Here is a 72089-nt window from a genome sequence, read left to right as displayed (position 1 = left end):
CCGACTGCAAAATTATACGGTATTCAAAAGGCTTTGATTTTCCTAAAAGTGAAGCTGTAATCTAAGCTTGAAATCTCTACTGTATGCGAATTTTTCGGTTATTTCTTGAAATTTTGTAAGTTACCGAGGAATGAAAAAAAATTTCTGACGATATACATATTAAGGCGTTACATTTTTAGGCTATTTTTTTTTTCTTTTCCTAGCCGAAAATCTGATACTTCATAAAAAAAAAAAAAAATATCCCCGTTAGAAAGACAAGATTTGAGTGATTTAGAGGCTTCGCTCATCCAAAAAATCGATTTCACCTTTAAATAACACGGGAATTTTTTTGTTTCGGAGTGATTTGTGTTTGATAAATGACTATAAAGCTTTCATAGGGTATTGAATTTACTACACGTATGTTCCGATAAGCCTAAGCACTACGACCAATAGCTTTCAGGTTACAGAGCTTGAAAGGTGAATGTCAATAAAAATTGACATCAAATCCCGAGTCAAATCCCCTATAATTTGGAATTTATTCATCGTACATGAAAAATTAACTCATAATAGACACTCCAAGGTTCCTAAATTATTGATTTTAGAAAGTACTTGTTTATTTGCAGCAATTAAATATCAATTTGAATCATTAATTACTATGGAAACATAAGGCGCAGGGAAAAAAACACTCATGGAATGAAAGAAAATTCAAATTGGATTAAAAAATGTACGTAGTTCAAAATTGGAACATCCTAAAATCAATAATTTGAGAGATTGGTACTCATTTTCCCTAAAAACAAATTCCTAATACCAAAAATTCGAGTTGACAGCCAAAAAAAAAAAAAATCTCGTGTTATTTAAACGAAAAATCGAATTTTTGGATAATCAAAGCTTCTAATTCACTCAGATTTTTCGCCAATGGAGATATTTTTTTTTTCCATAAAGTATCAGATTTTCGGGTGGGAGAAAAAAAAAGAAAATATAGCCTAACAATGATATATACAAATAACGTATATTTTATAAAAAACTACACGATTCTCGAAAAACATCTCGTAATAGAATCATGAGAGCATCTCGATGCTGAAACTGTAAGTTTTTGAACTTAATATGAACGAAATTTATGTATGTGGCTGCTGCGATTGCCATTTTACAGGAAATGCAAACTGCCTAGATTGTATGGTGAAAATTTTCAAAATTTTGTACGCTGACATATGATTTTGAAATATATTGATAAATAAAAGCACTTTCCGAATTGGAGATTTCAAGCTTCGATGTGGTTTTCGAAAAATGTCATCGCGATTATTCTTAACATGAAGGTACAGGAACTTGAGTATTGCAAATTTTTTAAGGAGATGAAAAACTACAGGCCAAAATAATCCCTTTTTTTTTTGTTTTCTTTTCTTAAATATAGATAAAAAGAGGCTAATGGCCGTCGTGAATGGTACGTCATAAGCTATACGTTAGTCAAAAATCAAAACTGTCCAGACATTGAATGGAAGCTAACTTATTCACGTAGCGCACGGTAATAATTCATTTGTGAATATAATTAGCGTATGTACAGCGTGAGTCTTTCCAAACTCCGAGATCAGAGCGAGCTTGATTTTGCAGATATGCGCTTTACTTCCTCATTCATTAAACACGCTATATTTTTGAGTCGACTTCGCTCGTTCTTGACACTTTTTTGGTGTGCCGCACATTAACTGGGCGAGAAAACCGATAGAGGTTCCTCCCGTTCTCGGAGTTTGAAAATCGAAAGACTCACCCTATATATTGCGGATCCTAGGGGTTCAGGTTGTCGAACCTGGAGGATAATATTAACTCATATAACGTAAGAATAAGGAGGGGCAGTAGCAGCAACGTTGTATGAAAAAAAAATTCCATAACCTGCAATTAAAGTAATTATTGAAAGTCATTAATTAACATAAAACTGATGTACCATCAACCAGGTATAAGAAACTAGATCGGGGCATCTTTCCGTGTCCACGCACATTGCGTTTGTTTTATACATGGGTGGAATACGCCAGTGAAATTTACGCCCTCAATTTTTTTTTCCTTCAATTTTTTTTCTGTAACCGTTTGCAAATTTCGCTCGATCTTCGCTTCTCATCTACTTCCAAAATGACTCGTCTTCCTTTCCAGCCGAGGCCGTCGAATCAGCGCATGTATTGCTGCGAGTACGTACGTATGTACGTACGTACTTTTTGAAAATATACATACGGCTAACTTCAGTCTCGTTGCGTCATGCTCATTGTCAGTATCACGATTCCTGGATAAATTTCTTCTCTGCTCCGATCCTTGCCGCGTGTCAGTTCGGCGACCTGAAAAGTAGATGTTCGATAATGATGCCGACCAACATGTTACAGCTTCTTTTGGATCCGTACAAGAAAACTATGAGCAAAGATGATGGAACAAAAGAACATGTCTTGTAAAATCAGCAATGATTCTTCTCTCCCGCAGAGTGAGTAAATTTAATGACGTTGAATCGTTTTCCAAGTACGTACATATAAAGTATAAAGGACTACCCTGAAAATGATTCTTCTACTCATCTGGATAGTGTCACGAAAATCAATTGAGAACAATCGTCAACAAATGAAAACATATGTATGCCGATGGTTTTTCCACATGCTTTATTGAAAATAGGTATACCTGATTGGAAACATGTTTTTCCGCTTTTCTTAATAAGCATGCAATTGGTATAATGACGGTTTCCAATAAACAATTACTCATTACGTATGTAGGTGCGTGGGATTCGATAAACAATTACTCATTACGTATATAGTTGCGTGGGATTCGATACCGGCAATTATAGATACATGCATACGTAAGTGACGCAAATCCAGAATCGTCGGGCATACTCGTCGTTACATGACTGCAGTTCACGTTCAGGTATATAAAGTTTCCGTATCGATCGCCACGATAAATAGACATTCCTCAAGAATGATCGTCAAATGAAATTCTTCGGTGAAAAACGGATCGAAATCAATTATTGTGCCAAGTACATACCTGTGTATGTCACTTTGCATCATGCATAATAGTACTATAGAGAAGACTGGAATCATCAAATGAATGAATGTAAAATCTGAAAGAAAATGGAAAAAAACAAACAAATTGATTGAATTCGAAGACAAAATTCAAAAGGAAAAAAGAAATTAGATCAAATTTGGAAAATGATAAAACGAAAAATTGGAGGTAGTGGGACTTGGTGGGCTAGTCAGAAAGAAGGAATCCAGAATACTTCTATGTATACATAGTAATATTACACTAGCCCGCCAAGGACCACCACCTCCAATTTTTCGTTTTATCGTTTTTCAAATTTGATCTAATTTCTTTTTTCCTTTTGAATTTTGTCTTCGAATTCAATCAATTTGTTTGTTTTTTTTTCCATTTTCTTTCAGATTTTACATTCATTCATTTGATGATTCCAGTCTTCTCTATAGTACTATTATGCATGATGCAAAGTGACATACACAGGTATGTACTTGGCACAATAATTGATTTCGATCCGTTTTTCACCGAAGAATTTCATTTGACTATCATTCTTGAGGAATGACTTTTTGATGGCGATTGATTTGGATAAATTATTTGTAGTTGGCGAAGTTTTTTCCACTTGACGTGCTTTTTTGGAATATTCTTTGGAGAAACTGAGAAGGCTGTTGCAAGGGCATGCGTCGCACAACCCACATTTCAGCAACGACGAGCCCGCCACATTTATGCCGCCTCCACCGTGTCAGATTTTGCAACAGACGACACGAAGTCAGCGCGGCAAAAGAACGCCACTATTTTTAGGGTCAATGAAAAAAAAATCGGCGTGCGGTGGCAGATTCTGTACGTAAGAAATGAGACGTGTACGATAGACCGGCAGTGCCGCATCGGGGCCTCCCTTCTACATGCCATTCGTGTGGAATGGTTTTGTTCGGAGACATATGTATAATTAGCGTACGACGACGACGACCACGGCGGTGCTTACAATTAATCGTGAAACGAGCCCATCGGTGATTGGAGATCATCATATCTCAGCTCTGCGACGACCGATTTCGTCAAAATTAGGCTTGAATGAGAGCTCGCCACCGATTTATACGACGAAGGTGATTCGACGTTTGCTGGAATGTTATAAGTATGGGAGCTATTTGATGAAACGCGAACCCAACTCTGCTTTTGAGCTCCCGCGGTAGTGTATATACTCGGTAGTGCGCGCCCGTTCTTTCTAATGTACCTACTTGGCGCGAGACTCACCGAGTCTCTCGACAATAAGAAACTGAAAGCGAAGATGCGCTAAGGCGATGTGACCGACTCTCCTAACCGAGGCAGATCGCGTAACATCGAGTGTTACCGTACACTGAAGCAGTGAAACGCAACGCCTGGAGTTAAAAGATAATGCGGCTCATCCGTCATGTAACAACAGATGCTGCGGTCCAGACTAAACGCGGCTGCATATACGTACCTACATCATACCCGCAACGCACGGCGATATTCGTAGACATGTGTATAATAATACCAGGGACTAGTGGGATTTTTATAAGGATGGACACCGTGCACTCCCGAATGACTTGTGGAAATATTATCATCCATTTATTGCTTTTGTTTCGCTTTTAGTCATAAACCAAAAATTGCACCGAATCGAAATGAAAAATGTCACGCGCGTACACAAATTATGACGCGAAAACCTCCCGCATGGTTCACAAAAGTGAACCCCTGGAAATTTCTTCATACATCGTAGTATAGTCAAGGCTAACGTAAGAGGTACGTGTGCGCGGATGATCCACCTCGAACGATCTGCCACACGGAAATGTAATGGCGGAAAAATACCCATGGAATTAGTCGTGTTTCATTAAACGCAGAAGTAAAACGTGGCACAAGAGTGGAGAGTAGAAGCGGTGTGGATGTAGGATACGTAATATCGTTCGCTGATTGCATACGTCGCTAATCGTTTAGAGAAGAAATTAATTATATACGTTTGAATAGCGAGTGCCGATTCTCATTAGATGTTATATTTTCCGCGCAATTTTATGTATAATATGGAGGGTCATAACCGACGTGCGGTTAACTAAACCAGTAGAAATTTTCACCGTGCAGAGCGACGCACGATGCGTCGGTCATTTGTCGCTGACAAGGTGAAAATGGGTAAAGGTGAACGTTCGGAATTTTGACTTTCGTCATTCATCCGTACTATGCAGCGTACGCACGACGGATTATTGGGGACGAGATAATCGTGTCAAAATAACGACTTTAAATTTTCAACGCGATTTGTCAGCGTTCGGCAATTAACACCTTTATATAACGACGTCTGAACAATTCAAGCGACGTCGACCATTTGATTGTCTATGGTGACACGATGGGTTGATAATTATACTCTCGGAATAGGCGATTACCGTGTAGCTGAAAACTGCCAATCCAATTTAACAAGGCTGCAGCCATATATTAGACGATTCACCGCACCGCTGTACGCAGGCTGCACCTCCTTCCTATACCTTCGGCATCTCGAGGGTATCACCTCGCTCAACGGGCCACCGAGAAACGAAATTTACGATCCCGTCTGCCAAGCCTTCCCGCCCGTCTCCCGCTCGTCTTCTCCGGGACATCCATAATGGGTAGTTCGGACGTAAGAATAGAACGTGGAATTCAATTATACGCAATGTTTTACGCGGTGTTGACTCAATTCGGATGCTGCCCGGTCGAGATGTCGATCCGAATTCCACACGGACTATCCGAAATTAAATCGTACACGTGTTTCACGAACGTATAAGAGGCGATCAGATCACTTGAAATTGATAATTCAACGTCAGTTTCGTACGATATTTATTTCGTACCCTCATGCTCATCGCAGCGTGAATACGTGACGTGCAGTTAATATAGATGCATCTCGGGACAATCAGGAAGCCCATACAGTCGTCGGCGTGGGCTGACCTTCAAAGATTACAGTCGGTTGCAAGTAGTTGGAAAAGTTAATTATCGTCATTCCAACGATTAAAATCACGAGACGATTGTTAATACTGTTTATTATTACTACTCTGAAATAATTCTCATTACAATCCCGAGGCAATTTTTCTAGTTACTCGAGTACGCGCACGAAACTAACGAGTCTGATATCTTTTGGTCAACGGTTTCGAAAATTGTTTAAATTATAAAGATTTTTTCCTCCGTACCGTCACGCGTCGGTCTTGAAAATTGAATTCCGTTCTTCTACCGAACCCACAGATCTGGCGGCGTGTATCGCGCCAACTACACCGCTTGACCCTGATTGACAGCTGATTTTGGAATTCAGAACGAGACAACGTTCAACTTTATTTTCGATCTTATTATTTGTTGCCGACTACGGCTTCCGGATAATCAAATAGATTCATAAGGGATGCCGCTGTACATCCATAGCGCGCACGGTGTACCGTGATGATAAACCGATATTTCCGGGGATCAATTCCTTTTCGCGTCGGTGTTATATAGAACGTAAATTAATTCCGGGTAATAAACTGGTGTTCCCAGGACGAATTGCGCTGTGTCAGTGTCCATTCGGTTCGTATTTCAATACTTCAATGCTGACAATAGGAGGAGGAAAGGTGTGTGGGTATGTGCTGAAGCCGTATTCGAACGTCACTTCGAAGTGGCCTTATAGTTGCTCACAGACAAGTGGGATAATAACGATAGAAATTATATTGGAATTTTCATTGTAACTCGACACGCGCGCACGCAAAACGAACGAAAACGACTCAACGATCGTCAATTATTTCTCCCAAGTTGGATCGCGAGTTTTTCTCGCGTATTTACCGATCTCCCGTTTCTCCGACAAGATCAATTGAACCGCCGCTATCGTATTCCCCACTACCGTTCGCGTTCGTCTAGCAGAAAAATAAATGCATCGCACGTAGCAGCCGGATTTACGACCTCGTCCTTTCAGCTGCCTAAAACAAGGCGAATCAAGCCTGTTTTTTTTTTTTTTTTAGAATTCAAACCCATCCCGAATTTCCGAATGATTTTCTCGCGGATTTTCTAGCCTAAGATATTTAAATTCGAACCGTTTATTGACGGAAAATAATTCGGATTATCGTGATCATCGCTGCTTACCCCACCTGACTCTGTCGGATCGCAACAAATCCGTACAAAATATCAATTTGCTTCCTGTCACCCCTCCATCCCCGAACGACGGTAGCAAGTGACCTTGTCGATTCCGCAAAGACAATTTAGTCGTAGTCACGTTATAGATCGTAGCTAATTCACGGCGAAACCGCAGCGATCGATTCGACCGTCTTATATCACTCGCACGTATCGAACATTCGATCTATACATGGTATATACGTAGCGTATTGCGAACGTACGGACATACGTACGCGAGCCGTATATTGCTTGACCACATTTCTCGTAGGTACCCGCACCTCTATCGTTGCCGTTATCGGAAATCAATGGAATCTCCCAAAAACTACTCGCTTATTGATACACGTTGGTTTAAATAGCGATGCATCACTGCGACGGAAACCCGATTCCTATTCCCCATTTCGCTCTCCCTACTTGGCGTGCGGCGCTGTTGCGGATCTCCCGTTGCAACGACGCGAGACCGTAATGAAGTTCTGCCAACAATTTTTCACCAAAAGTTCATATTATATAACCTTCCAAATGGGATCGATGACCGAGATCACCTGGGGGATCGTTGCGTTATTATCATCGTACGACCATTACCTTCGTAACGATGATAATTATCGACGTCGTCATCTTCTGCGAACAAAAGCTAAAGGTACCGGCGCAACGGGAACGTGCCGATGACCGATTAGCGTGAGGATCGACGCAAGGGGAGATGTCGGCGCGTTTGGATCCCCCGGTTCGTTTTGTTACATTTGTTGAAAATGATCCGAAATAACTTGGTTGTATTGATCGGTGGAAAAAGGAGGAAAACTTGGTTGGCAGGCAGTTCTGCCGAGGGGGCGGCGGGGTCGTAGATTGGGTGGGCGAACGGGGGGTCGGGGGATGAAAGGTGGTCGTGGGGTGGCGTGGCGTGCGGATGCAGCACACGCTACCCAACCGGCATCGGGCGCACCGAGCGCACACCAATATTCCACCCCCTATAACTTTTATTTTCTTTATCAGACGTAACATGCGATTCCTGCTATAGGCTGCCCGCAACGCTGCCCGTCCCTGAGGTATAATTTGCTATGAACTATGAGAACATTGAGAACACGTACACGTAAAACTACCTAGTCCAGCTGTTGGTATGCGCGCACATTGGGGATTATATGCATGGCACCGCTAATCGCTGCAATCCGGCAATCGCAGCTCTTCCTCTTACCTCACGTGAATTTTAAAATAATCATCGACTGCGTTGTACGGTTAGCCATACAGGTATGGAGTCGGTGTTCACGCGTATGGTACGCGTATAGGATTCGCACGTATACGTACACGCTGATGAAAATAAAAAATGTATTCGTGCAGACGTTCAGAATTTTATCTCGTCCGATCAGCTGTTAATTTTCGTAAACTCGCCGAGTCGCTTCGGAAATAACGACTAGTGTATAACCGGGGTGTAGGGCGTCACGCCGCGGCTTAGGTCGCGGAACGACGTGTGCGGGGTTAACGCAACGGGGCGGTGGGCGGGTCGATAATAAAATGGTGACCGAATTCCGGAGACCCCGACCTGCCTCAACGCTCCGTTCCCTTCACTTCCCTTCCCGTTCCTTCCCTTCCCTCCCCTTCCCTTCCCTTCCCTTCCCTTCCCTTCCCTTCCCTTCCCTTCCCTTCCCTTCCCTTCCCGTTCCTTCCCTTCCCTTCCCTTCCCTTCCCTTCCCTTTCCTTTCCTTTCGTTCATTTCGTTCCTTTCCCCGCGCCGGTACACCCGTCTCGTCCCTTACCCGTCCATTTCGTTCCGTTCCCTCCTCGACGGAACGGCTACCGCTGATCGCGGTAATGCCGAAATATCTATAGCTCGGTGTCCTTACCGCGCGGCCGATGATCGACAGAATCGGAGTCGAACGAGCTCGAGGGATGCAAGTATAACGGGTGAGCTTTGTTTCCTGGATTTTTCAAACTCGACGGATCGTTACGACCGATCGAAGCGGCACGATCGACATGAAAATGTGATACAAATATCGGAGGATTAAAAAAGAGGTTCCATCGAATGGGGTTGTTCGTTTGTTATTGAACCGACCAACGAACCGGTCGTTTATACGTGTAGGTATATACGTTGATCGGTTGCGATAGCTCAACGAGAACGTGGGTAGAGATGTATGAAGGTGGACGAACGATATAGGAGCAAGTTTATACATGTTAATATACGTTACGAGATGAGAAATGAGGGAGGGAGGGATTATACCGGCGGTGTGTTCGACAGATCGGACGACTTGTAACATCGCCCCGTTACACTAGCCCGCGCGCGCCCTACTCCGAATCGGAATTAATGTAACTCAAACTGTTGAAATATAATATACATTTGCGAATCCACGCCGCGTATCTGCAATCATTACCCGTATCTCAACGAATTTTTATTTTCATCTCGATTTTTTACATTTTATATTTACCTCCAGGTTTTTTTTCAACGTACGCTCTAGCTTTACGCTCAGTACCGACCGCGGTACTTACAAAGGGCGAAAAACTGACGAGGCGTAGGCAGGGTATCTTGTGTTTAACGTCAGCCGATGATCTCAATTTTCGCTATACGTACAACGTACGTATACACACCTAATTCATAACTGAAGTAGTTAGACACTACGCGATTTGATTTAGGTTGGCGCAAAATATCCCCAGGAGAACTCACAGCAGCGCGACGGCAGAAGTGGGGATCTGGCGCCGCTCGACCACTGATCTCTATGTAATACACTGTGTATTATTACATACATACATACATACATACATACATACATACATACATACACACTGTGTATTACGTAGCGATCGGTGCGCTCGACCCGCATCCATCGTACGTAAATTTCACTAGGGATATTTTGCGTCCACCCAAATCATATGGCGTAGTGTCTAACTACTTCAGTTATGAATGAGGTTTGTGTACACCGGTGCCTGTACCGCGGCGAGCGGCGTCGCATAAAATACTTATTAGCGATTCGTCATTTCTCCACGTAGGATGTATCTGCGAAACTACGAATAGAGCAACGAAGGTGCGAGAGTGCGGAGAATCGACCTTTCGAATATATCGTCTTTGGACGTCGTGAGTTTTATCTTCAAAACTCCCTCAAGTTATATCTCGAAGCGATTCGCTATCCCCGCTCGATATTTCACACACACACACACACACACGCGTATCCGTACGGTGCGCGATATTATTTATTATGTTTTCTTTTGCTTTTCATAAATTTCTTACCGCGATAAAAATACCTGAGCATTCGCGATGTCGGTCGGTTCTTCGCAAGCCGTGGCTAAAATGCAGCGGCTTTTCCCTGTTCCCGTAGAGTAAGGGTATAGGCGTCTGATCGTTGGGCACGCAATCTTCGAACCCGCCTTGCTACACCACCGCCATTTTTGATGCAGCAATTAGCCTCCCCCTAGCCACGGTTTACGGATCATTAAGCCGATAGTTCATCCGCCGATACTTTACGTACTTTTCTCCGCGTTTTTCACGCGTCGATAAATTTGCCGCTAGCTCCGAGGCGACTGATCCTCATATACCTATATATGTATGTTATTATATTATACGTACGTACGCGCGTTTTGAGGTTATCATCCGATGATGTAGGAAAAAAGCGTTGCCGCGGGTCGCGGTGTTGGAAAAATTTTGGTTCAACCTATATCGGGCGAACCAAAATTGGAAAAGAATCCGACTTCATCTTTTGTTTCTATTAAAATAGTTTGTCGTTTGTTTTGGCGCAACGCAAAATCGCGGGAGATGTTCGGCGTATCGATGTTGCGAAAGAAACGAAACTTGAAGCTTATTCATCTGCGTATAATTTTGCATACCGCGAAATAAATTGAGAAGAAAATCGACCGGCTTGCGAGCTTGGGGCTAAAAACAAAGAAAATGGACAGATGGAAGGAAGTCCCGCCAGTTTTTTCACAGCGTATATATAAACTCTGCAGGTATACAGGTAAACCCGAGAGGCGTTATACGGGATAGGGTTTACAGAGAAAGAATGAAAAAGATTTGAGAGGGTTTGAGGTAATATGATAATAACAGGTGGGCTACCGGTGGCCTCGGCTTCCTGACCGGCCCGAGTTAATACGATTCTCAAGAAGTAATGTGGTCAAATGGTAGATAACACATAGATCAAATGAAACCGGGAACTGTAGTGACTCTTTATTTGTTGCTCAATTATTTCGTGCCACCGGAAGGGGAAAGTTTTTCTCCAGGTTCAGCGAGCTACGAAACAATCCCGTAGAATCATCCGAGCTTCCCGCTTATCCGGTGGGAAAAGATGATCGTTTTATACTTCTAGAGGATATATTATAGGCGTCCTTAAAAGCGAAGTTTCTTCGATCACGGCAAGACTCATCTCTCGTACACGCGGTATTTGGTTATTTTCCACATACAATTCCACAAGCGACGCGTATACCATAATTACCATGTTAATTCCGTTTTTTTCTTGTCCAACTCGAAATACGACGAATACCGACTTACCTTGCGTTATAGGATGTTCGCGTGACTATTGCCCGTATAATTGAATCGGTGAGGAGGCACATTGTCAATTTTAAGACTATCTCGTTTGTAGGGGAGACCGGGGCAAGTTGGAGGCTGGGGCAAGATGACGAATTGATTGTTTTTAGAATATTTTGACAGATAGCGCCGGGTAAGTTATCAAAAAGTGTTAAACACTCTTCTACGCAATAATATTTGCGATATAGCTAGCGTGGCAAGGTCATCCGGCTTTTTTACGGAGGCATTGTGGTTTCAGACGTGTGCGAAGTAATATCTGGAGCTCAAGAAAATAGTTGTACGCAACTACAGATAAGCAAGATCGGACTTGTGAATTAATACTTTATTTCTACACGCATATAGATCCTAGAGATCATAGAATCTCCGAATTTTCACCAATGTACTTTTTGTGGGGTTCTTTTTTTGCAAATAGTGGCAAATGGGGCAAGATGGTGGGGGCAAGTTGACGGATCGTCCTTATCGAGATCTTTGCATGTTGTTTAGTTAATTGATATTTAGGCTACATACGATTGTGCAGCTCATTGAATAAATTGATAAATAAATAAATGAATAAATTTATTCACGATTCAATGTTGGCATGTTCTAATGTCGAAGGAGCAGCTCAGTTCGTTTGCGACCAGTGTTAATTGTATATCTAAGCTAAACTACATAAACTATGCGTATTTGTATTTTCATATCTTTTATGGATTTGAATAAACTGAAGTATATTTTGACGAAAAAAGTATTTTTTTAGGCCCATTAAACCAAAATCTAATATTCGTCAACTTGCCCCGATAGGTTCGTCATCTTGCCCCGTGGTCGGGGCAAGATGACGAATTTGCAGAATTTCGGAAAAATGGAAATTACATAGTTTGTGAATGATCGAATTCAATGTCAATTTTTTTTTTAATAGCTAACATCTCATACTTTTGAAAAATACCAAAAGATTTTGAAATTCGCTTACAATCGATTAAAAAACCGCACTTGAAGCTTAACGTCTCCAACTTGCCCCGGTCTCCCCTACTTGAAACGCGTATCGTTACTTTGGATAGAGTTACCCTGGGTATAAAAACGTACAATTTATCGGATCAAATTTTCTTCGAGAAATGAAGACGAATTCCTCGAGGCTGGTAGCAGCTGAAGGTGGTAGCGAAAGAGTTGCACATTGCTAAAAAACGGGTGCCACTCACTAATTGGGCGATACGAAGAGGTTGGGTAAACTGAAAGGATACAGAAAAAAAAAGAAGGAAAAAAAAATGACCGAACAAAATTTCATACCCGTAAGCGTCACGTGATGTACTAAACCGTGTGACCTGCTCGCGGTGCGTGATCCTGATGCGTGCTTTTCCATATCGGTGTGCGTCGCTAACAATAAGTTAGGTTGAAAAAAATTGCGTCAAACTCGAAGTAACTCTTCGATTTTCGACCCGGTTCCCGGTACAGAGAATCGCGAACCTTTATCACGCCCCGATATAATAATCGTCGTGTAAAGTACGTCCGAGATTTATTTGAATTTGTTTTTTTGTTTTTTTGTTTTTTTTTTTTTTTTTTGCAAGAAAAATCAGAGTGATTCGAGGTTTGTGAAATTCCGATCCCGACGTGATAGGTATTCGTGTATACAGGTAGGGAGTTCCGCCCTTAAATTGTTGAGCGACGTTTCACAGCAACTCGCGATGCGTGTTAAACCGTGCGTGAGCCAGTCGGCTGTCACGCACGTTGCAGAGATCCTATCTCCTCCGGAGTGGCCTCGCCATTATCGTTACCAATGTCAGAAAGACGTAAGTGACGACAAACGTATTCTATACGACTATGCGGAGCTGTACACGAGGAAAGGATCGCTGAAAGCGCCGGGGGTAGACTTGGCCGTGTGGTATTTATACCCGTGTATACTTATACGTATAATACCGTACCTCTGCATAGGCATCGACTTTCGACGGGGTCAATTAATTTCTTATACACAAATATCAGGTTCCTCCGTAAAACTAAATTTCAACGACAAAACTTCTGCGTGGGTATGTACACACACTGGTTTCAAGTCTGTTATATATTTCCTGAATAATGTTTCGATCGATTAAAAGATAACAGTAGGAACTAAATCCGCATGAACCGACCAAGTGTATGGGTTACGATAATATCACGTGCACAATGATATCACTAATTCACGATACCTATACTTACTGTATATTTTCCGGAACCACCGCGTCAACCTCTCGGCTCGGTATGAGAAAACATCGGTTATTAATACCCTTTCTAGCATTTGTCGATGAATAATTTTCTGCCTTTGTCATTTCGGGCGGTAGAAATAATTCAGACACGCATGTTGTACGGGTACGTGTATACTTATACACACGTGCGGCAGACATTGCAACATCGATCATCGCTGAACTAAGGTATGGGTATATATGCAGGTATATATATATCGCTCGGTTGGGTCGGTCTGGTACGAAATACGAAAGAAATCCATCTTATGACTTCACTTCACTCGACATCGCCGCGTGTCGGAAGTCAGCGAAATACGTACTCGGACTCAACTAGACGACGTCGTTTTCGATCCACCTCCGCTTCCAGTTGTAGGGTATCATCTCGTTTTTGTTCTCGAACGAGGCGCCCATATCCCGCGACGAATAATTTAAAACAAACTCGTTCTTTCCCCTCAACTCCCCACACTGGCGTACTTGCAAATTTCTCTTCATTTTTCCTCCATAAATCCAGTAGAGCGCGCGTATCCCGAAAATCACGAGGCCGCACCGGCTCGCTACAGCAATTAATTTGAAAATATCCACTAATTATCAGTCGTGGTCACTCCGAAGTGGTTTTAAATGGCCCCCTGTAAAATAACAGTTCTCTGCCCACTTCCGGCGCACAGCTAAGCCGATAAGATCGTAATCTCTCGGGAAATCTAGCAATTAGTAATCACGCATATATTCCGTAACAATATTGCGTAACGTCCCTTACGGTCGTCGCTGCAACGTTTTAACGTCGTAACCGCGCGGTATTATATTCATACAACACACGGTGCACGCGCTCGTTAAGATATTCGGACGAATAACCGACGCAAAATAACATTTCTATTCGTATTCAAGTGATGTGTGCGCGGGCGTACGGAAACGTGGGCTGGCCCACGTTACGGAGGGATTCGCTACCCAGAGAATTCGGCTCACGGTTGTCTCCGACTCGACGCACGGGATTGTTGTCCTTCGGCCACGCAAAGTCCCGCGCGATCCCGCGTCCTGAGACAGGTTCCGAGGGTTTCGCCGTACGGTGAGGTATCGAAAGGCCTCCGGGCTCGCAACGGACGATTCGGTCCACGTAGCGGTTGCGTCTATAGCAATACCCGATCGATCCTTCCGTTTTCTCAAGCCTACCCAACGGCTCGCGACGTGCCGCGTCTCCGGTCGAATTTTAATCCTTCTATCGCCGTAAATAACGAACAAAAGAACGTCGTACCGTACGACAGTCAGGTACAAATGACTAGGTGACCAAAGAATGCGAAAAATTACGTTTCGCCGTCAACTCTTCTGAAGGCGATCTGTGTGAAAAGCACGCGATTAATATTTTATCCAAAAACTTTCGTTCGCAAGATTCCACTCGTACAAACGCCCCTAGTCTCGTCGTGGTCTCGTACAAATGCATACGGGTATAGACAGCGTTCACATAAAGTTGGCGCACATATTTGCTTATACCTACAGACGATACAGGTATACTCGGGACACGTTTTGCTTTCGTTCTTCGTCGATGCGTGCGTGTTTCTCGCGAGGGAGGCAAGAGGAGAACCGAGAGGGAGAACAAGCAGGTAGTTAGGTAGGTAGGTAGGCAAAATCTATCCTCCAGACGTCGGGCAAGTTTTTGCCAATTTTAGATCGCGAAAATAACATTACGTTGACCTGCACGCAGGATCGCGTTGAGTCGCGGGCTTTTTGTCTGGGTAATAATTATAATCGTCTAGGCGCAGCGGAGCCACACGGCTGCCGTATAATACCCGTACCCATGCAACGTCGCCTACCTGCGATTGTGAGCCGTAGCAGCGGCAACGGCAACATCAGCGGCTGGAGCTGCGACCTACCTTCACGGCCGCACAAAGAACCGTGGCCATATCCAAAGGCTGCCTATGTGCACTTGAAACTCTGCCTTTAGCTTTTGACGCGATATACCGCAGCTGCCAAAGGGCGCATGCTTGCTCGGCGATTGTTTTGCCCTTATAGCTGCGTTTATATATTCGTTTAGCTGAAAAGTGCAGAGGTGCACAATGTTGAATTATACCAGCTTCTTTGAGGATGAATACGTTCGGGAAATAAGTTCAACTCGAGTACACGTGCGCGCATGTGTAACGTACGAGATGCGGAGGTTACACGCGTACCGAGGATTCCTAGTTGTCCTTGTTATACATTCGAATTTCCTTGATCGTTACAGAAAATCTTGCGCGTGCTTTTCAAAGGAATTATAGTGTGAGGAGTCCCGTTGGTAACGCAGCTTAACAAATAGACCGAAGTCGCCACCTCGTAAACACGGAGTACAATATTTCGTATTATTCAATCGGTTACGATCGGTTAGAATGCTCCTCAAGGACCGCCAAAATTATTTCATCGTCCGCCTTGCCGGGCGATAATTTGAATAGATTCCTTTATCCTTCGCCACCAAATTTCTACGTTCTTCTTGAAAAGTTGCCCGCTACCGGCTAGGCGCAACGAGTAGTTCTGTACGTTGTTCGGCTCTCTTCGGAGATGGTCGCAGTCTCTTGGACGCAGATCGCAGACAGCGTGACGATGAACTCCTCCAGCCCCCGCCAAATTCTCCTCTTCCTCTTCGCCTCTCTCCTCTCTTCGCTTCTCGGTGTCCTCATTCTCTCCTCTTCGCTCTTCTCATTGTCAGTCTCGTTTTATCGCCACCGAGTTAACCGAGGCGTCGTCTTCGTCCTATCTGCGGGGGGAAGAAGTGTTGCTAGCCTATCTTCGGCGAGTATAGCTCCTTTGTATATGTATATGTATACGTATACGTAAGGTGGATGGTTCGGGGTATAGGTGAGAATCATCTCGAGAAAAAGCGTTTACAGCGATATAACCAACGTGTGTGGTGTGATCGATGCCTCTCGCTTTATCACGTCAACTTTTTGTCTCTTTTTCTTCGCCCCCACCCCTCCCCCCCGAGCCGATTGCTTCTTCCCTCGATATTACGATATTTGGCCCACTGCAACTCGAGGGTGCCGATGTACGAATAGTTCGACAAGTTCGATGCTGATGAAAATAAAGAATTCGTAGTTCAGTTTTGAAGTAAGGGTGAGGGTAGCGAGGGTAGTTTTGATGCGGTGGCGCATAAACTATTGCTCGCTATACATATACAATGTACAAATAGCCCGGGGAACGTAGCGTATTACTAATTAATTAATGTGTGCGATGGGAAGAAACACCGTGGATGTCACTTTATACGCGTTTAAATGTGTAGGAAAAAATAAAGAAATTCATAGAACTGTCGAGCAGTTTGTAACTATGCATACGTGCATAAATGTCCCAGGGGGCGGTCATGTAGCGAATATTATTTAACGATTCCGAGCGATAGTTAACGCACGCACCTGGTCCGGTGCGGCTCGACTCAACCACGATCTGGTGCGATTAACTCGCGGTTTCAGAAGATCGAGTCATTCCCCTCACGTGTTCCGAAATCCCAGTCAGGTATACATTTTGAACAGTGTTCGTATGCGACATCGGTTGTTTTGTTCATCCATTATTGAAATTTCATTACGACGTCGCTTTAACGATGCGTCGCGTAGAGATGGTACGACGCGACGCCGGATCTACACATATGTATCAATTGCCGTTAAGTAGATGTCAAACTATTAACAAACGAAGTTCACTCGATGCATTTTACCCCTAATGGATCCGCCGTTTTCCGCGTGTGACTCAGGCGCGTTGTCAACATCATTCGTTCTCCGATGGGGCGCAGATACGCCGCTAGAAAGCGGTCGACGCAAAAGACCAAGTTTCTCATGGAAAATAAAGGTCACGCACATTAATTTGTTTTTTTCCATTTTCTTTCAGATTTTACATTCATTCATTCGATGATCCCAGTCTTCTCTATAGTACTATTATGCATGATGCAAAGTGACATACACAGGTATGTACTTGGCACAATAATTGATTTCGATCCGTTTTTCACCGAAGAATTTCATTTGACGGTTATTTTTGAGGAATGACTTTTTGATGGCGATTGATTTGGATAAATTAATGTAGTTGGCGTAGTTTTTTGCACCCGAGGTGCTTTTTTGGGATCTCACTCATGCACTTGGTTTGTTTGGTTGCCCGTTAATATCGACGCCGTTATTTATCCTTGGCGTACTAACAATAAGTCGCAACCCTGAAAGTATAACGTCGTTGAATTGACCACTAAACTCGTACAGAAGAGTGTAGGGATTGTCCGTACACACATGAACGATAATAAACCGGCATGAGAAAGCCGCATTCACAAAGTGGATGGTAAGCCGTTCACGTTACAGTTTACAACTTTATCGGACTCTAGTGTACTTTTTACTGCTCCCGTATACACAATACGTATATACCAGAAGCGTACATCCACCTACCTGTACACGGTATTCCGGTCGTTCGTTTATATTAAGAAACACAAATGGCGGATGGGAGGTGGATAAGCGGGACGTAAGCCGAAGAACGACCTTGAATAACCAAGTTCGAGGTCACCATAGGCGAGATCGCGAATCAGGTCGTCGTTCCCAAAAAATGATATTTCACTTTCTATTGTTACAGATGCGCGAGTTCCCGGTCTCCTCGAAGTTGCGTAGCTTCGTTTTATCTTTTTTCTTTGCTTTAACGTCACCAACAAAGGGCCCTCGATGATCTCCGGGGAAGGGTGAGTCGCGTATCGGCATATCATCCATAAATCTTGAAGCGATATAAACGTCGGGTTTTGATGCGTTCACCGTGTCGACGATGTCTCGCGTCGGTCAGTTCCGGGCGGGTTCGGGTTGTCGAGACTTTCGGAGTCTGACAAGAATTATTAGTGGGTGAAGGTAGCCGGTAGCTGAGCCGGAGGATCAATACCAAGCAGACGTCCGTGCACTGTGGCGGAGTGCACTTCTCCTTCTACCTTCTAGATGTGTATAGCTCTAGGCTAGGCGAGGCAAGGCTGGGCGAGGAAAATCTGGATCGCTGTTGGAGACGCCGCCTGTTGAAGACTTCAAGTCCTTAGCTGAACTCTATACGGCTTTTCGGTCGCTAAGCCACTGTGCGGCTATATCTACGCTTCTCTGCACCGACCAAGACCGAGAAGACGAAGACGCGGCTTACATCCGACGGGTTTTTTTCCCTCTCTTTTTTTTTTTTTTTCTTATTTCCTTTTTTACAAACCTCTCGGTATAACTCGCCCCGAAATACGACAGGTTGGTAAACGGGAGCTGTATCGACCGAAAAAAAAAAAAGAAGAAAATTCAAATGAAACTGAATGTAAGCAATCGTCATCGATGGTCAAAACAATGGCGAAGGATGTAACCATTGGATACCATTTGAATTCGCTGTATTTCGGTATGTCGAAACAATGCGCGTAGCGTTGCAGGAAATGACCTTGAATCGTATAGCTCGAACGAAAACAACAAACCCCGCAATGATTCCATGAATGACGATGATCCCACTGACCCAGTTGCCGCGCCTGCATCAACTCATTTGTCAAGGGTTAGTGGCTGGTAGGGAGTTCGTCGAAAGCTGCATTGAGTGCGGTGTGCGGTAGCAGCAGCGACAGTTGAGAGCAGAGGGTATGGAGTAGAAGAGAGGAGAGAGAATGGAGAGTGGCGGGTGGCGGGTGGCGGGTGGAGGGTGGTGAAATCAAAGGGGTGAAGATACGTGTAAGTGTGGAGTGACTGGTGTCTGTCTGTAGTTGGTTATACGCGAGGTCCCAATGGTAGTGCACGCGCCTGGGCGTGCGTGATGTCAACGCGCGAGAGTGTGGTGGACCTTCGGATGCAGCTGAAGCGGCGTCGGTGCAACACAGGGGCCTCGGAGGACGAGGGACGCGGAAGGCTACCGATTGATCCGCGGTTGCCCTCCGTTCTCCACCTCATCCTACTCCTCTTCCTCTCTCGGCACCTTCCGCTTCCGTGTTTCTCGTCCCACCCTTTCCACCTGCCGCCGCAAATCCCGTGCAGTCTACCCTCTCGAATGTCATATTCTTTTTCTCCATACCCCCTAGGCCGATTATACTTTTGGGCATCTGTCATTAGCGTCGTTTCCAATACCATACGCGGCGGCCATCCTTGATACAATTCAGATCCGACGGGAGCTGCCCATACAGGTGCGGGTGTAGAAAACAAAATATACCCCTTATACTTGCAGGGTGCATATTGAATTTTTTTCACATTTGTAATCAGACTTCGGTCAGATTTGATATTAGCTTACGATCGGTTACTCTCGCCGACGTATTTTTTTTCCATTCTTCATCCACGCGAACGACATGATTTTCGTTTATGTAGTCGACGTCTCGAACGTAGTTCATAAACATATGATACCCTGATATCCGGATTCTTGCGAAGCTTTGAAAATTGTTTTCCAATGCACAAGGTTCCAAAAATTATACGTGTTGATAAAATAGGCGATTAGCAAACCAGATTCAGACGGAACGATCGGTGTGCCGTGTTGTTCATTTTTATTTTGTTTTTTCTCATTTTCCACGAGGATAACGTCAACGAATGGGAGGGAAAAAGCACTCGTATATAAATGGGAATTCCTGCACGTGGGTTCAAAGAACTAACAATGACGTAATATCTTTGTCACGTTGAAATTGCAGTAATTATTTTGTTCTGTTGTAATTACATTAAATCTGGATTATTCGTGAACCTATACTTATATGTTTATGCATCAAATGTTAATATAAGCGCGTTTCAACATAACGACGACAACAAGAACTGCATAATCAGAAACTTGCAAGACCACAATAACAAAAGCATCGGGCATGTTTCGCTTACTCAATGCTGCCTCGTTTTTGCGCGGGATGAAACTTGGTGTGTAAAAAATTACGAGTCATTATTTTTAATAGCATCTTAACCTTCTGTAGTTCCCTTCCACTTTTGAAGCGACTGTTCCCCTTGAAAGGTACCTTTTACCTTTTTTTTTTTTCATCATTTATATTTTCATTTTTTCCCCACAACGACAACTGTACCTCGCAACGGCCTGCACACCCTGTAGCCCGTGCACTGAGTTTTTTTTTGTTAAATTATTCGTTCGCTTGTGTCACACATTACATAAATTCCTATGTGCCATAAGTCATCGGCAATGTAGATATGATTTTGCAAATAAATACAGAGGCGAAATTCAAACAACCTTGTACAATTAGACACGATACGTTGGGGATATAATTGGGGATATCAGTTCGAATAAGTAATCAAGTTATCATTCGCAGATAATGGGGCACGTGTGAGAGGTTTATTTATTCTAATATCGTTACATATTCCGTTACGATATAACAAGCCCCCTCGCATCGTATCGGTGTAATATTTGTCAACTTTGATCACACGGTCACGAGTTGTTACATTTAGACTTGGAATAAATATATGCGAAGGTGATAAATTATTATATTATTTGGGAATGAACGTCTGCAGAGTAGCATAAGTTTCATCTAATTATAGTCGATCGTGGGTCGAATATATTCGGTTTAACGCGGGATTAAAAAACAACCGAAGAAATCATCAAAACTGAAAAATCGAAACGATACTCATGCTAACACTTACGTCTATACATATGTGCAACATCAAAGTTTCGCAACTCCGCGTGCCCATGCCAGTATCTATTCCTCTCTCTTTCTAGTTCTCACCGACCACCGACTTCGCACATCGAAATTCGCTCAGCTGACGTGCCATAAAGATACGTACAAAAGTTTTAGAAAATAAATCGCACCGTTCACAAGGGGTTTCTTATTTTCCCTGTACAAATAAAACCGGACAAAGTTTACACCGCGCGAGGATATTTAAGATGAACCGAATCCATATAGATAACGATATCATTGACCGAATGAGATCCAACAATAGGCGCGGAGGTTGCGCTGCAGATCCTGCCAAAGCCAAATGGGAGTCACGTGGGCGCGAGTGTGCGCGTTTCGAAATAATTTCAATAATTTTAGCCGTTCGTGGGGAATCGAGAATATACCCATCGATATGTCACGCTTGATCTGGTAATACAAGCCAGCGGCGAGTTTGGTCAACGTGTAACAAAGAAATGAGAATAAAGACCAAAGAAAAATGATCGTTCAATTTTTTGGTCTCGCGAACTTCGACCCCCAAGTGCGGACAAAAATATAAAAACGATAAACAGCCGAGTGAAGATAAAATCGATTACGAAGCGCCGATTAATTATTCATCGCTAATTATTTCGATTGTGTTGAAAATCTCCACATACGTATAATATACAATTGGCCGCGGTATAAGACACCTGCAACTATGTATTAAGATGGTTCAACGAGCGTCGCAAAAGGATCGAGTTGTGTAAGTTACGTCATCGACAAAATGATCCATTTATACGTTGACATACGTTCCCCCAGCCATGCTGTGCCACGTATAGGTATAGCTTTCGTATATTCGCGATTTTGTACAAGGTATCCAGCCAAGGCACTGAACCGAACGTCCATCAAGGATATACATTCACACCGTCGAACTCATACAATCGAGCAAATGGAACGCGGACGTGGATCAGGCGGCGGTCCTTCGGGTATAATTATTATTTGGGCATCGGTTTAATTTTTCTACGGAATTAGAAATACGTTAATCGTCCGATGGCTCGTACGTGCTCGGTGGGGTACGCGCGGTGTTGGCGTTCGCGATACTCGGTAGCTGTGGTAAGTTCTTAACGAGTGAAAGCTAACGGTAATGATAATTTTCAGGGAAGCTGCCGTGTCGTACCGTACTGTCCGTCGTTCAACGCTCACTGCAATGAAGAAGAAGAACGAGCATCCAAGAGATTTGGTCCATGTTTCTTTTTCGTCCTTCCTTCCCATACGTTCAAAAGATGTTTACGCGATCATCTCACACACGCGCACAATTATGAATAGCTATCCAAAATTCAATCATCTCTATTATGACTTCATTACTCCGAGACGTCCGGAATAGCTACGTGCCGTTGTATGTGCCATCTGTATACGTAGAAATACCTATGTGCATACGTTATACGTGTCTACTTTGGCGAGTCGATCGGCCAGGTGATTCGGATAACGTTCCCTGTAAAAATCATCGTCTCGATTCGCATCAACCATTGTTTCACCGCTGAAAAATATAATGGAAATATTTGCATATACAGAAGTACCTAAGCTGCGCACACCGCGCGATAAGTCCAAGGATGGACCTTATTGACTACGCGTACGTACGTACGTACATACCTACTGTAACGCACCAGGTAATACATAAACGGTGTAATACCCACGCACCCATGCAGGCGAAACATCCAACTTTACATTCGAATAGAAACGGAGCAATTTCTCCCCGTTTATAACAACACGTTATATGGTACAAGTCAAGTGCGTGCACACGGATTCGCTCAACACACAGGCAATGACATTCACGCGCGAGTATTCGCGCTGTACGCTATGCGCGTGTACCTAGGTGCACGTGTGCGTGTGTACATTGTACGGTAAATACGATGTGTATAGGTATATGTATAACAAAGTCATGGTATTAGTATGTAGTTACATAGTTGAAAAGTTTCACGAGCGTGTGCGGCCTTTCGCGCCACCTGGCCGACCACGTCTAGGCTTTTTCTACGTCGAGTACCGGGGAGTAGTAGAATCGACTATCGCGAAACCTATCGTTGTGGTAAGTTGGCGCGGCGAGATACCCGTTCGATCCGAATAGCCGACTTACATCATCGCTCGAGTGGCCTACGTCAGCGTGGTTTACATACACGCCGGTGCTACGTACGTCCGTGTCGATCCGTGACGACGAAGGCTACCAAAAGAACACCGGATTCGATAGAATTATAATTCGGGTAACAAATCATAGCGGGGAATCCCGAGGGATTGTCACAGTTCAGCCATCCGTGACTCAAGGGATCGAACGCGCGGTGAAGAATTTTTATCAGGAGAGAAAAATTTTCAAAAGAATAAGAATAAAACATGCAAAGCGAAACAAAAACGAAAGAACGAATATTGATGAAAATGCAGCGCGGGGCAATCGAACAGAATAACCACACAATCGTACCTAACACGTACGATGTGTATTTGTGATTAAAGTACACTGTGAGATTTGGGTAATTTTGTTCACCCTCGCTATCATCCCGAAACGCACCTTGGTATAACGGCGGCGGCGGCAACCGCACCGGAGATAATAATCTAAACAGGAGTAAATTCGCGTAGCCGTTTATGCAACTTTTTGCCGTACGACACACTATGCTATTCGATGATACTATATACCTAACGTCGCACCAACACCACCAGCCGTTAAATCCGTACGGAGGAGTGTGCGTGCGCGGCGTTTCACACCTGACTACTACGCGAGTCACAGAAGATACCGTGATACGATTTACCGAACAAATAATCGTCGAATCAATAGGATAATTTCCGAAGGGAAAAATCTAAAGTCGATCGGATGTTATTTTTTACGCGTCAATCGTTCGGAAATTTTGTCAAATTTTATTTTATTCCATCCACCGAGCACGATGCGCACGGTTCGCCACTTGACTCTCGGGCCGAGCGAGCGCCGAGCTGACAGTAGGCCGGCGACGTCACAGTGGGCCGGTTGAGCCTTCCTTCGTTCGATTCAGGCAGGCTCCATTCATTTTACATGTAGCAAGGTAAATATTTATATGCAGTGTCTATTTTGATCGTGGGGCTAAGTGCGTGCACGAGAAGAGCAGCGGTAATATTGGTTGTGGCAACCCCCGACCGCGTCGAGAACGAAATCACGAAGACGACAAACGAGATACGGAATCTGCGTTATGTGGACTAATAAAAATTGAAAATAAATAAATTTAATTATTTAAAACAAAAGGAGATAAATGTCACGAATGAAAGGAACGGAAAAGAAGGGACGAGATAGAGGTTTTATCGAAAGTACGTAAAGGAATAAATAACGTGTGCGGAAATAGATAAAGTTACGATCGGGCGTGCGTTTCGCACGTATGGTTCAGCGTTGTTCTTCGTTTAATGACGACGATAACGACGATGATGATACAAATTGTTACGCGTCTAGTGTTCAAGGAGTGCAGGTTGTCGAAGGAAATGAAACGAATGTTCTTCAGGTGGAATGATTGAGTAATCAGCGAAAAGTAAACACGATCGAGGAAAATGCAGATCGACGTCGCAATAATATCGCCGCGATGAGACGAATTTCAAGAGATACGGCGTTCGCCTCGTCCTATCGTGAAAATTTTATTAGTCACGGCCATATTGAGATTCGGCTCAACTTCGCCAAAAAAAAAGAAAAAGAAAAATAAAAAAAATAAAAAAAAAAAAAGAAAAGAAATGAAAAAAAATAACAGAAAAAAAACCAACAAGAATTTTTGAAAACGAATTTCCCGGGCTTTCTGAGCGCTGACGTGAGTTCTCCTTATTCTTTATTTCCACTTCTTCTTTTTCTTCTACCTCTTCTACCTCTTCTCGGTAACCGCCACTTCCGTCAGTGAAAAAAGGACGACTTCGTTCGAGCAAACGCCGTTGCGGTGATCCAGAGCAAGTAGTTTCACAATCGGTCCGTCGCGGCAAGACGGACCGTACGGAGCAGAGTCAGTTTCGCAGATAATACACGCAACGTAACGCAATTAATACAAACATCGGATCGTTTGACGTTTGACAAAGGTCGTCCCGTGAATCGCGCCACCGTACGTACTTACGTATGTACGTACGTACACGTATATCGAACCGTCTACGATCAACGTTTTCGTACCCGCCAACGCATATGGTTGGAAACTTCATAATAATTAGAACGAACAAACTATGAGAAATTCCCTCGGAATGGAAACGCGTTGTGAATTTCCAGTTCGGATTACATGCAGCGGGGTGTGAACAACGGGCGATTTAAATATTTTATCCGCACCTCGAGATTAAATAACTTCCCCAGGAGGAGGCTCGTGGCGCGACGTACCTATACATGTGTCGGTACGTGCGCACGTACATACGTGAAACTCGTACCGTGCACACACGTAGAAGTGATCATCGTGGAATCAGCTGTTTCTCACTCCCAATATCTTGTGGTTGGAACTTATTTCTCCGATCGTATCTCGCGGATCGTTTATACTTCCCATGACTTTTACAACCGCGCCGATGTTAATTTCCAACGATTCTTCTTATCCCGCGTTTGCTTCGTCGCTTTTATCCGTTGCCATTGATTTGAAGATAATTTTTTTCTCTTTCTTTATTCAAATTCCATGCGAGACGACTTCAAGGAGGATTTAAAATAATGCAGTGATAAATCTACGTCGTAACAACAGAGGGGTCAGTGGGTATTTCGCGTTTGCATATATATATATATATATATATTCCATTTGATTCAATTATAATAATCGCATGGATGGATCGTGGATACGAATGATTGAATTCCAAGTTGCGACGCATCCTTCTAGATAAAATTACCGAGTCTATACCTGTATAATAATTGATCCGGGTGTACGTACGTACAATATGATTTCGCGCCGCGAAATTGCAACGGCGATAAATCATTACCCTACATCCTTCGTCCATCTGCAGCCACGTGCCACACTGCTACGTCTCTGATAGGGATAATAACAAAGTGAAAAAATGAAAAAATGACAAAATGACAAAATGGAAAAAAGAAAAAAAAATAGGAAAGGAAAGAGACACGTTGGTGATTACGGCATACCTGTATATTCTCTCTGTACATTTTTGCCCGAGGGTGAAAAACTCAGTCCGGAACAGCGTAGGAGTAGGTGATGCAGGTGCCAGGAGCTAACGACGATGCACACGGGCATCTGCATAGGTCAAAGTGCGTCACATCGTCAGGTTTGCACCAGCGTTCGAGGTTCGAACGATTATTGCGTACGTACCGCGTTCGCTGTCTCTGTACGGAGCTGGCAATTTAATCGCGAGAACTACAAACGGGGAAGAAAGTAAAACGAAGGAATTCCGGTGTTCGATGCAGCCTTCGGGCGGAACTTGCGATAGAAAATAGAAGAATTATAGCCACGAGAGTGAGCCACGCCGCTCGGTAAACCGCGAAGGGGATGCGGTGGGATGGGGGTTGTGTCGTACGGTGAAGTTATATGGGCAGGCACATGCGTGTCTCTCGTTATAAATGGATTGACCTAAAGAAAACCTCTGAAATGACATAAATAACGCCGGTAGCGCGCCGTAGGCGGTATAAGAGCCTTATGTAACCTCTCTCTTTCTGCGCTCTGACTCGGCGGCGCGCGTTGCGATGCGTGGAGAATTTGTCCCGCACACCGATCATAATATATATATATATATATGTATATATATCGATGCAACCTCGTCCCTGTAAACTTGGTACCCGCGCGTCACGCGCGTACTACACATCCACGACATCCGCAGAACCAATACCGATACACGCGTGCCCGGGTATACGACGCGTAAGCGGAACCGCGCTCGCGATATTACACGACGCGCCGCATCTTACGGATCTACGGATCTATTGCGTATCCGTTTCTAAACGGTGGATAAAATTTATCGTCGATGAAAAGCGCGGTCGAGGGTACCGGATGTCGGATCAAGTTTTATTCGTGCGATTTTCGAGATGAGTACGAATCGAGCCGACCAGATTAGTGGCGATCGAGAATTCCGAAACATGTAAAATTAGAAGGAATTGGAGAACGAAGTTTCGTCTCCCCTCGTATAACTGACCTCGACCAACGTCGGAATTTACTTTACGATCGTTAGTTTGCACAGGTCGTCTATAGGATGATACGTAAACTCTCTTCACTGCAACATCGGCTGTTCGGAGTTGAAACGCGCCGCGATTTTCCGAACTCCCTGTAACGGATTTTTTTTCATTTCATTGCCATCCTTGCGCAAAGTTGAAAATTTCAGATTAAAAATAGACGTTCGTACATTTCGTGTTTAATTGTTCGCTGGCGCAGCTGTGTTACCCTTCAAGATTTATTCCCATCGCATGTCCCAAACAAATTGTACTCCCTCTAGTCAAACGGTCGTTAACTTGTACTACGTTAACAACCGCGTATATTTTACATGACTGGTGTAATACCGCGACAACCCGATACCTAGTTCCATCCTCCGTAAAAGCACGTGTACGTACGAGTTCTGTATACCAAATTCGAGTACGTTCCGATCAAAAATCACAGCTTCTACCATAGATATTTTTACTGTAACAGATTTGCTATATAGGGTGTTAATAAATAATTGTGCCAAACTTGAGGGGGTTATAAATTGCACTCAAGCGAGTACCTAATCTGGTGTGGTACAGCGTGGTCAACGCCTGGTCATCGGCAACCCAACGCGCATCCCCTACTCGAGAGCTGTACGCTCACAATTCAGAAGACGGAGGCTTTAGGTTGTGGTCCATTTGTTTTGTGTATTGTTTATTAATTTTTGAGTTTTCAATCAATGCGTAGAAATTTATTTCAGTGGCGTAGAATCGCTCAATTAACCTCCGCCCTGTAGAACATCTCAGATTACTCGTTTAATTCAAGTGCACCTTATTACCTCCTTCGGCTTGGCACAATTGTTTATGAACACCCTGTATATTTCAATCTGTCCATATCCAAATACTGCGGAAACCGAATCGTTGTTTTCCCATCATAAGTCTATCGTGGTATGATAAAATAAGCGGGGAACGTTCCGTACGAAGCTTAAATCCGATCCAGGAAACCCCCACAAACCAATCCTATTGAAAGTCGCACCACTCTCCGAAACTATTGTCCACCATCTTAGAATTGCAAATAATTTGAATTTCACGATTCTGCTACCACGCTCGGGATCTGGGCGCATTTTCGAACGAGAAAAAAAAAAAACAAAAAAAAACAAAAAAAAAAAAAAACAGGTCCAACAAGCGCACTTTCTTCTCTGTCGTTTTTATTTCTTTCTTCGATCGTACGTTAGTGGGTTTTCTTCAACGGGAATTACACTCGAAACTATATATACGAATAAAAAAAGGCGATAAGTGGTAACACCCGTTGTATAGGTCAAATCACCGATACTATCGTCTTATTATAGCGAGTCATTCCCCATCGAGGAACTCGGCGCAGCATTTTATTAATTTCGTTGTACCGCAGTGAGGATATACGCATAGATGTGTGTATCAAACACCGTTGGAATTCTCCACGCAGGTCATTTGGAATATTGATGAACCCGACGGTATCTCAAACCTCCACCCCTTGCAATGCTCTGCAAAGTTCTCCTACTCAAACTCCAAACAATTTTCGACCCCCCGACCGCTGCGTCGAAAAACCCAAATCGTGTACGTTCCTAAGTACGTACAGACTTATATCTAAACTATATACGTATACGTGTTTATGTGTCTCTCCTGCAATTCCGAAAGTTGGTAGCCCAGACTAGACGATTGTTTTGAAGATAATCGCAACGAAATCTACGATAGAAGAGAAGAAAGGAAGTGAAGAAAAAATAAATAACGATGAAAACGTCTTAGGAAGAGACGCGCGCCGCCCGGCACAATTCTCTATCGACGCAGATACGTATACATATTATATGTAGACATATAAGCGTAAAAGATGATACGTCACTGAACGACATCGCGAGTGACATGTAGATAAGTTTATATCGTCAGCTGATATTCGTCATGTACGTATCACAGTGTATGTACATAGATACCTACATATATAAATATATACGTCCACGCGTATCACAGCTGACTATATTCGTAGATATACATGGGAATTAATTTCGCGGTGAGCGCCGAAGCGCCGAACAGCAAAATCAACCAAGTGAGCGATTCCGATGTTTGTCAAGTGCGTTGAATAATAAGTTTTCCAACGCAGATATGTATTATACGTATATACATATGTTCACACACAACATTATTAACGATTGATAATACATAACGGTATGTAAGAGTTAAGGAGCACAACCGACTTTATACGTGTATATAAAGATAAGCTCTGCAATTGGGTATGGTAATTGATACTGAACCGCGAAATTTAATCTCCGCAAAGATTTCAACTGCCCCAATTAACCGCAAGTATTTTACGGTGCGTGTATGTAGCAATAACGCGTTGAATCACGTCTGATTTTTTTTCTCGCCCCAAACCTCGTACGAAATAAAACATTCGTCACCGTTTGAGGGACCGCGGATGGATGTGTGAAAAATGTACGCGAGATTCCGAATGTGACATCCACGGTGACGTTTTCCATGTTTCCTTGTGTTTTTAGCAGGGTTGCGGGCAGTTCAGACATGGGAAGTGAGCATTACTGCCTGAGGTGGAACAATCATCAGAGCAACTTGCTGGGTGTATTCAGTCAGCTGCTGGAGTCCGAGTCACTGGTGGACGTGACACTGGCGTGCACGGAGGGTCCCTCCATCCGTGCTCACAAGGTCGTCCTCTCAGCTTGCTCCAGCTACTTCCAGGCTTTGTTTCTCGACCACCCCAATCGCCACCCCATCGTCATTCTTAAGGACGTCCGCTTCTCCGAGCTACGAACCCTCGTCGACTTCATGTACAAGGGAGAAGTTAACGTTGAGTATTGCCAACTGTCCGCTTTACTAAAGACGGCCGAGAGTTTAAAAGTCAAAGGACTAGCGGATATGACAAACATTAATGCGGCCGCCGCATCCAGAGAAGAGCAACAGCATATTGTGAGTGAAAATCAGCGGGATCGGGAACACCGGGAACGCGACAGAGATAAAGAGCGGGAGCGGGAGAGGGACAGGGACAAAGAAAGGGAAAGGGAAAGGGAAAGGGATAGGGATAGGGATAGGGAAAGGGAACAAAAACGAGAAAGAGAGAGAGAACGGGAAAGGGAGAGGGAGAGGGAGAGAGAGAGGGAGAGGGAGAGGGAGAGGGAGAGAGAACGGGAAAGGGAAAGGGAAGTGGAAAAAGAATGCGAACAATCTCAACCTCAACAACTTAGCGACGTTATGGAGGCGGTACACATGACCGAGTGTCCGCCGTCACCCGTGGGAGCGGGGAGTCCCTGTCCCGGGCCCTTGGCTCTCCACCGACCGAGAAGAAGTTCCGAAGATGCCACGAGTCTCGAAGAAACGAGAGGATCCCTCAGTCCAATATCCGTGCACAGTGGTCCCAGCGATATGAGCCTCAGTAACAACACCGGTCCCGCACCGTCGGGAGGAATCCTACCGTCGTTGCAACTGCCGCAAAGCAGGCTTCCATCCCCTCACAGTACGGAACCACTCGCGGGGCCATCCGGACTGCCTCCCGTTCAACAAGTCCCGCTTGTGAGTAAGCCTACCGCAGCTTTTCCGCATTTCCTAGTTCAGAAGTAAAAGAAAAAAATTAAGAAGATAGCTACTAAGATTTCACTTGCTCATATCCAGCTAATATTTTTACATCCTCTCACCTTTATTTCAGTCGTTAAAAAAGGAGGTGGACTGGGAGCGATCGACGGACGATCGCGTCGCGAGTATCGAGGCTACGACGGAATACAGACTCCCACCGGATCCGGTGAGTGGACGAAAGTTATTATATTTGAAAATCTTCCACCAATTCTATTCTTCATACATACAGGGACAATATGTGGAAACTGGCCACTCTATACGCCCCGCACGTTGAGTTAACGCTAACCAGTCGTACGGAGTGGCCAGTTTACCCATATTGTCCCTGTATACTATATTACTATATAGATACAATGATATATATATATATCTTTTTTCCTCTTTTATGCGTATTGCTCTGCATAAACATACCCATATCTATTATATATTTTATCTATAATGTGTATAATTATACCGCCGTTTAAATAATCATAACTAACGTACGTGTGTGTACATGTAGGCCATCATCACCGTGCATATAATACGCTGCTCATCTGCAGCGCGATTTACGATAAAGCAAGGTCATTAGGTTGCTGATTATAATACGAAATTTTTGCAATCGGTACGCGAACGACTTACCACACCTAACGTGTCTCTCGGATCGTCCTCGTCGTTGTAGTTAGTCGTTGTTACATCACCATTCGGTTAGTTGCTAGGCTTCTTGTCCGGTCAAGCTTCCGAAAGAACCTAACTAGCGCACCCGAGATGCTAACCAAGTATAAAATGTAAACGAAAATGGAAATATGGAAATTTGATCGCCGGTAAACTTGCACCCGCGTAATCCAAAACTCGGGATCAAAGTTATAATATGCCGATTTCTTTTCGTTTTTTTCCGTTAAAAAAAATTCCAAGGATCGTTACATCGGTGCTCCGGAATTCGTCGTGTGTATTACGACCCGAGTAAACGACTGCACCCAGTTCTACAGCATGTGCCCTTATGAAGCTTTGCTATGTGTATGTACATATGTAATATCTGTGAAACACAAACGCACAATCGCTGCGATTCCTCGCGGATCATTCGGAATCGCATCGATCGTGTCGGATTTATATCGGTCGGAATTCGATGCAGATCGTTGGAAACGTACGAAAGAAACAGAACTTTGTTCGCAATCACCCTAAACAATTTTTCCTACATTCCCTTTTCTCCATTTCCCCATTACCATACCGCCAGCCTGTCTTGCTAGCTCACTGTCAAGAAGTTGACCTTCGTTTTTGGCCATGGTTGTTTTTTTTTACCAGATATCATTAAATTTATATCATATACATATATTTATAGACGTGTGTACATACATTCATGTACGATTGTGTGTACAGTGTATTTATAAATAATATATATGTATGATATGCATTATACCATGTGTCCCAGTGTTTACATCACAGTATGTTTGGTTCTCTACCGTCAGGTTGACGCTATAGCGCCACGTGTATTCACGGACCACAATTCGGCTTTACCGCTATAGCGTAAACCTGGCGCCTGACGGTAGGGAATCAAACATACTGTAGTGTGAACGCTGGGACACGTGGTGTATACCTGTGTATATAAATATATATTATATAAATCCGTATATACATTTGTTATCTATATATGTACATATATGTGAGATACATATGCTGTACATGTATCGTTAATTTTATATTTGTATACCTTCCGATTGTTGTTTGATTGAGTGGCAATGCTTTTTTGCTCCGTGATATTTGCGCTGCGGTATTTATATATTAAAATGATTATACATCGTCAACATAAATTACCCAAATAATGGAAAACATGTGATACATAAGGGCGTTATGATCTACAGTTCCATCATCATATACCTTTACGACCATATACATTAGTATATACGAACAAATATATGCATACGTATGTATAAAATATGAATTATATATATATATATATATATATACAATAATAATATATATACAATAATATATATATAATTCGTATTATATATATATATATATATTTGTATTTGTATATATATTCATTTATATATTTGTATATTATATATTATATATATTATGTATGAAATATAATATATATATAATATATATTTACGTATAAAATTGCCCGCCAAACAAAAATGAGCGTCAACTTCTTGTGCTGTCGTTGAAGATATAATGTTAAAAATTTTAACAATAGAATTATTATATTATAATTATTAACGGACTATGGTAGTTTTAGCGTGTCGCGAAAAAGAAAAAAATTATAGTTCCAATTGAGAAAACAGATTAACGAAGAGAAAAAGTAAATTATGACGCTGAAGCTCTGATGCTTGCAGCGACAAGTGATGATGAAATTACATAGGAATTGCTAGCAAGATGAAAAGTTAAAAAATAAAGAAAAAAAATGTATCACGATCTCTTTAATTGCGATTTATGAAAAATGAGAAATGCAGATAAATGAAAACTAAAAGAATAGAAAGCTGAATAGAGTGAAACAAGAGAAACAAAAGACAAAGAGAAAGAAAAGAAATTGAAAGTGCGAGAGAAGCAAGAAGTTGATGTTCTTGTTTGTTTGGTTGCAGGAGTTGATGGGTTTGGATGAACGGGTGTTTGCGTGCATGTACTGCGGTGCCTCGTTCCTCCATCAGAGCAAGCTGACGCGGCACATCCTATCGCACAGCCTCGAGTCTCTCAAGTACAGAGAACAAGCGGCGCATCTTCAACTTCAGGCTCAGCTCGGTTTGGAGCCAGGACTCCACCTGGGTGCCGACGGTGTCCACTACGCACCTGGAGGTCCGGTAGAACCGATGGACCTCGAGCTCGCCGCTCATTCCGATCCCTCCTCCGGTGTAGTGCTTTGCAAATTTTGTGGTAAATCATTTCCCGACGTTGGTTCTCTTATCGCGCATCTACCCGCCCACACCGGTGACCGACCTTTCAAATGTGAATTCTGCGGCAAGGCCTTTAAGTTAAGGCATCACATGAAGGACCACTGTAGAGTGCACACGGGTGAACGCCCATTCAGGTGCGCATTGTGCGGCAAAACATTTTCAAGATCTACAATATTAAAGGCCCACGAAAAGACACATTACCCAAAGTATGTGCGCAAGTTCCTGTCCCCGAGCCCAGTAGACCCCTCGGAAGAAGAGGCTCCGCATCCGCCGCCCCCTCATCATTGAGTTAAAATATATCTTACTATTATTGTCATCGTTATTATTATTATCATTATCATTATCATTATCATTATTATTATCATCGTCATTATTATTATTATTGTTGTTGTTGTTGTTGTTGTTGTTGTTGTTGTTGTTGTTGTTGTTATCATTATCATTACTATTTTCGCCTTTTTTATCGTTATCACTGTTATCGTCACTATCCTTATTATTATTTTTATTAACTATATCGTCGTCATCATCATTGTGATTATAGTTATATTGTTGTCATCATCATCATCATCATCATCATCATCATCATCATCATCATTATGATTATGATTATGATTATTATCATTATCATTATCATTATTATTGTTCTTGTCATCATCATCATTATTACTGATAATATCACCTGCTACAGCTATATATATTATTACCTACCCAATGATGTTATTGTCGTTATAAGATGACACTACGTTACACAGCTAGTATTCACACATATACTATATTATGATATCACTGCATCCCCGCCAGTCTGCGTTTCAATACTTGGGTATTTAATTTATTTATTTTATTCGATTTTAATTCTCATATTGCGGCTCTTTCTTGAAAACCAAGAAGAAAAAACTAAAATAAAAAGATGAAAAAAGATAAAAAAAACATAAACTAGACACACACGCGCGCGTATACTATACATCACGCGACGCGATTCAAGACTCAGTTTCATAACTGATCACAAAACGGTTGAAACACTTAACGATATGTGTGGGGAATCCGGATTTAATTATCACATGACTTGTGCACATGCATACGCATACAACATCTGTGTACGTATGTTTCAACGCGAATAGTAGTAATATTAGTAATAATAACAATAATAGTAATAACAACAAGAATAATCATAATAGGAACGGTAATAATAATAGTAATAATCGTAGTAATTATAAAGTAATAATATGTGAGTAGGGATAAAAATAATAAATGAGAATAAGCATCGTTAATAAGAATGAATATTAATAATGGATGATAGTGACGATAATAATAACGATAACAATAATAAATAATGGTAATGATAATGATAATATCGATCAAACGATTAAGAAGAGCCACGCGCGCGTTCCCCAAATCCACAATGTAATAAGTATGCGGCGAGAGGCAATCCGACGGTATTTCTAGTTAGTCCTGTGATTTTGGTTAGGATGGTTGGTACGTGACCAGGGGGAGGAGACACGTTAAACATTAGCTCCCTCGTTTAATCAGTGCTTTAAGATGAAAACTTTAGCTTAAATATACATCTATGTATATCGATAAATTATACAGGATATATACATATATACACATGTATGTATATGTACATGTATGTATATATACCTACCTAACGAGAGAATTCAGAAAAAACAAACAAATAAATAAATAAATAAATAAATAAATAAATGAAACAAGAAGAAGAATATTAGTAAACAAAATGTAATGAATGAAAAAATACAACTATTTCAAACAAGAAATTACAAGAAATTAACTGACTATAAAATATAAATCAAGAAATACGTTCAACACATACACCCGCGCACATACACACACGATGCAAACAAATGGGTTTAAACTGATGGAAAATTGAAAAAAAAAGAAAAAAAAGATTTAGAAAACAAGAACGAAAAAAGAAAACATTAGTGAATAATATCAGAAAAACTTGGAGAAATGGAGAAAATTGATTCGCCACGGTTGGTGCTTTTAAGAGATTTTGATAAAATGCTGTGAATATATACTATAAATATATATTGATTAAAATATCTGTAAACTATTATTAAAATTATGTACTACTGTTGTACGACTAAATAGGTAGGATGACTGTAATTGTTGATACGATTGAGAATATTTTATACCGCAGTTGACGGGGTGAGTTTTACAATAACTAAATACGAATTCCATGAGGGGTGGGAAGAGAGGAAAAATTGATAGGGACCGAAAGAAATAATGTAAGAGGGGAAAAAAGGGAAAAAACGAGAAATGGTCCGGCTATCGAGGCGGTCAATTTAATTGTAAGGTGCAGTAGCCCCTAATTGGGCTCTTATTACAAGGGTACATCATGACATACTTATATGCATCCATACGTATGTACTTATATGTATGATGTATATATATATATGGTTTTAACAATAAACAAACAAATAAACAAAGAGTGCGCTGGCATAATTATGTACACTCGTTGCTTCATTTGTTTATAATTGAGGCAACAAGCGTAAAGAAAGAAAACAGAAAGTAAGATGGATAGAAAGAGAGAAAAAAAAAAAGGAAAATTTACAGTTCACTACACTATAATTATTATACGAAACACGGTATAAAGCTCGTTCCTGGTTTCTTTGTTCATAATTATTATTGTATTATAGTATATTATCTCGTCCACCACCAACTAAATCGAGACCACTACTGCGTATACATATATGTATAATGTTTATATATGTGTATATATATATATATATATATACATATAATACCTATAATAAATTGTAAATGTACTTTTCTCGTTACATGAATAATCCACTATACATAGGAGACCGCAGGGCAATATGGGGTAGCGGGACAGAATGAGGCAAAGGTCTTCAAACATCAATCTGGATTAAAATTTTTTTTTTTATCACGAATTCCTTAAGTACCCGGTTCTGTTCCGCCTTCCTCTGTATAGACGACGATATGTATACTTGGCTTAATCATGAGTAGTGTTAAACATTAGACACTACCCGATGAGATTTAGGTTGGCACAAAATATCTCCGGGGGGAATCACAGTGCATAGTAGAGGTGGCGATCGCGAGCGGTTCGGCCCGCATCGATCGTACGTGAATTTCCACAAAGAATATTTTGTGCTAACCTAAATCTCATCACGTAGTGATTAACTATACCACTTACCAGTGAGCCAAGTGTACACAGACCGTGATCATAAGTGGAACATGTGAACACTACGCGAATTGATTTAGGTTGGCGCAAAATATCCCTAGTGGAATTCACAGCAGCGCTACGGCAGAGGTGGGGATCTGGCGCCGCTCGACTCGCATCGACCGGCCACGATCTGTCATGATCCACGGCGTGTTAACCTCACGAAACTGACTCAGTCATTTAACGATGATTTAACGATAAACGAGACGCGTGAGCAGTGTTTACCGAAAATATTGAAATTGTCTGTCGATAATATCTGATGTTGTTATTTTTGTCAGAGAAATGAAACGGTGAATTAAATAGGATAGGATGATCTCCGTCGATGACAGAGTGAACACTTGCCATTGATGCATTCGAAATGAGTGTTGTAAGAAAAGGACAATGAACGAGACGCATTAGGGATAATTCTAATATATTCGGTAAACACTGCTAACGCGTCTCGTCTATCGTTAAATCATCGTTAAATGGCTGTGTCAGTTTTGTGAGGTTAACACGCCGTGGATCATGACAGATTGTGGCCGGTCGATGTGAGTCGAGCAGCGCCGGATCCCCCCACCTCTGCTGTGGCGCTGCTGTAAATTCGACTAGGGATATTTTGCGCGAACCTAAATCAAATCGCACAATGTTTACATGCCCCACTTATGATCCCGGTTTGTGTACATACATACCATTCAATCTATAGCGAACATTTGGGTGATAAGTGAACCAGTATTTCAATTAACTTTTGTTTTCCTATTAGACAAGTAATTAACATGTTAAATGATGTTATTATTATTATCATCATTATTATCATTGTCAACATCATCATCATCATCATCATCATTATTGTCATTATTATCATCATGATCATCATAATTATTTCTATTACTACTTTCACCAGTACTACTACTATAACTATTATTATTACTGTTACTATGGTTACTATTGTCATCGATATTAACGTAATTAATTTTTTTTCCTCGTCTTTTTGAGTTTTATCGTTTCATTTCATTTTATTTTATTTTTTACTCGGTTTTTTTATCCCACCGCGAAACTGTATGTAGGTAATAATGTAACAGTAATCGCGAGTGAAGAAGATGCGAGAAAAATTGAGTAGGGGAAGGTGATGGTCAAATTTGTATCGATGCGGTAACAGGGGTGATTTTAGAGCTGTGATGACTATACCTATACATGTGTACATATATATGATATATGATGAAATACATATATTATTTATATGTAGTAAAACTATATGAATTAAACTATACACAACTTATTGATTATTAGTGATAAAATTGCAGAACTCAAATAACTTGATAACTCACAATCAGTAATGAAATATTATTAGAAGCGAATGAACAATAACGACATGAAGTACGCACATTTACGTCTCTCGAATATTGGTAGATACATATTGTTCGTTATATCATAGATATCGTATCTTAGGTATTTCAAATGCAAATTTACAATCGCTGGATTCATAATTGTGATTAACTTTCTGTGATTTTATTTGATTTCATTATTATTATCATTATAATAGTAATGATTGTTGTCATCGTTTTATTATTATTCTTATTATTACCATTACTATTACTATTATTACTATCACTATTATTATTATTATTACTATTACTATTACTATTACTATTACTATTACTATACTACTACTACTACCACTACTACTACCACTACTACTACCACTACCACTACTATATTACACTATACTATATTACTATTACTATTATTATTATGATTATGATTATTATTATTATTATTATTATTATTATTATCATTATCATTATGATTATGATTATGATTATTATTATGATTATTATTATTATTATTATTATTGTTATTATTACCATTGCTGTTGTTGATAATATTTTTATTAGTATCCTTATTACGTGTCGTTGGTCATAGGAAATTAGGAAATATGTATTTTTTTCTTTTCTCCACCTTTGAATCTTGTTTTTATTTTTTGGCCTTGGTTCTTTCGTTCTATTCCTATAATCCGCAGAAAATGTAATTTTCTTCTCGAATCCAGTCGAATGCATTTCATAATTAAATGAGCAATACGATTTATTCAAGAGATGTGAGTGTGAAGTGATCGTAAGAATATATCAATTGGCAAGTGTAGAAAATATTTAAGACGGAGAAATGAAAAACAAAAAAGAGGGAACACACGACAGCTCTTATACGATATACCATATTACACATGTGCATTCTATTCACATGCCAGTTATCCTCACTAAAATATTCATCATTGATATGCACAGTCGCGATTATAATAAAATTTCATGACCGTATTATTAAAACCAATGCCCCGAAGCACTGATGTATCGTAGCTCCACGCCTCTCAAGTTCTTCTGCTTTTCTCATTTTTAAGTACCTAATAGGTGACGGAACATTATGCATTATCTTTCTTTTTTCTGTATTTTAGTTTGTTAATTCTTATCCAACTTACTTATTGCAGTATACGTATGCTGTAACTATATCGTTCATGTTCATAGCCGAGCGCCTTGAAATAACAGAACGTAGTTTGATTTTCGTCTCATTATCATTCTTATTGATTAATTTTGTTTTTCTTTGGATTTTAGTGTTAAGAGGTGCGCAGCAGTGGCGTTCATTAATAATGAAGCGAATGAGATGTGTGTACGTATGCGGGCAGATGTTATACATAACATGCACATACGTCTGTAAATATTTAAAAATGAAAGAAATGGAAAAAAGCACACAGCTATCGTTACTCATATGATAATAGCATAGCTGAGCTAGGTAGGTAGGTAGGTAGGTAGCTAGATCGTGAAATTTCATTAAGAAAATATAAGCTACGATACGGGCAGTGAGACGTATGATTACGTATATGATTCACATACATACATGTATTTACTTCGGATATTGTCCGAAGAGTAAATAGTAGATAATAATCTATCTAAATGTGAATATACTCACGTATAGTGGCCCGTACATACCTCTGACGTAAGATAAAAATTGTCCCTAATTTTTTTCTTTCAAATATCCTCATTTACAATTGTCACAGCCATGAAAATTTGATTCCGGGTAGGGTAGGTTAGGGAAGGGGGAAGCTTTTTTCACAAATAAAATTTGTTCAGAGAGAAGAAAAAAAAGCAGAACAAAAAGAGAAAGAGGAAATGACAAAGATCGGTTTTCGAGGAAGTTTGATGCATACAATACATATCAGCTTGCGAGTACGTTTATAATATTACAACTGTCTGTGAGATTTTTGTTGGTAAGATATGATAATAATTGTGATTTTTATAGCAAATATTTGTAAAGCAAATTCCGTCGCTTTGGGATCGCTGTATGTGTACTTATAAGAAAAAGGAGAGGAAATGAAAATGAGAAATTCAATGACGTGAGATGAGAAAAAAGGTGAATATGTAAATTCATTGTAGAGAGCTTTTTGCACATTTCGTTTCACGATAGATACATTTATTCTTGAAATTTATCATCATCTGAATCGAAAAATTTTAAGCCGATCAATTATTAATCCGCCATCCTTGACCTCGTACGTCTGACATTTTTTTTATTTCATAAATTGAACAAATTTGTTAAATATATGCGTCCTGATGATGAAATTTGTATTTTTCCATGAAAAAAACCACACGATTACATCTCTGTTGTACAAAATAAAAAAAGAAAATACAAAAAACTACACGTGCAATTACTCGATACGAGAAAGTGGAAGAAAAAAGACCACTCCGTCCGATTAATTATGGACTGGACTCAACAAGAATAAAACGTGGAGTATATAAGAGAGAAAATAAAATTATTAATAAATATGAGAACAAGGACACGCATAGTTACTTTTCGGTCGAGAAAAATGAATAAAAAAAAACCTAGATCCTCATTTACAGAAGTGTATGATTCATTTCGCTTTGGCGTTGACCTAGTACAATCTCGATACCAAAATGATGAAAATTTAAAGTAGAAAAAGAATGAGGCATTTTTCGACGCACTTCACGGAAAATCATTTTTCTGGTGTACGGTGTAATTTTCAGTTGACGAAGGTCGCATATGCTTTACGTGTGATATCATGTCATCCTTTCTCCGCGTCATGATAAACAATATAGTGTACAATCGTTGAAGACGATAATTATAATAATAACAAATTGAATTCACAATTACATAGATTGATTATTGAAGAGAACGCGCCTTGTGCGAATGTGGCGAGTGCAATGTAATACAAATGATCGATCTTACAGCTCCCTGCACGTATATAATAAACTTTCGTATGCCTATAATTTTAGAAACGTACACTCGGCTCAATCATTAAAATGGTGTGTGTAGTTAGACACTACGCGATGAGATTTAGGTTGGCGCGAAATATCCCGAGGGGGAATTTGCAGCAGCGCCACAGCAGAGGTGGAGATCGGGAGCGGTTCGACCCGTATCGATCGTACGTAAATTCCCCCTGGGGATATTCTGTGCCAACCAAAATCTTATCGCATAGTGTCTAACTACACCACTTACGATTAAGCCAAGTGTACATATTGGTCATTGGTGTTATAAATCATGAAAGTTTCCTTGTACACTTTCATTTGTACAGCAATATAATATATTATTGATTTTTTTTCAATTTCTTTCACTACCCATATCGCACGCCAGTCTAGATTTTTGCAAAAATAATTCATAACTTTCAATCTTACTCCACGTAATTGACAAGATGGTCTGACTATACTGTTACCAAATCTACTGCAGCAAAAACCTACGATAAACTGGGTCACGTTATGTGTAGCCTGACAATTAGTCGCGTACCGTAATGCACTGAAGTCATATAAAGTTACTTTTTTTGTAAAAACCTTACTAAAATCAGAAAGACATTTTTGCCAGAAGTATTAACGTTTATTTTTCATTGTTTTTTTTTATTTTCTAGTTATTACAATTTTTTTGCTAACTATCCACCTACGATAGAAATAATCATCGCGCGTACTCGTTTTCACGGTTCTTGTATGCAAAGCAAACGAATGAAAAAGGAGTTGAAAAAAGAAAGCATATTCATACGTAATGTTTTTTGTTTCTCATCGAATGCATTTGATGCTGCAGGTTTGACAATTGCCGTAATTCCACAAAAGAAATGATTACAAGTAAAAGGAAATAAAGAAAAAGAACAAGAAAAAATTGGACAAACTGTGGGAAAAATTATGAAATATGAATGGAAGGATTTATACGCCCTGCGTCAGCAATCGGAATAAGGCTTCTGAAAATATGATAAACTATCATCATATAGTATTGAGGATCGAGGAAATCCTTTACTTTTCATTCTTCTTCTTTTCTCCTTTTTTTTTCAATTTTCAACACGACGCACCTACTCTGTTTTTGATCTGAAAAAATTTCAAAGTGACGATCGCATGTTTTTCTCGTGTCATAAGACTCATATCATTTCCAATACATATCGCATCGTGTAAATAAGTAGGTATACACACGTACAGGTACCCGATACATAATAACCTAGGTAGAAGTATAGCTATTATAAAAACAACAAAGAACGATATAATGAAATAAAAAAAAAAAAAAAACGACATATAGTTAGAAATAAGGTAGTGGTACTCGATGGACGAGCAATCAATAACCGAGCTCCACATCAGGCGTCACAAAACGCACCTTTGACGTAGAGTACAATGAAATAGCTCCAAGTATCTTACATATACATATATACGATTAGATTATATATCCATGTACAATACTTATACCCATACATATTTAGAAGAGGAGAACAAACAGAAGAAAAAACCCGAACAAAACACAAAAATTGAAAAATACAAAAATTAATAAAAAAATAACAAATATTACATAGTTTCTATACACATTATTGTTATATATATATGCAATATATAGTTGTCAAACGCGAGACCAATAACCGCGATATGTAGATTAAATATACTTATGAACAATGCCGAAGAATTTTAGTTTCATTAATCCTTGCCTCAATTTATTTTATATATAGTTCCACGTCATTTCGAAAAACCAAAAAAAGTCACCCTTTTTAATTTTTCCAGCGATTTTTTTTATAATCACTCTTGGTCAAGACACTTACTCAAATTTGTAAAAAATTTTTTTGTCCAGTCATTTTTGAGTTTGGAATTTTGTCAAACTGAAAAACTCAAAACAGCGCCGCGAGCGATTTTTTTTTTCAAATTCTAAAAAATACTTTGGTCAGCAACAAACATTTTCTGCTTTGAAAAAGAGCAAAAAATTTTTTTCTCCATTTTTTCCCATTCTTTGTTGCTTTTTTCAACTTCTTCCTATCTTCTTCTCAAAATAAATCAACAATTGACGTGTCAGAAGAAAAAAGGTTCGTGATGTCAAAAAATAAAGTTGAAAAAATTAAAAGAAGAGCGGGGGGGGGGAATCAATCATGGCGGTGTTATGAATTTTTCAGTCCTCAAAAATTCATAACTCGAAAACGGCTGGACAAAATACCTTCAAAAAAATCAAGAGTGTTTCGAACCAAGAGCTATTGTGAAAAAAATCGCTGGAAAATTCGAAGAGGGTGACTTTTTTTGGTTTGTCGCAGACCGTGGAATTCCCCATGTATATGTGCGTTTTCGTCGAAACTGGCCACTCCACATAGCGCCTAACTGTTCGCAACTCAAGTCACACTACTCAACCGTTGACTGATGATAACTAATCTTCAGTCAACGACTTAACGACTCATATTGGCCAGTGTCCACGAATACTCACAGTATACATATGACATCTGTATACATATAGAATATCAAATAAATAATTGACGCGCTCGATTGCCAAATTGCCAAGGTAATCTACTGTTTCGTTTTGTACAATTGAATCTAGACGTAGATATATGAAATATCAATCATAAATCTCCCATTAAAGTTTCGCCATTTGATCGGAAATCATTTTTATGGTTGGTACGAGAAAACGAAAAGAAACAAAAAAAAAAAGGAAAAAGTACCTTCACTCATTGTCAGCAATACGGTTACATACATTATACATATATATATTATCGATATCCCGGTGAACTTCGATAACTATGGGTCAATAATTATAATCGATAAGACACCTTCGGTTGCACGTGATCACGACGAATGAAGAAACTCGATCGACGAGGTTAGGTCGGATTGCGTCCCGCGTCCCGCGCCCCCTGTCCCTGGAAATTCAAACATTTCATTACGGAAGATCGTCGCGATGTGACGATATATCAAAAACATTTTAAATTTGCGCAAATATCAGTTGGTTGCGATTATAATAATATTCTTATACATACATACCCATGCAGTGAAATGTAATTAAATAGATTATACGATAATATGCATTATCAATAGTAGTATTTTAATGATAGTAATGACGGTATGACTGAACAACTTGGTAAGTTGGCTATTAGAAAAATATAAAACATACGATGTAGTCGATATTAATTACACACATAGTTGAATATACATATAGCACGTTGTATATCCTATAACTGTGAGCAGTATACAGGGTGGGGCATTTAAGTTGTCACAGCGGAATATGTCGAGAACCACCTATTTTAGAGAGAAATGTTTGACAGAAAAGATTCATGACTCGAAGGGGGCAAAACAGTGTGCCATCGTACTTTTCATTCCGTGGAGGTTTACACGGTCTTTTGGAGGTCGACAGTGTTTTTTTAAATGGGAATGTATACTTTTTTTCACACATTTGCATTTGATATCCAAAAATGAAAAACTTTTATCCGAAAGTATTTTTTATTCGACATCAATTCTTCAAAATAATCAATATTTTCAAAATAGGTATCCAATGGGTGAAGGCAGACAAGTGTATTGGCCTGCTAGGTCACCAGATCTCAAAAGTCCTGATTTTTTTCTATGGGGCTACCTTAAAGAAAACATTTACAGCACCATACCAACTACTCCAGAGAATATGAAGGAGCGAATTAGAAATGCTTGCAGGGGCATCGCAAGTGAAACTTTACTACGCTGTAACACATCTTTCATGAAATGTGTTCAAAAGTGTATTGAAGTTAACGGGCATAATTTTGAGCATCTATTGGAATGACAGTTTTTTTTTTTTTATTTTTAAATTATTAATTCGTAATTCACCGACCCGTTGGATACCTATTTTGAAAGTATTGATTATTTTGAAGAATTCATGTCGAATAAAAAATACTTCGGGATAAAAGTTTTTCATTTTTGGATATCAAATGCAAATGTGGAAAAAAAAGTATACGTTCCCATTTAAAAACACACTGTCGACCTCCAAAAAACCTTGTAAACCTCCACGGAATGAAAAGTACGATGGCACACTGTTTTTCCCCCTTCGAGTCATGAAACTTTTCTGTCAAACATTTCTCTCTAAAATAGGTGGTTCTCGAGATAATCTGCTGTGCCAACTTAAATGCCCCACCCTGTATATATAATATATACATTAGGGTGTTTAAAAAAAAAAATTTGTTTTTTCTCTTGATGGCATCGAAAAGTTGAAAGTACATTTAGAAACAAGAATTTTGACCCCCATTAGAGCCCTTAATATTGATGTTAAGGTTTGCCTCAATCCATTTGTAGTTTTCCCATTTGATGAACACAGGAAACATTTTTTTTCATTTTTGCATTTTCATTATTTCGGAATAGCTTGTTTCCGCAATGGGTTGAGGCAAACCTTAACATCAATATTAAGGGCTCTAATGGGGGTCAAAATTCTTGTTTTTAAACGTACTTTCAACTTTTCGACACCATCAAAAGGGAAAAAATTTTTTTTTTTTCTTTTTAAACACCCTAATATGCATACCTATAGAGTGTCTGACTATAGAATCGCTAAATTTCTGGGCTAAAGTTCCTCAAGGGTTGATTGCGTGCGAGTTTATTCATTTATTATTATTATTATTATTATTATTATTATTATTATTATTATTATTATCATCATCATCATCATCATCATTATTATGATTATTATTGTTGTTGTTGTTAGGTTATTTTTTCACCCATTATTCCCTGAAACGATGGTGTAAAGAATAAAAACAAACACATCCACGCAGTTGCAAATAAGTTCGAAATATATACATAAATTATTGAATAAAACATTAAAGAAAGAATTCCCCCTTATTATGAAGCAATTATCCAATACTACTGCAATACTGCAATACTATAACAGTATAATAATACTTCATCTACTTTTATTATACATATGTATAGGTATATAGAGGAAGGCGGGGCAAAACGAGGTACTTGAGGAAACCATAAGTTTGTTTTTTTAATCCGAAATGATATTTGGAGCCCTTTTCGATAATATTTAGAACAAATTTTACAAAATATTGGGGTACCCCATTTTGCCCCGCCTTTCCCTATACATCAATTCCATCGTCCTAATAACAATTACATTTAATACGACTATTCTTATTCTTATTCTTATTCTTATTCTTATTCTTATTCTTATTCTTATTCTCATTCTCATTCTCATTCTCATTCTCATTCTCATTCTCATTCTTATTCTTATTCTTATTCTTATTCTTATTCTTATTCTTATTCTTACGTTAAATAAATATACAACTCTTATTTTCAAACTTCTTGTGTTTGATCATATTATTTCTGTGCATACAGTGTATTCCATTTTAATTGATGTGCATTTTAATTATAGGAGAAAAAAAATTGGGGGAAAAAAAGTCTGTGGGGAAAAACAGAAAAATGTCTTTCAACGAAAGTTTTATAGTATAGGTTCAGAAGGTTAACTAACTTTCCCAGTTGGTCTGCACCTGTGTTGGAAATTGGAAATTGGAAAAAAAATGTAAAATTTGTATCGAAAATTTTTCCTTCTCATTTATTCATTTTTTCCCTTTTCATTCTACCCAACAGTTTCGTTTCAATAAAGTGCGTATAGATTGAAATGAGACACCTTAGATTTCGCTGTTTTTTTCATACGAGTGGGAAATATACTGTCGTGATTTTGATCTACGATATGATGCGTGCATTTTCGGTGCATATAAAAAGCGATTGGATGAGTATTGGAGTCAAACACGAATGCTTCGCTTCCACTGTTATCGGTGCCATATAAGATGCAGCTGAAGAGATAGGAATTATTGACTTAGCGTTATATTGATAATGTATCGACCAGCGGGTGAATTTACTCGAGATACTTTTTCGAGCAAAAACCGCATGATTACGCGATGAAATTTTTTGCACTTTCTTTTTTTTCTCTCTTCAATCACAATCACTATCCCTGCGCGGCAGATCCACCCTCTTCTCACTGCTCCCGATTTTGTAATTAATTATAAATAATGTGCATGCGATTTGCACGATGTCGTTATGTTTCAAACCTTCGAAGGAAGGAAAACATTTTGAAAAAATAAAGAAAAATTTCTCTGTGAATTTCTAGTCGCTAAATGGCAGTTGAAATGATTTCTTGACCGTGCAGATAACGTCTGACTATTGCGCAACAAGTACTTACATGATCTTTCATAAAGTAACCCATCGATTGATACTATAACATTTTATCGCAGGATGATAATTATCTGATTCATTTTTTCTTCATCGCTTCATTTTTGGATTAACATTTTCGAATAAATTACAATACCACGCTAAAATTATAGGATCTACTGATTAAATTTTATCGAGTATTGTGTAATATAGGTATTTGAAATATTAATCGTGTTAATTTGACGTGAGTGCAAAGAATATATAGGTATAATTTCGGATAGAATTTAAGACTAAAACCAGAAAAAAAAAACTAGACCCGTAGATGCAGCGAGAATCTGTCACGGTACCCGATGTGCACCCTTGCTTCGATATTGAGGGGAGCAATCTAATTAGACGCCCGAAAATGCATAATTCTTTTGTGAACATCTTCAAAAGTGATAGAACAATCACTTGATTCCAAAGTTTTAATATTATTTTATTACATCTTGGATGTGTAAAAATTTTTTGTTTTCTCATAAAACTGTTGTTTGCAATAGGTTGTTTGCGTATCATGGAAAACTGTTGCAGTTGTATAATGTTTTCTACGGATCTAAACCTAAATGAAATTTTTTTCTCGTTTACTGACTTGTCAAGGGAAAGGATAAACCTATAAAATCATGAAAAAGCATAAAATTCAAAATTAAGGCTTTGTAATCAAATGAGATAATTCATTACCATTTTCTCGACAATCTCGACCTCAAAAACATAATTTATTTACGCAATATTTTCAAAACTTGAGGTTCATCCTTCCGGTAATATTATAGAAAACAGCCTCCCCAAATTTCAGTTAAATCGATCGGTAACTTTTTGCGCTACACCTGCGGCAGTTTTTGAAAATGCATTTTCGAAACAATCGCGTTTAAAGTTTCAATACTATAGAACTCTTAATATTATTTCAAAAAACGACTTCTCAATAACTTTGAAAATATTTGATATTACGATTCGTCCTTTTTACAGGATACTTTCAAGATATTATACATTGAGAATATGTGAAACGAATCGACGCTTTGAAAATTGTAAACAGATTGATCCCCTTGAATAAATACTAGCCTGCGCTCGACTCCGCTGGTGGTGAACGATATCTACGTATACATATCTACATATATGGTATAAATTCCATTAACCGCATATATACAGCAGTGCAGTGCTCTAACAGAATAATTACGTTAATTAGCAAAAATGTTTTCCGATAGCCTCGATTCTACGATTGCTTTTTGTTTCTTGTAATTTTAGTCGAACTGAACCTTTTACCATATGCGCAGGGGTCGACGTTATAATGTTTCTAAACATAACATACCCAAGCATGAAAAATCGAAAGAGTTATATGCATGTATGTACATACATACACATTCACTAGGGTGGGTCAAACAAAAACTTCTATTTTTTTTTGAATCTCACACACAAAAACTTGTTGTTAGGCACCTTTATAAAGGACACACCCGGTATGGGCTCTTAATATTAATGGGATCATCCTCCTCATCATCGATTTCTATTTTCAATTCACCAAAAAGTCATGTTTTATCACCAATAGCTTGTTAAGCCCGTACTATGGTCAATATCCATAGGAAATTGAATGCTCTACAAAAATGGTCTTTTATACTTTTTCGATTACTCGAACCATTTCGAAGATATTCCCATTGAAATTCCAATATGCAGTACATATGAGAAAAAAAAAAAATTTCGAAAATTCGAAAAAGTATAAAAGACCATTTTGTAGAGCGTTAAATTTCCTACAAGAATCAATGCAGCTCATTCGATGATAATTATTACTTAGTCAGTAACAAAAATCAGAAAGAAAAAGTGATCTTTCTTTAAATTCTTCAATTTTTAACCTCGAATATCTTTGAAATGGTTCGAGTAATCGAAAAAGTATAAAAGACCATTTTTGTAGAGGATTCAATTCCCTACAGATATCGACCATAGTACGGGCTTAACAAGCTATTGGTGATAAAACATGACTTTTTGGATATCAAACTGAATTGAAAATTGAAATCGATGATGAGGAGGATGTTCCCATTAATATTAAGAGCCCATACTGGGTGTGTCCTTTCTAAAGGTGCCTAGCAACAAGTTTTTGTGTCTGAGATTCAAAAAAAAAAAATAGAAGTTTTTTTTGACCCACCCTATTACACAAGTATATAATTATAATATAGGAACGAAAAAGAGAGAAGAGAGAAATAAGAAAAAAGATAAATTAATAAATAATTACAAATCAAATAAATTAATAAGTACGATCGATATCTCGCGTTCGAAAATAAACGTTCATAATCTGGCAACCAATTACCGCGAGTATTTATACATCATACTTACATCGATGATGCAAACGTCATTCCTATATTATTATATAACTAACGTTCAATCGAGTCATATCAACTTTCGAACGAGAACGTTTTATTTTATTTTTATTTTTCTATTCTTCGAATTCATTGACTTATAATCATAATGATAATAACAATAACAACAACAACAATATTCATTCAACATATTTCGCATCACAACATAATTGTGGCTAACAGATGTTATAATTGCATCTGGTATAAATCTGGAACCGAACGAGAGGGTGAGGATGAACAAAAGGATTAACAAGATGATGTCATTGGTATACCATATTCATCAGCGAAACATTCGTACGATGAAAAGGTAAAGATAGTTTCACAACAATTGAGAAATAAATAAACTCTCGTTTTTTGTTTTTCTTGATTTTCTGAATTACAAAAGATTTCCTCACACCCTCACTCCGCGGGCAGAGACGAAAATATAATATGATATAATATGGGTATAGCTGCTGTTATAATGGGGAGAGAATTGCGAGAGACAGAACAATAGAAAATAAAAGTAAAATAGAAATTGATATAAATTATATACGAATATATTGAATAGGTATCGCGATCGACTATAAATATCGGGTTTAAAATTATGGGAGAGAAGATTATGATACCTAACCTATATCACACTCGCAAACAATATATAGTATTATTTAATTCAATAGCAATGACACATATTTCCAAATATACGATTTAACGTTAGTAGGTATACAACAATATTATATATAGGTAATCACCCTGTATATGATTATAACTTTACGAAGAAATATATTTAATATATATACATGATAGCTCAGTAATAGAATTTATCTCCATATACCCAATATTATGCTTTCACACCGACGTGCCATCTCGAACTCGAATTATTCATATACACTACATAACAAGGAGGGAATGAAAAATATTCAAAAAAATGAATAAATAAATAAATAAGTAAATAAGTTGAAAAACAAATAAATGGTTTATAATTGAAACGCGGAAATAGGAAGGAAAAAAATCTTCTCTCCCACCACCACCCACCCCCTGCCCCTGTTATTGAGGCATATGTGTAAATTTTATCATCGACGTATCTGTACATAGGCGTAACAACAACAACACAACAACAACAATAACAATAATAATGATGACAATGATGATGATTATTAGAATATCACAACAACTACATAATAATAATATATTGTTAACAGCGATGAATTATACATTACCAGTATACAATAAGAATTAACGCTAATGTTAATATACTACAATGACGATAAAATAATTATGATTATTGAATAACAATTAAAAAAAAGTTTCAAGATATAGGTATATCTCTAGATATCAGTATACTATGCAATGAATCCGATAGCAATAATGTGAAGAAAAAGAAGAGAAGTAGCTAAAATTCGAGAAAAATAAAACCGAAAAAAATCAATAATGATTAACAGAATAATGCGGAACAGAAAAATAATGAAATAAATTACTGATACTAATAATAATAACATAATTATTGAAAATAATGAAACTGGGGTAAAAAATTTGAGAATGTCTGATATTTGGTTTCTTATGTCCTATGACGTAGTTATATTATAGGTGTATAATTTGCTTACACGTAATACAGTGTGCCAGTTCATTGAGACCGAAAAATGTGTTCCGCAAGTACGAAACAGACACAAATTACACGTCACCATAGAGTGTATTATCTGTACTATTGTATTTATTATTTATCCAAGATAATTTTATCGAGCATTATATTTGCATTTGTTCTATTGCATTATAGATAGCAATTGTTCGGAAAAAGGGTGGTTGATGCCGGGAGGCACCAAGAGATGCCCGTATGCTTCTCGTTTTTCATTCTACCTATTTTATTAATTATAATTCCTGCATAGGTGTACCGATGTGGTCGTATGTTGGCTAATCGTGTAACACTCTACCATAGGTATTCACACATCGATATCACGCGACTATACATATAGCTATATCTCGAGCTACATATGCATATAATACATACGTAAGTAAGTATTTTATTATAGGACAATTGAGAGGAGCAATTATAAACGACTATGACTACTGACGATGACGATGCGCGGTTACGATGACAAATTGTTATTGTTATTGTTATTATCACATCCGTTTGTGAATAATTATACGTATATACATTGAACACTCAATACACACAGAAATAACATACAACATACATATATTGTTACGTCAGACATACATAAATATGATAATAAAGTGATTGAAAATCATGATGATGATGACAATGATGAATATATATACATATAAGTATAAATATGATTTAACAATTATATATACATATACATCTGCGTATTAAGATAATATAATTTAATATACAGGGTGAGTCACTACAAGTGTCGAGAATAGGAGAGACTCGATAGAGACGAGGCCTCGCCCCTTTAGCCAATCAACAACTAGAAGAATTCGGTTGTTGATACTATTTCTTGGTATAGGTAAGAAATATCGACACCTGCTCAAACCATCCGTTAGGTATTCATCCATTTTACACTTGATGGTTGTATTGACAGAGAAGCTCAACAATTTCAATCACCTTTACTAGCATCAAAATAAATGAATACCTAACAGACTGGTTGAGTAGTTGTCGATATTTCTTACCAATTCCAAGAAATAGTATCAACAACCGAATTCCTCTATTTGTTGATTGGCTGAGGGGGCGAGGCCTCGTCTCTATCGAGTTCTTCCCATTCTCAACACTTGGAGTGACTCAAGCTGTACATGTGAATGGATGAGGAGTAATTGTATTTCGTACCAAATTGCGTATCGTTTCGATAATAATAACAATATGATGATGATGATGATGTTGATGACGATGATGATGATGTTGATAATGATAATGATGATAATAATAATAGCGGCAGCAATAGCAATAGCAATAGCAATAGCAATAACAACAATAATAACAATAATAACAAAAACGAAATAATAGGTAATATGTATTGATATATGATGGAAATAATCTGTATGGATATGAATATTATGACAGAGTGTAATACGTACATAATACATACAGGGTGTCCCATAAGTCCCGATACAGGCGAATATTGGCTCAGATAAAAGTTTTTTTGAAAAGGTGAAGGTCTTTCCTGACGCGATTTTTGACGAGAAATTTAATGAACATTCCGATTTTTACCTTCAAAATGGGCTTCAAGGTCAAGACGGTTTTTTTGAAGGGAAACACCCTTATTTGACAGCGGCAACCGATAGAGTGGCAAATTTCAAATTTAATTAGGTACCAAATTCTTTGACCTTGAAGATCACTACATAGCCATTCAATTTTGTTAATAACTTTTCTTTAAGATTGCTATTATTATTACTAGTTTCTTATATTGACTACTATTAAGTGAGTGTGTTTTTCTTGTAACTACCTTTGTAACTTATGAAGACATATGGTCACAGGGAGCTAAGCTCCATGACCGAGAAATAAATAAATAAATAAATAAATAAATTCAAACAAGGTGTGGGATATCTTCGGGAAATAGTAGCTTCTCAATCTTTATCATGAATGACCCAATCACCCCATCACGGTCGTGACAAAATTATTCCCAGAAGGTGACCACCAAGGCCACATCTGACCTCTGAACTGAGGTTTTCTAAAAAATAAAATCATGTTGACCTTAAAATTCACCGTGAAAGTTATGATTGGGTCATTTATGATGAAGATTGAAAAGTTACCATTTCCCAAAGATATCCCACACCTTGTTTGAATTTGAATAGCTGTGTAGCGATCTTCAAGGTCATAGAGTTTCAATGATGTTGGTACCTGATTCAATGTGAAATTTCCTGCTATATCGATCGCCTTTGTCAAAAAAGGGTATTTTCATTTTAAAAAACCGTCTCAACCTTGAAATGACCTTGAAAGTCATTTTTAAGGTTGAAATCTAGTGAATTCCTCGTCAAAAATCGCGTCATAAATGACCTATAGCTTTTCGAAAAAAATTTTATTCGAGCCAATATTCGCCTGTCTCGGGACTTCAGGGACACCCTGTATAAAGATGTATACATAACATATACGAGGTGTATCACCTCATGTGTTCAAAATGGGAGGGACTTAGTCGACACAAAGCCACGACCCTCTAGCCAATCAACAAGCATAAGATTTTCGTAGACCGAAATTCTCACGAGAATAGAAGCTACAATTTCTCGGTTTAGGAAAAAAATGTCAGCAATGATCCGATCAGCTTGTTGAGTATTCATTTATTTCGACGCTCACAGAAGCAGTTCGATTTGTTGGCCTTCTCTTTCAATACAAATGTCAACACAAGGCGAAATGGGGATGATTATTATCTATCGCACAAGTGATACCGCTTGTCGCACCTCATTCCAACAGTAGTCTTTCGTGTATACATAATCACTGATCCGTAATTTCAAAAATCGTGCTCATGAATTTTACAACAAATGAGTACGTCGACATGCTTCTCCTCTGTGGTAAGTGCCGAAGTAATGCAGCTCTTGCTGCAAGCACTTATCGCAGAGTGAATAAATACTTAACAAGCACATTAAATCGTTGACATTTCTTTCCAACGCGAAAAAATTATATCTTCTATTCTCGTGACAATGTCGGTCTACGAAAATCTTATGCTTGTTGATTGGCTAGAGGGGCATGGCTTCGTGTCGACTAACAAGTCGTAAGTCCCTCCCATTCTGAACACATGAGGTGATACGCCCTGTATACGTTGAGAAGAACAATTTATTATGCATAATATTATATTGAGGATGTACTTTCGAAACGCGCATACCACCGATCGATCTGAAATTTGGTATAATAATGTATTTTGACCTCCCAATCACGAACATCATAATAAAAATTGGCGTAAGCGCCATTTTGAATATGGAAAACGAAAGCGAATCTCTTTTTGCTCGGTGTGAATAATGGCGCATTCCTAGCTGATTTAGGTTAGGTTAGTTAGACTATCAAGATGTGCGGGAGCGAATCACTGCCAAGTACCCTCGGGCGGCGCGCGCGAGAGTGAATCCTTCTCCCGGACGAACTCGCCTATCTCTTTAACACAGGGGGCGATTTTTATATTTTTCTTAGCTTTCCCCAGAAAGGGTATATGTATGTGTACAGCGGAGATTGTGAACTGTGGGGCGTCACTCCCACATTTTTTACAACTCAAAATCCTCTCCGCCGTGTGCATATTTTATGTATACAAACCTCAGTCATAACTGGCGTAGTCAGACACTACGCGATATGATTCAGGTTGGCGCAAAATATCTCTAGTCGAATTTACAGCAAAGGTAGGGGAATCGCATCGACCGGCCACGATCTGTGATAATCCACGGCTGTTTAGCAAAAATATTAGAATCTATCTGTCGATAATATCGTAGAAACCACGACTGATGTTGTTATTTTGATCAGAGAAATGAAACGGTGAATTAAATAGGATAGGATGATCTCCGTCGATGACAAAGTAAACACTTGCCATTGATGCATTCGAAATGAGTGTTGTAAGAAAAGGACAATGAACGAGACGCATTAGGGATGATAATTGCATGCTAACTTCTAACTGCTAACTTCTTCAGACTGCCAACGCGTCTCGTTTATCGTTAAATCATCGTTGAATGGCTGTGTCAGTTTTGTGAGGTGACAACGCCGTGGATCATAACAGATCGCGGCCGGTCGATGCGAGTCGAGCGGCGCCGGATCCCCCGACCTCTGCTGTGGCGCTGCTGTAAATTCGACTAGTGATATTTTGCGTGAACCTAAATCAAATCGCGCAATGTTACATCCTCCACTAATGAACACGGTTTGTGTACGTCCTTACCCAGGATAGCAACTTTTATGCGATCAATTTTTCATATTCAAAATGGCGTTTGCGCTAATTTTCATTATGATATTCGTGATTAGGAGGTCAGTATATTATTATTATATCAAATTTCAGATCGATCGGCGGTATGCGCTTTCCAGAAGTTTATCCAATAATGTTAATGATGATGATGATAATGACAATGATGATAATAATAATCGGAAAGAAAAAGTAAGAAGAAAAAAATAGGCATTACTGTTATGTAACACGAGGCTCGTAATCGTAGAATTGATATATCTATATATAATGAAATATACTATATTATATACTATTATATCGAGGTAACTATAGTTTACTAACTAACTATACCTATAGTTTTTTTTAGACCTGTAGCTGCGGTGGAGAATATATCATAATATGTATAGGTAGTGATCGTGAAATAATAATTATTATACATGAATAATGTGTATATATGAATTATATGTATATCATATATGTATGATGATAATTTATACATATCTAGGGAATGAAAAAAATTAGAACGACGTAAAAAAAATGAGATTCGTACGGTGGGCATGTTCGTACTCAATCATTAAAATTATCAGGTATGTGTATCGTACGTATATACACATATATGTACCTAATTATGTACCGTGCTCTATTTTATACGATTTTTAGTCACACCGGCACACCTCACCGCAATATGTATTATACGATTAATTGATACCCGATATACCACGAAACAATCAAGAGTCTCGTATAACATGATAGAAATTTATGTACATTATATCGCTATTCGCAACCTATACCCGTGAATATACCTGCATAATCGTCCATCGTCTCGTACCTCCCCTGCAACATATTTCGCCCTTAATTTAATTTGAACCTCGGTCGCGGTACGATACATTCATAGCGATACAACTTGAATTTTACTCCTTTTACATTCTCACTACAGTTCAACGATTGAACAGAAGCATAAATAAATGAACGATAGAAAAAAAAAAAAAAAAAAAAACCAGGGCAATCAGACTCCCAGAATTTATAGAACCCTGCAGTATGCTGTCCTTGATATCGCAATAAAATTATCTTGTCTTTCTTTTCCTTGATATTGTTCTCCCCTCGCGCCCGTAATAATCGAGGACCAATTGGGATTAGGAGTGTTGGTTCGCTGGAGAACTCCGCGCAGACACAGGCGACCGATAAGAAAGTGAAAAAGGAGCTTTCCGTGCAGCGGGGAGGTGGATGTGTGAGAAATTGACAAAAACTGGAGAAAATTAAACAGAAAAAAACCAGGAAAAATAAAAACTAAAACAGAAAAAGATCTGGCTACAGTGTTTCAAACCCTTGAAATTCACCCTCTCAGACCCTTGACCTGCGCGCGTAAGGGTTGTTCCGAAAGAACCGCCCTACATCTTACGCTCAAGTTCGGCGTCGTGGCGCCGCCCGAAGTGACACGCCCCGTCGAAGACTGCGCCGTCGTCGCAAATGACGGGGTCGCCCTCGGCCAATCCACCCTTGGCGGCTACTCTCCGACCTCCCTCCCGCCCCTCCTCCTCATCTTGGCTATTCCGGTAACTAGGCCCGAACCATCGCCGACTCCACTACCCCACTTCGCCAGTCCGTAGACCCCCGAGTATTATCGGGTCACCGGATAACATACGTAGCGAGTCCACAGGCGCCCTTCCAGGATATGCGCTTCTGTTTTTTGTGTTATTTCCGTTGACTTTCTGATCTCTTACTCGTTTTTTATATTGCATCACTTTCTCTGTACTATCTCTGCCGTATACTCTGCCTATCGAATGAATTTCTATAATATTGTTTCCTATTTTCTGTATTTACTAATTCATCCATATTGTTTGATGCATTTTTTAATAACTTTTCGTTCAGTTCAGCTGTAAAGATATCATTGCCAAAATTTTAGTATATGAGTACGGAAAATATTTATTTTACCAAAATTCTCAACGAACTCTTCCGAATCGAAATACATACATACTGCAACGTGGCTTTTTTTAAACACATCACCCTTTTTAGCGGCCCCACATTGGGCACCACCTGCGACGTAGAAGGTTTTCTATTTTTCCCCCAGGCGGGTTGGACCCGGGAAAAACCCACGTGCCTTCGGCGCGATCTGTACGAAACCGAAAACGGAAAACGGAACGGAAAACGGAAAACGGAACGAAAAGAGTGTTGGGCGCCAGACGCGTGTCGCGTCACTTAACGAAATAACAAAAACTTACGGGATAAACGAATACAGATCCGGCGGAGTGGCTGGCTAGGCACAGGCTGTTCAACAGCGAAATAAATGGTAGAGTGGCGTGGATCCACAACAACAATTCGGGCACAAATAAAAGCGATAACGTAACGTAATTTCGGGGGACTGTATTTTAACAAATTCGGTAGGCAATACAGAATCGGTAGATTTACAATAGGTCGGGAGTAACAAAATATAATTCGTTTAACGGTAGCGGGAGGTCATTTACGGGAGTACAGAATTATACTTTCGATATTCGAAAGGCCTACGGGAGTTTTACTGATTCTTTTACAAATTATCCGAATGAGCGATAATTACGAACGGGAGAAAAGGCGCGGTTTTACACGGAGCGCTTTTCCGTGGCTACTCTACGGTAACAGACGATAGATTTCCAAATAGATCGGGACCGTAACGTAACGTAAGATTTACCGTAGGGGTAACAGATTACCCAAAAAATGACCAATTAGATACGGGAGAAAATATTACATAAATTATAACAAAATACCATACAGCATCACCAAATATCACCAAGGCTTTCCTTAACGTATTACTTAGAGTTTACTTAATAACTCAACGTACTAAATGATACCCCGTGCAGCAAATGCACGGGAGAAACGGTAGAAGACCAAATAAATGCTCCGAGAGCGAAAATACAAAACGTACGGTAACGGAATTCAGCCACGAGGCAAACCGGGAGGAGTTACAAAATTGCCCAAAAACCGAAAAACGTAACGGACCGGACCGTACCAAATTGCGGTGGGGCGCGTTCCCACCGACTTATCAAATACTGGATGCAGTGGGCCTTTAACCACTGACTTACACTCTTAAATAAACTGGATGCAGTGGGTCTTTCACCACTGACTTACACTCTAAATAACGGATGCAGTGGGTCTTTCACCACTGACTTACACTCTAAATACTGGATGCAGTGGGTCTTTCACCACTGACTTACACTCTGACAATAAAACAAAATACGAAATATTCTAGGCAATTTGCAATTCCCCACGTGGCTACTTCGTGCCTCTCTCTGAAGGTGGAAAACCTTACCTTAACGGAAGGAGTTCGGCACCCACTGACTCTAACTTTAATACAATTGTTTAACGGACTCTAGTTTTAATTATACTGTAGCTAAGGGGCGGATGGGAGTGAATCTAAATAACAACGGTAGCGGTAGTATTGGGTGAAAACGGTAGCGGTAGACGGTAGATTTGGGAAAACGGCAAAGGAAGATCTGAATTGGTAAGGAAGGATCTAACCAAAACGTCCTGTCTGTTTGCCGGTATCTAGTAGAGTAGGACGAGTTGAGCGCCGGTGTCCAGGATCTTCTTACTCGGAAATCGTCCGGATTGGCGATTCCCTCTCCTAATTAGGCCACAGGTGTAGGGCGCAATTCTTCTGGTGACAATTGAATTTGCCTATTCGGCGCCTCTCCTCTCCTCTGACGTCATCATCCATGCTTCCTCATCGGCCGCGCTCGCTTTTGAGTACTGACCGGCTGGCTGTCTGCGTTCAGAAGGCCATCCAAGGCTGCGTCGACTCAGGCACTTGGAGTCCTCATCCTAAGAGCAACATCTCTATCCTATGTCGTCTCGGGAGTCGGAATGTAGTCCTGGGCTCACTTGTGCCTCGGCCCCTACATGTCTTCCTAGGCAGAACGTCATCTCGGGAGGTTACCAAGTTTTACCCGGTGACGGGATCAGTTCCGGAACGGTAGATGTTATTTTGGTCTGGCTCCTGGCCAGTAAGTTACGGGACGGGAGGTGACACTACTCAGTTCATGCCACCCTATACGCCGCCTTCCGTAGCATCCATTCGTCGATAGCAGAGCGTCTTACGCACCTATCGTCTAGCGGGAGATCGTAGACGGGTCGTCTTGCGGTCCTATACGCCGGTAGCGATTCGGTAGATCGGGAGGCGGGAGATATTGGCGATGCTGTCTTCAGCTGGTGGTCCGGTCCACCACGGGAGAGTGCACATCGGTAGTCTGATTGGCACGGATGACGTCAGAGTTGTACCCTTGGAGGAAAGGGCCCGGGAGGTCCTCGTAGGTCGTCCTGGCTCAACTCGTCGGTATTTTCCCAGGTCACATAAGAGAATATTCGGAACAACAACGAAAATTAGCTTAACATACGGAATATCTCTTATTTCAATTTAGCCTTGGTGATGCGTTTCGGTGTGCTGCAGTTTTCTAGATTATTAACGAAAAACGGGAGGAAATTCCGGGAGATTTGGGTGCCGTAGTAACGGGGCTGAAAACGCCACGTTACAACTCCCCTCCCCGTGGGGGAAGACCGAATAGGTCTTCAACCTTCGCTAACGAAAGAGAGGTCACGAATTGGCCGTACTTTAGAACTGAGTTACGTAAGTGTCTGGACGTTGGTGATACTGGATCATGAAGATTCTGATGGTGGCCGGAAATACGGAAGCGGGAGGTTTAACGAAAGAAATGTTCCAAAAGTCGCGGGCTGTTACCGGGAGCGATATAAATTTATTGTGTGCGGTGTCTTTTTTCTTTTTATTTTTTTTTCTGTTGACGAGAGCGGGAGATATCTTTTTTTTTTCTGTTAGGAATCCTCTTTTTTTTTTTCCTTTTGTTGACGGGAGCGGGAGATATATTTTTTCCTGTTATGAATTCTCTGTTTTTTTTTCTTTTTTTTTTCTTTTTTTGTTGACGGGAGCGGGAGATATATTTTTTCTGTTATGAATTCTCTTTTGTTTTCTTTTTGTTTTCTTTGAATTTCCCGTCTAGGGGACGCGTGAGGGTGGTCGGGAGGTGCGCGGGCGTTGCTGATTACGCCGGTAAAAGTCTTCTGCCCAGGCGTCATAGCAATCAGGGCACGTGGCTTTCGTATAGCCCGAGAAGCCACAGCCCTTACAATAGACCGTCGGCGGGTTCGGTCGCCGAGCTGACAAGATTTTTCTTCTACGCTGACAGGCGTTTGTGGCGAAGGTACGCGATTCGGGGCCGTGGTCGGGATCGGTAGAGGGGTTGGTGGCGAGGTCGGTAGCGGTAGCGGTAGCGGGAGCGGTAGCGGGGTCGGTAGCGGTAGCGGGAGCGGGATTGGGTCCTCGGCCAGGAATACGTCTATCTCCATGACGGTGGAATCGCCTGACTCGGGGGGCGGTGACGGGTACGGGAGAGGTACGGTGTCCCGGTACTCCGGTTACGATCGAGAGGAACCTCGTAAGCTGCGTTTACGGTCTCGATAGGGTCCTCGTAAGGGCCTAGGTGAGCCAACGCCGGGCGTGGCTGGCGGGAGGAGGCATGAGGCCCACGGTAAGCGAGTTCGGGAACAAGACAGCGTTCGGGAGGTGGCGGAACCTGATAACGGGAGGTTGTTCCGTAACGCCATTCTACATTTCGGGCGAGGTGTTCCAACTCATCCAACTGTCTGACCTCGTCGCGACGAATTAGAATTTGATAACGCGGGAGTAAATTACGGTAGGAGTAATCAAGTTCCTCTTCTTCGGACCAGGCAGGTCTCAGACGATCATAATATGCTCGCATGACGGTCAAATAATCAGCCACGGATTCGTGTTCGCCCTGGGTACGGCGACGGATTTCTGCCCGCAATTCGAACTGCAAATTGGGGCTGCTAAATCGATCACGCCACGCGTACTCAAAATCTTGAAAATCTCGCCAAGACGGACGTTTGGCCCGGAACCAATATAAGGCAATCCCCGAAAGGAAAAACGGGAGGCTATTTAGGATGTCGGAGTCCTGAAGGTCGAACAGGATCCTGCCTTCCTCTATCCGCAGTAAAAATGCTTCTGGATCCTCATTGCGTGTCCCAGTGAATTTTAGATTCCATTTACGCATTGCCTCATAAGCGGCAATTGAGTTTGGCGGGCGACCAGGCGAAGCGCGGGAGGGGGTCGCGTAGTGTTGTGAACCATACGGGCGAGAGTCGTGCGTTCTCGGATCAGGCCGAATCGGCGGTAGATTTTCGACAAGCGGCGGGAGAGGGGGTGATCCAGCCATCGCATTGTGCGCGGTAGAATACAGGGCATGAGGTGATCGTCGTGGTTCGGCAAACGTCGGCGAAGTTCGCTCTGGGGCGATCAGCGGGGGTACGGTAGAATCGCGGTACTCGGGAGGGTCGGTATCGGCAGGGTTCGGTAGGTTTGAATTTTCTCCGTCTAGCACGGTGTGCGTAGATTGAGGGCTCTGATGTTCGTCCGGTACTCGGAGGGCTATCTGCGCGGGAGGTACGGGAGGTACGGGAGGTAGATCGCCGGGAGTAGGGGGGTCATCCATCGGTCCTTGTGGTGATTGACAACTACGGAGAAACCGATCGCGGGAGGGAGAAAGAGTTCCAACGGTTAAACGGTTAACGGTCAGAAAAGTATCGCGGATAGCAACGACAAGGAAAACAGCGGTAGAGGTCGTATCGAAAGATATCGCGATGTTTACAGGCACTTGTTTGTCGCGGCCTTGTCCTTGATTGTCGTGCTCGAGAGATTTGAAATGTAACGGCCGGTAACGGGAGGAAAATCAGCGGCTACGATTTCGGTAGTGGAATTACCAAAGAAAATTCGCGGTTTCGGAAAGTCGAGAGATTTACAGAAAAAGATATTAATTAAGAAATGAATTAGAGACGAGAGATTCTAACTGAATTTTTAACGGGATTGTTGTTGCTGTTGCTCAAAAAAACAAGCCTTTTTGGGCGGAATGAATTGGGGTCTGACTAAATTTTTTAACGGAATTGTTGTTGTCTGGTGTTCGAAATCAACCCTTTTTGGGCCCCACGTTGGGCGCCATTTGCAACGTGGCTTTTTTTAAACACATCACCCTTTTTAGCGGCCCCACATTGGGCACCACCTGCGACGTAGAAGGTTTTCTATTTTTCCCCCAGGCGGGTTGGACCCGGGAAAAACCCACGTGCCTTCGGCGCGATCTGTACGAAACCGAAAACGGAAAACGGAACGGAAAACGGAAAACGGAACGAAAAGAGTGTTGGGCGCCAGACGCGTGTCGCGTCACTTAACGAAATAACAAAAACTTACGGGATAAACGAATACAGATCCGGCGGAGTGGCTGGCTAGGCACAGGCTGTTCAACAGCGAAATAAATGGTAGAGTGGCGTGGATCCACAACAACAATTCGGGCACAAATAAAAGCGATAACGTAACGTAATTTCGGGGGACTGTATTTTAACAAATTCGGTAGGCAATACAGAATCGGTAGATTTACAATAGGTCGGGAGTAACAAAATATAATTCGTTTAACGGTAGCGGGAGGTCATTTACGGGAGTACAGAATTATACTTTCGATATTCGAAAGGCCTACGGGAGTTTTACTGATTCTTTTACAAATTATCCGAATGAGCGATAATTACGAACGGGAGAAAAGGCGCGGTTTTACACGGAGCGCTTTTCCGTGGCTACTCTACGGTAACAGACGATAGATTTCCAAATAGATCGGGACCGTAACGTAACGTAAGATTTACCGTAGGGGTAACAGATTACCCAAAAAATGACCAATTAGATACGGGAGAAAATATTACATAAATTATAACAAAATACCATACAGCATCACCAAATATCACCAAGGCTTTCCTTAACGTATTACTTAGAGTTTACTTAATAACTCAACGTACTAAATGATACCCCGTGCAGCAAATGCACGGGAGAAACGGTAGAAGACCAAATAAATGCTCCGAGAGCGAAAATACAAAACGTACGGTAACGGAATTCAGCCACGAGGCAAACCGGGAGGAGTTACAAAATTGCCCAAAAACCGAAAAACGTAACGGACCGGACCGTACCAAATTGCGGTGGGGCGCGTTCCCACCGACTTATCAAATACTGGATGCAGTGGGCCTTTAACCACTGACTTACACTCTTAAATAAACTGGATGCAGTGGGTCTTTCACCACTGACTTACACTCTAAATAACGGATGCAGTGGGTCTTTCACCACTGACTTACACTCTAAATACTGGATGCAGTGGGTCTTTCACCACTGACTTACACTCTGACAATAAAACAAAATACGAAATATTCTAGGCAATTTGCAATTCCCCACGTGGCTACTTCGTGCCTCTCTCTGAAGGTGGAAAACCTTACCTTAACGGAAGGAGTTCGGCACCCACTGACTCTAACTTTAATACAATTGTTTAACGGACTCTAGTTTTAATTATACTGTAGCTAAGGGGCGGATGGGAGTGAATCTAAATAACAACGGTAGCGGTAGTATTGGGTGAAAACGGTAGCGGTAGACGGTAGATTTGGGAAAACGGCAAAGGAAGATCTGAATTGGTAAGGAAGGATCTAACCAAAACGTCCTGTCTGTTTGCCGGTATCTAGTAGAGTAGGACGAGTTGAGCGCCGGTGTCCAGGATCTTCTTACTCGGAAATCGTCCGGATTGGCGATTCCCTCTCCTAATTAGGCCACAGGTGTAGGGCGCAATTCTTCTGGTGACAATTGAATTTGCCTATTCGGCGCCTCTCCTCTCCTCTGACGTCATCATCCATGCTTCCTCATCGGCCGCGCTCGCTTTTGAGTACTGACCGGCTGGCTGTCTGCGTTCAGAAGGCCATCCAAGGCTGCGTCGACTCAGGCACTTGGAGTCCTCATCCTAAGAGCAACATCTCTATCCTATGTCGTCTCGGGAGTCGGAATGTAGTCCTGGGCTCACTTGTGCCTCGGCCCCTACATGTCTTCCTAGGCAGAACGTCATCTCGGGAGGTTACCAAGTTTTACCCGGTGACGGGATCAGTTCCGGAACGGTAGATGTTATTTTGGTCTGGCTCCTGGCCAGTAAGTTACGGGACGGGAGGTGACACTACTCAGTTCATGCCACCCTATACGCCGCCTTCCGTAGCATCCATTCGTCGATAGCAGAGCGTCTTACGCACCTATCGTCTAGCGGGAGATCGTAGACGGGTCGTCTTGCGGTCCTATACGCCGGTAGCGATTCGGTAGATCGGGAGGCGGGAGATATTGGCGATGCTGTCTTCAGCTGGTGGTCCGGTCCACCACGGGAGAGTGCACATCGGTAGTCTGATTGGCACGGATGACGTCAGAGTTGTACCCTTGGAGGAAAGGGCCCGGGAGGTCCTCGTAGGTCGTCCTGGCTCAACTCGTCGGTATTTTCCCAGGTCACATAAGAGAATATTCGGAACAACAACGAAAATTAGCTTAACATACGGAATATCTCTTATTTCAATTTAGCCTTGGTGATGCGTTTCGGTGTGCTGCAGTTTTCTAGATTATTAACGAAAAACGGGAGGAAATTCCGGGAGATTTGGGTGCCGTAGTAACGGGGCTGAAAACGCCACGTTACAATACATAGCTCTAATTTCTGTAAAAATACTTACAATTAATCAATTTTCAAAGTAGGTCGGAAAAAATGTTGTTTTCGAAATGGTTGCTATTACGAATCAAACGCTCTGCATACCGGTTTGGAACAGCGATTCGTGTACTGTTTCTGAAACGACTCTTTCAACCTGATTTCAGGTTTTCTCCATTTTTGGAAAACTTCACATTATTAAAAAGAGACCGAAAGATGTCATTCTACCCAGGATGTATGAAACCGTTTGAAAAAATTTGTTTCTTACACCCTGCGTAGAATTACAGGTCGTCGTACGTACGTATGTACATACATCACGTCGTGAGATATTGTGCAGCTCTACACTACATGAGTCTGTTTTTGCATTCGCTGTTTGCAGAGTAGAGTGTATGAAACACTTGTCTGTACATGACACTTACGCGATATACTCAAAATTAGGATTCTCTCCGAGAGTTGAGAATGCGTGCTATAGATATACAGAGTGATTTTTTTAATCGCGGCAGGCCGATATCTCCGAAACCGAGCGAGATTTGGGAAGACATTTCAGAGACAACTTATAGAATATCGAGGGAGAAAGAATATGGTACAGTCACATCATGTGTACGTTGCGGCGCTGAGCTGTGGTCAAGGTCAACTCGGTTTTTCCTTAACCCTTCAGCACTTTCGCTATGAGATTTTCTCTCACGCTCATCAATAACTCAAATTTTTTTTTGTTAATTATTTAAGTGCATATTACTTTTGTGAAATTCTTTCTATTTTCCCATTTCGAGTCGTTTTGCCCGAACATGACGGATACTTAACGGGTATACCTACACCGTGTTAATCCTGAGAGTAATCAAGTACAATTTTGTAGTAACGATATGTATAATTAGAGCTTAAATAAATAAAATTGTTGTGTTTTATACGTGAAATATATTGATACATCTTGCCTATACGTAGCAAAACAAGGATTGTAAACAACAAAAAAGAAAAACCATTAATGGTAAATAGGGAAATATTTAAACACAACAGAGTTATAAAGTACATACGGCGGGCTTATGCAATTGTAGTAAATGCAGAAAAAAATAAAAGGAACGTATATATTGCAGCTAAACGATATATATCCATAAGGATTGTGCGAATTACAATACGGTAATGTGAATGCAATAAAGATTACAATTATCTTTTACAAGCGGCATATATACATGCATATGCGTATATAACACGACGTAATCGAGCAGCATTTAATGTATAGAAACAATACACAATATTATACTTTTTACGCGAGAGATTGATTGACCGACTGATTGATTGGCTGATATAATTGTTCGTAACGTAAACGTAGTTGTAGATGTAAACAAACCTCTTTCATAACTGGCGTAGTTAGACACTACGTGATTTGATTTAGGTTGGCGCAAAATATCCCTAGTGGAATTTATAGCAGCGCCACGGCAGAGGTGGGGATCTGGCGCCGCTCGACTCGCATCGACCGGCCACGATCTGTCATGATCCACGGCGTGTTAACCTCACAAAACTGACACAGCCATTTAACGATGATTTAACGATAGACGAGACGTGTTAGCAGTGTTTACCGAATATATTAGAATTATCCCTAATGCGTCTCGTTTATTGTCCTTTTCTTACAACGATCGTTTCGAATGCATCAATAGCAAGTGTTTACTTTGTCATCGACGGAGATCATCCTATCCTATTTATTTCACCGTTTCATTTCTCTGAAAAAAATAACAACATCAGATATTATCGACAGACAATTTTAATATTTTCGGTAAACACTGCTAACGCGTCTCGTTTATCGTTAAATCATCGTTAAATGACTGAGTCAGTTTTGTGAGGTTAACACGCCGTGGATCATGACAGATCGTGGCCGATCGATGCGAGTCGAGCGGCGCCAGATCCTCACCTCTGCCGTAGCGCTGCTGTAAATTCCACTAGGGATATTTTGCGCCAACCTAAATCAAATCACGTAGTGTCTAACTACGCCAGTTATGAATGAGGTTCGCGTGCATCTATACATATAACATATAGCAGGTGTTCGTATATCATGAGAGTAATTGAGTTACGATTTGATTTGAAATGAAAAGGAGGGAAAAGGTAAAAAAAAAAACAGTCATATACATAAATAATAATGTTTTTGTGTTTCTGCTCTTAGAAGAACGAATGCATATCATAGTTGTAAAAATAAGAATTTGTTAAATAAAAACTGCAAACTGTTTGTGTTAATTATAACGTGTATATTTTCCATTATTCTAGTTTCCATTTTCCAATCTAATTACTTCGACGTTCCGACGAGTGTCGCGTGCATTCATATTCCCAAATTAAAATCAACACCTGGTAGATTACGAGAGTCGCGGTGATGCACTACTTTGTCAATCTTATTTTTTGTTCTTCTCTTTTTGTTCTCCAGGTTTCCCTGGCACTGGGATTAGAAGTTGGAGCATGGGGTGCCCTGATCGAACGCTCTTCGAGTTCACTCGGCGTGGGTCAAGGGGGTTCGATGATGTCATCCGGTAGTTTGGCGAGTCTGGCAGGTCTCGCTCGTCGTTGTGGAGTTTGTTTAGCGGCATTTCCATCGGCGTGGTTATTGGAGAGACACGCACTTCTTCAGCACGCTGGTCACCCTGCGGATGATAAACCATTCACTTGCGAGCAATGCGGACAACGTTACCGGTACAGATCGGCGTACGTTAAACATCGCGAGCAAAATCACCGAGCTCGCCTCCCAGCTGATAAATTATTTACGTGTGACGTATGCGGTATGCAATTCAGGTATCTGAAGTCATTTAAAAAACACCGTCTAAATCATGCCCTCGAAAGACTTCACAGGGTTCCAGATCAATCGCAATTAGGTTCCGCTGCTGAAAGGAGCGATCAAGTTTCTAGCACAGGCGAACCTTCGCAAATCGAAACTAACAGCGAATCGAGTGCAGTTGACCCCGAGGAACGGGTACAGGAAACGTCATCGGAAGGTCCGCGCGAAGAAGTGATATCGGAGACAACGAGTCTACGGGAAAGTCTTGAAGAAATTAGCGCTGCAGCAACGGGTGACGGCGAAGGCGTCGTTGTTGGAGGCAGCGGCGGAGGGGGAGGAGGAGGAGGAGGGGGAGGAGGAGGAGGAGGAGGAGGAGGAGGAGGAGGAGGAGGAGGAGGAGAAGGAGGAGGAGGAGGAGGAGGAGAAACGAGTCGATTGATCACCGGTGTGAGTGGAGAAGCTAATAATGAAATTGGTGAAGCTGACGACGGAGCCCTCGACGAAGATCGAGCTGCAGGTTCGAAGATGATGTTGGGTTTGCTAAGAAGACACGATCCGGAGAGAAGAGAGCGACGTTTCGCTTGTCCATTTTGCGGTAAATGCGTCCGTTCTAAGGAAAACTTGAAGCTACACGTGAGGAAACACACCGGTGAGAGACCGTTCGTTTGTCTATTTTGCGGTAGAGCATTCGGCGGTAAAAGCGACCTAACTAGACACCTAAGAATTCATACGGGAGAGAGACCCTATCACTGCGAAATGTGCGGAAAATGTTTCGCCAGGGCTGATTATTTGTCAAAACATTTGACCACGCATATTCATCAGCGTTAACGATATGTATTCGTCGCGCATATATCATAAAGATCGAACTAGGATCGCAACAATAATGTTATACATGCCTATTTGAAATCCATCCAACGATCGATCGCTTTTGCCGCGTCACGTCGTCCAGGTGGCGTGTCAATTACACAACCAAATATATTGAAAACTGTAGGTACTATAAATTGTGAAAATTCATATGAGGCCGCGAGATCGCTTTGTGGAAACGAAAAGGGGGTAAAAAACAAGAAAACCGAAGAAGAGATAAGAAATGAGAATTTGTACAATATACTAGTGAGAATATTTGTGATAAGGTTTACCAAAGAACACGTAGAGAGATTCCCTTGAAATGATGCAGAGGTTGAACGATTATGCGGTGAAGTTCGTTTTAACTATTGTACATCATAATTATCTATACTTTTTTCTATAACAATAATAACTAGGTATATGTACGTACATACGTACGCACGTAGATCTGTACGGGGATTCACGACTTCCGCGGATTATGTGCAAGTTCGCACCGGTGCCTTTAAAATTTGAGTCCTGTCTCATTATGTCAAGTAGATAAAACAAGCAATAAAGTAATCATGCACGTATTGATTCTTTCAATTCTTTACTCTGTTAATTTTTATGAAGTGTTCATCCACCCGTGATCATTACGATATGGAGCAATGGATATGAAATGTTCAACTTTTGATAATTAGGTGCGTTTACACATGCAAGTCCCTATAACCTATAATTAATTAGAGATGAAACTGGAGCGCGATGATATTAATCCCAAGAGTCGTGTTACCCCGATATACCTTAGCGTTTTGGCGTACGTGAATAAAAATCAATAAATAAATAAATAAAAACAAAAAAAGAGTTGAATATGGGTGCTATTCTATAATGGTAAGATTTCCGGAAAGCGTTCAGGCAGCCAACACTCCAAAAATCTGAAGCAGATCGTCCGTGCCAAATGTTGAAAATTCTTCGATTGTATTTTCGAGTTCCCTCCAGACACAAACAAGGCTGTCCTGACACTCTACGGGCTCAAAAATTTAATTGTAACATATTACATTTTAATTGTAAAAAATTACTGAAAACAAAAAAAAAACACCGTTGTGTCGTTGTTCACATTCATATTATAATTATTATTGTAATTATTACTGTATAAATATTAGATGTACCTATATACAATATAAATATAATTATCACTGATTGATGGTGCGATGCAACGAATATTGCGGAAATATGAAGAAATCGCGAGCGAATTATTATACACACGTAATATAATATATATTATGATATTTTAATTCATTTTGTGATTATAATAGATAGGTACATACATGTACACATATATGTACATATATATATATATATAGGTGTACAATAACCATTTACTCGCTGATATTGTTCGCTCATCTCACCAACGAAATTACATATGAAAAATGTTTACAGTATATGTTCGTATGTAAAATATAATATAACATATTATGTCCGTCCTAAAAGTATAATTTATTTGCTAATATGTCGTCATACGTCCGGTTATTGATTATTTACACGGGTGGACGGAACCTATTTCACTTCTTTTTACGTTTGGCTAGCAAAATAATTGAATTTTTAATGCTAAAGAATTATCTGTAAAAAAAGTTATAAGACAACCGATCAGCAATTATACACAGCTAAGCGTCCAGAAGAACGGCGGGCATTTGAAAGGAGGGTTATAACAATAGATATATATTAGGCCAGGCCAAAAGAAACTTTTCTTTGATTTCGTCTCTCATAAGTGTAAGCATTAGTGTTAAATCTAATAATGACTCTGTTGAAATTTGAGCTCATTTGGATAATTTTAGAGGCCGCGCATCGGGTTTCAATGTTTGCCTTTTGATCAAAGTGGATTAACACGTAAATAATAATCTTTCATTATTCAAAGAATGGTATCTTCTGATTCATTGGGCCTACAGACCTCAAAAGGGGCTCATTTTGAAGCTTTTTTCACGACCTTTTCTTCTTCGCCATAACTTTTCACTTTTTACAAGGACTCCAGGAGTAATAAGTTTTTTTTTTGTGATTTTCTCCATTAAAACATCAACGTTGAGACCCGATGCATGACCTCTACAATTTATCCGAATGAGCTCGAATGTCATCAGAGTCATTATTAGATATAACACTAATGTTTACACTTGTGAGAGATGAAATCAAACATAAATGGGTTATTTCTCCTGGCCTAATCCATACATGTATGTGGGGGATTCCATGTGGAATCACCGAGGTTTTGACCCGACCCCTTCGATTTCGCTGAAACTGTTTTAACATTTTCTATCCTACCAAAGACATTTTTCTGAATTTTTTCAGATTTTTTTACCCAACCCAAAAAAAGTTATGAATTTTTGAAAAAAACCGCCCTTTTTTTTAAATTGCAATAGCGGCGTTAAATACTGTCATAGTTGAAGTTTTTTTTGAGACAAAAAAAATTGAAAATCGAAGGGGTCGAAATTCGAAAGAATGACGGGTTTATTGAAAAAACTGAAATATTTCATACATGGTGACTTCCGAAAAAAAAATTGTATTTTTTTCTGAAACCTACATTCAAAAAGAACAATTTTACAAAAAAAAACGAGCCGAAAGGTCAATTTTTTCAAAAGTTATTGCAATTTTAAAAAAAAGGGTGGTTTTTTTCAAAAATTCGTAACTTTTTTTGGGTTTGGTAAAAAAATCTGAAAAAATTCAGAAAAATGTCTTTGGTAGGATAGAAAATGTTAAAAAAGTTTCAGCGAAATCGAAGGGGGTCGGGTCAAAACCCCGGTGACTTCGCATGGAATCCCCCATGTATATTAGGGCGGTCATTATTCGGGTCATTTTGAAATTTTGTCGGTCTCTATAGCTCAAACGTCTGCAATTGAAAAAAAAAATGCTCGCGAAAGCTGGAGCTCGTAGCTCAAGTCTAAGTGGTCCCCCAACGCTTTGGAATTTCCCCATTTGAATAACATACGGTTTATGAGACTTGACGGTCATTTTTTGGTTACTGAAATTACAGTAATTACAGTAATTGTGCTGCTCCAAATAATTTGGAAATGCCAAATCTCTTATCTATATAAACTGATAATCTACCAAAATTGTGTAAATTTCTTTTCATCAAATAATTGTCGAAGCTATAGATATCTGATGAATGTTAATTATACGTCAAAAGATGGCAAGCTACGTCAAAAGTAAAAAACGACACGACAATAATTTGATAAACAAAAATCCAAAAATTTTTCTTAAATTATCTGCTGATATGGTTAAGAGATTTCGTAGTTTTTTAGATTTTTTGGAGCAGCACAGTAATGGAAATCAAAACATGACCGTTAAATCTCAAAAAGCGCATGTTATTCGAATGGGGAAATTCGAAGGCGTTGGGGGACCACTTAGACTTGAGCTACGAACTCCAGCTTTTGCGAGCATTTTTTTTTTATTTGCAGATACTTAAGCTATAGGGAGCTACAAAATTCAAAAATGTTCCGAATAAGGGACACCCTAATGTATATGTATATACAGGTATACATA

General features: G+C 40.3%; 1 protein-coding gene across 7 annotated transcripts; it reads left to right on the top strand.

The window, feature by feature from the left end:
• The first annotated feature begins 24193 nt into the window (after nt 1-24193).
• Nucleotides 24194-70051, top strand: LOC105691005 (zinc finger protein 316-like). Of its 7 annotated transcripts, XM_048654181.1 has the most exons (5): nt 25946-29236; nt 29320-29498; nt 29825-30848; nt 30982-31074; nt 67401-70051. In XM_048654181.1, exons 3-5 carry the CDS (start codon nt 29847-29849, stop codon nt 68571-68573), a joined length of 2268 nt encoding a protein of 755 aa, XP_048510138.1. In that variant the 5' UTR covers nt 25946-29236; nt 29320-29498; nt 29825-29846; the 3' UTR covers nt 68574-70051. The 7 variants fall into 7 exon arrangements, with proteins under 7 accessions (XP_020710916.2, XP_048510146.1, XP_048510131.1 ...); XM_020855257.2 differs by lacking the exons at nt 25946-29236; nt 29320-29498 and adding an exon at nt 24194-24300; XM_048654189.1 differs by lacking the exons at nt 25946-29236; nt 29320-29498; nt 67401-70051 and adding exons at nt 24217-25939; nt 33467-34186.
• The last annotated feature ends 2038 nt before the right edge of the window (nt 70052-72089 follow it).

The sequence above is a fragment of the Athalia rosae genome, chromosome 1 (assembly GCF_917208135.1).
Source record: "Athalia rosae chromosome 1, iyAthRosa1.1, whole genome shotgun sequence".
Classification (NCBI taxonomy): domain Eukaryota; kingdom Metazoa; phylum Arthropoda; class Insecta; order Hymenoptera; family Athaliidae; genus Athalia; species Athalia rosae.
The sequence above is the reverse complement of the archived record's forward strand: the minus strand, read 5'-3'. Positions and strand labels throughout refer to the sequence as shown.

Coding starts and splice junctions, on each gene's coding strand:
- LOC105691005 (XM_020855257.2), top strand. CDS start 29,847: ATGGGAAGTGAGCATTACTGCCTGAGGTGGAACAATCATCAGAGCAAC. Junction 30,849..30,981: donor CCGTTCAACAAGTCCCGCTT/GTGAGTAAGCCT, acceptor CCTTTATTTCAG/TCGTTAAAAAAGGAGGTGGA. Junction 31,075..67,400: donor ACAGACTCCCACCGGATCCG/GTGAGTGGACGA, acceptor TTTGTTCTCCAG/GTTTCCCTGGCACTGGGATT.